This window comes from Trichogramma pretiosum, unplaced genomic scaffold (assembly GCF_000599845.2).
Source record: "Trichogramma pretiosum strain Unisexual culture from Peru unplaced genomic scaffold, Tpre_2.0 scaffold10, whole genome shotgun sequence".
Taxonomy (NCBI): Eukaryota; Metazoa; Arthropoda; class Insecta; order Hymenoptera; family Trichogrammatidae; genus Trichogramma; species Trichogramma pretiosum.
In genome coordinates this window covers 1,724,130-1,796,066 of record NW_019641652.1, presented here as the reverse complement: position 1 = coordinate 1,796,066, position 71,937 = coordinate 1,724,130, and the positions used below count along the sequence as shown (strand labels likewise).

The window sequence follows — 71,937 nt, the reverse complement described above, 5'->3', positions numbered from 1 at the left end:
TTTGCTCCAAATATTTATCGTTATAAAATTTATATTATTTACCCTTAAGGGAGATGTGACTAAGAATCTGGAATACTTATCATAAGTAAGTTTTGACAGTTTGTCTTCATGAATCATTGATTGATATTTTTTGTAAACCTCAAATGATTCTCTAGAAGTATTTTTATAATCATCACTTTTTGGTGATGTTCTAACAAGTTTCAACTTGAAATGAAAAAAAAAAATAAAACATTTATTTAGTAAAATTTATAGTATTAAATAAATACTCAACAAAAATTTATCAGGTCTTTTCCTTTCTCCTTCAACAATCTACCGATTTTTTAAGGAGTAAAGAGGATGTAAAATTGTAAATATTAATTATAATGTTTAACTAATTACCTCTAATTTATTTTTACAATTACTAATCTCATTAAAATAATCTTCAAGAGTTTTGCCAACATTTTGATTTTTTTTTTGAAGCATTATGACTTTGATCTCATCTTCTGTTTTACCTTGAGCTAAAAGTTTATTTCTTTTTCTTTCTATCCTAATCAACTTAGCTTTTCTTTGCAGAATCATGCCTGATTCTGACACAGATGTTTTTTTTAAATCATGTTTTATTTCAGAGCTTTCTTCCTTAATGGTTTTGGAATCCAAACATTCTTTATTTTCCACGCTTACTTTTAACTCTGGATTATTGCCTGCAGAATTTATTCTAGAACTATTTTCTTCTGATAAAGAAGCAATTTCCATATTTAAAGCACTTGGTTTTATCTCTTTTGTAATTTCAAGTTGATTTGGAACATCCATGCATCTTACTGAAAATATTGTAACTTTATATTTTAAATTACTCTAATGAAATGTTTTATATAAATTATAAATTACCTATGTCATGATCACATGTATTTTGACTAGTTTTTTGTTCATCCACAGACAATTCACCATTTAAAAACTTAATCATACGTTTGAGAATTTTTTTTTGAGATCTTGACATCTTAAACTCTAGTGCCGAACATCTACATTAAAAAATATACTAATAGTCAAGTTATCGTTGAATAGTTTTGGAAGCTGTTATGTATTATCTTACCGAATTGTGTAATGTGGGCAGCATGTTATATCCATTGTAGGTTTGTAACAATAATAACCACTTCGTCTCCATCCTCTATCAATAAGAGTCTGGTACTGCTGAACAGTGAGCCTTTCCGTTGTCATGCCTATAATATCAATTAATAATTATAATAATGACAATAGATGCAATAATCTCTCTCCTTTTTTAAACAATATGTCAATATAACAGTAACACAAACTTTTTTACAAATATATGTATTCATATCGTATAGGATTTTGTCTCTGTTCATAGAATAAAACGAAATTTGTCCCAACTTAAAAAACAAGATAATTAGAAATTTTTTTTTTGATAACTCACCATGACTGTAGCTAGTATTAGGACTCTGACAGTAACCACAACGGGAACGTCCTTGCTGCGAATAATATTCAACAATACTAAAATCGTGAGGCATCGTACGAACGGCAAAAAGTAGCAACTATCAAAAATTTGATGAAAGAAGATTCACGTTGGATGAAATAATGTAATCCTCAGAGAGCAAAATAAGCTGTTTTTGTATAACCTTCTCAATCTGCTCTTGATCACTTGTCAAATCTCTGCGAAAAATACGAACTCAAGTGGCAGATCGAGTTTTGATTGCCAACGGTAAACCCATAAGGTAGATAATTAAGCCTAGAAGTCAAGCGTTGAACGTCACTTTCGCTCACAGTGCCAATGTGTGTGCCAATCACAATAACTCTCACTTTCAAAGCCTGTTACCTAATCGTTAAAATGTTGGTTATCAATAACTACTGGCTCTCGATTTCAGAAAGCTGTGAAGACTTCGGAGTCCTGTAACCTTTTTCCAACCTGAATCCTGTCCTGATTAATGATAAGATATCTGAATTCTGCTCCTGGTAGTCTGGTCCGACGGCCGACCACCGCTGTACAGCGCATGCGTTCTCGACTTTTGCACATTTTGCGCGCAAATTGCAATGCCAAATTATTGCGAATTAAAAAAAAAACTATTTCAAACAGTTGGGACATCATTTTTTTTCATTGTTGGTAATCAATGTTAAAGGAATAATGATTTTATTCGGTGGTTGCGAAAATGAGATGAAAATTAGGAACCACATTGGTTATTGTTTCGATTTATTAAATATCAAAAAAATAATTTTCATTTCAGATTGATTAAAATATCCAACAATTCATTACTGTATTTATGATTTCAAAAGCAAATAGAGAAAAACCCAACTAATAGAGTGGCGACTGGCGAAGGCCGATCGCATCGTAAAAATAGAGTTAAAGAGATTTATTTAAAATTCTTTAAATGTAATGTAAAAAAAAACAAATAAATCTGATCTGTATCTTAAAAACGAGTTAAAATTTTTTTGTCTAGAAGCTTTTTAATAATTTATATTTCCAAAAATTTTAATTGAGCGTGCCTCGAAATATAGTATAATGAATTATTGCTGCTGTATAACAGAAAAAATTTTTTTCAAACGAATTAGTAAAAATTCATTTATTTCAAAAATTTGTAGCGGCTAAATTTTCAACGTGGTGCTGCATTGTCAAAAAAATAATACGTCTATGAAATGAATATCTCGAATGTTTCATTAAATTGTTCACATTTTCAACAGGTTATTCAAGCTTAGCTCTTGTCGAACATGAAAAGCTTCACTTTTATAGATAGATATATAATGTAATTCATGAGGAAAAAACGCTTTCGTATTTCTTAATCGTGGCACACGTGCGTAATTTAATGGCCAACATTTTTTTTCACACATTACATTTACAAATCGACGTCATTGTGACCGAAAAAAGAAACATTTTAATCAAGTTTATGAGTGAACCGTGTTTATTATAAATAGAAATAAAAGAGCCGCAACAAATATATCGGCAAAAAAGCTTCCTCCTAAAATAGTTATTGGTTCTACTTTAACGTGCAGTTGTTATAATAATGATAAATTATTCCACTTTAAAAAAGAACGAGCTGGATTAAATATTTTTCATTTGACTTTTATATTGAGTATTGATAGTGGAATATTTTTTCATCAAATACAAACAAGAAATTATAGGACTCAAACCTTAGAATTGAAGCTATATAAGGTCGGAAAATTGCCCAAGAATTGGGTTAGTTTTCAAATATGTAAACCAATTTATGCTACAAGTTCTGTTTGTACTTCCTTAATTGGCAAAAGAGTTGGCCCCTTTATTTGATAGAAAATACGATTAATGGGGATAAGCATGTGATTTTATTGTCAAAACTCAAATGCTTGTTTACAATTTTCATTTAATGAAAGATAAATATTTAATTTGGGAACATTTATTTATGGAAATGTCGATTTATCAGCATATTCATGAGTAGACGTTAGTATTGCAAATAAAAATACTCAGGGAAAGTTGTAGATTAACGAGATAATTCGATTCATTTAATCGATATGAGTTGACCTGCTTTGCTTGTCAATAGTACTTGTGAAATCGCGTTGGCGAATACCTAAAAGTCACATTAATCGATAGTTCTATGCATTCTATGGAAAGGTATAAACAAAATGGGTCTCGAACATGAAACAGTGAGACGCTTAAGATTATTCAGTTATTACAAGTGAGCCAAGAAAATAAAAGAATGTCGAAGAACATTCGCGAACGATGCGCTTTTTACTACTTGAAGATTTTCGGTCTGACCGGCAACATTGATTTCAAAAATTCAAAAAAGATTGGCTGCCTTCATTATTACTCTACGAAGCTGCCGCTATTCAGCGCAGTTTATAGCGTTGTTTTCGTGTCGATTCTGATATCATCACAATGCAATTCGGTTTACGAAATGTCGCTCATACACGGATACAAGTTCAAAATAGTGGTGGACGTTTTCATACACTTACTCATCAGTCTAGCTTATGTGGATTTTTTCACGACATTTTACAGGAAGCACGAAGCCATTCAAGAGGTCCTAAAGCAGATGAACGCCGTCAGAATTTTGACGGGCAGTATCGAAAAGAACAGGGACAAAAAGTCGTCGAATTCGATGGACGCGATCGTTGTTCTGTACTCGATAACATTCGTCCTGATCTTGAGCAAGGTGGTTATGCACGTGACATTTTGCCTGTACCAGAGCAGTTGGGACTTTGACGATTTCGGCGACCACATGCTGGACCTGTTGATGCACGGCATGACTATGCATTACATCACCACTATTGGCGTTTGTCACGCTGCATTCAAAGCCATCAATCGTAGCTTACTTTCTCTACTGAAGCGCTTCAATTTGCTTTTCAGTCGAAAAATCGTACTTTCGAAGGAAAAACCCAGCCTGATCTACAACATTATGGACCAGCAGCAGCCGCGAGATATCTCGATCTATCGCAATTACAATAATGCCCGCTTCAACGAGCAGGTGACGAAATTGAAGACGTATTACGCCGTCGTGGTCAAGCTGGCCCGAAATCTCTCGAGTTTGTACCAGACGGTCTTGTTTCTCTGCGTGTTCCGCTACTTCATAACCATAATCAGCAGCTCCTACACATTGGCCGAGATCGTCGTCTGCAATAGCTGCCCGTTGACGCCGATACTCGACATATGCAAGCACTTGTTCAACATCATTTTCCACCTAGTTTCGTTGGTCATGCTGACGGGCTTGGCTACTGTCACCTTGAACGAGGTAACGCCGACTTGCGATCACCAAACTGAATCAGAGTGACATTTTATTTGCTTTTCTAATTTTTTAGAGCAATCGTACCGGCAAAATCATAAGCGAAAGTATAATAGTTAATGATTACGATGAACCGACGGAACAACAAGTACGAAAGAACATCGATACTTCAACTTTGGCAACTTACATTATCTTTTTATTCATTTTAGCTGTGCCATATACTCGATTATCTGACCTGCAACGATATACACTTTTCTGTTCACGGATATTACGACATAAACGACGATTTAGTCGTTCCAGTAAGTTTTTACAGCTGATCTGCCCCTCATTCTAATAGCTTACTAATTTACATCTCATTCTGTAGTTTCTTGGTATCATTTGCACTTATGTGATATTAATGGTACAGTTCGTTTAAAAACCATCCATCGGCATCATAGCTGTATCAAGTTCAATAGTGTGGATAAAAAATAAACTAAAATTTTGAAAAATTGAAATGAAAAAGTTTTTATATTTTAACTAAATCTAATGAAATTGAAGTAGTAGTATAGATTTTAGATTAGATTAGATCTAATTGAAAGATCAAAAATCATAAATTTGTTTTCGTATAAACATAAATAGAAAAATCTATCAACAGTTTAAGAATAATTTAATATCGATCGGTTTTTCAACCACAATTTGCCCTTTACATGATTTTTCACAATAATTTTCATGTATTATTTTATAATTTTAAAGGTCACGAACTCATAAGTAACGTGAACGATCGATTCTAAAAGTAAATTTGTGCATCCACATTGTTTGATTGACAAAAGCTAGAAAGAAACGATACTTTTTGGTTGTTCTTAATTTGCAGCTTTGTGACACAGCGCGAGTAGAAAAAAAAGATTAAATAAAAAGAGCAACGTTATCACAGATCCTGCGATACACCGAGCGTCACGAGACTCGAGCGGTACATTGACAAGAAAATTAAAGATGTCATGCTGCATGTACGCGTGTGACCTTCGTGGTGGGAGTTGCTCACTTTCTCAGCTCTTATAATATTATTCCATCTTCTGACGTCAGAGCGCTCGCGTGTGTACGATACACAATGCGTACGCACGGGATTTTCGCCCGAAACGCCTATGTGCGCGCTAAACGCCGTACACACGTGATTGCGTATCGTAATTAATTTACCTATGCAAACTGTACCGGTGTCATGGCACGATTGGTGCGCTGCATCAGCTTCGATTTTCACAGCGGCGTCTTGATCGTCATTTCATGCTCTGAGGTTTTTTCTCCTGCGCACGCGATCGAAGCGAAGGATGATCTCCTCTCTTGCTGCAGTGCGTGTATGACTCAAACGCGTAATGACGTCCGATGTGCTATTCGCCTGCACTCGTCAGCTCGGATTCCCAAGTTCACCGTTGCCGTCAGTTTCTTGGGGTTTGATCAAACTGCAATTGAAAAGAATATAGAGTACAATTAGATTATGAGTAACTAACGCCAAAAATGATGCAATTTTTAAATTCATTTGTCTCACTCTATCGAAATTGATTCGAGTATTTGGAGCTGACTTGTTTTTAACGAGTTCAAGGAATCCCTGAAATAACTCGCGGAAACCGATCTAATAAAAGCTAATTGTTTACGCAACTAATCATTGTAAAGTAAAACCAATGATATGAGACTTACTCATTTTCATTTCTAAATTTATGATTCAAAATCTCTATCCTAGATGGATTAAGAGTAAATGTTGAGTGTTCGAAAAAACCATTGGCGAAGATAAGCTCATTTGTCATTGGCAGAAGATGCAGTCTTACTAAAAATTGCGTTTTGTTTCTTGAAAAAAGTTGTAATGTTCGAGGACTAGTCATTTTTACACACTGAATGATATGCAAGGCATAATTCATTTTTTTCAAACTCACTCATTTCGAGTGTCATAATATTACGTGAAACCCGCTTATCTGAAATTCAAAAATAAAAAGATATCACCAGTTGTAGAATAAACGAAGGATATGTTTAAAACGTTTAAAATATTTTTTTTAACAATATTGTTGTCGAAAAAAAAATTCTGTGGAGATCTTTGTTTAGAAGTTTCTCATTATAACATCAAACGTTATAATAACCAATTATCATACGAAGCTCTGGATAGAAACTCAAATCTTTTGTTTTTTTTTATTACTTTGACCATAAAATTTTCGAAATTTGATTGACTTCGAAAAGAGTTTTATGTCTTCACGTTAGTTTTCCATTTTTCATTTTCCATCCATTGTTTCTTGACCTCTGACCAAAATGATAGTTAAAAAAAAAAAAAAGAAACTACAAATTTACTTTTGGTTTCAATAATATTTATTATTTATTTTGTTTTTTATAAACTTCAAAGTATGGAAGACTTCTCGGAAAACTTTCTTGCCATCAGACTATTGTTTTAAGTATAGAGTCTGTGTTAATTATATGAGCCGAATATATTCACTAAATATTTGTAAGAGTGAATTAACAATTTGAAAAGGAAAACCTTTATACAGGCACTGGAGTTTTTGAATTTGAAACTGTGCAAATAAAAGTTGACATAAATCTCAATAAGATTTACAGGTTGTTACTAGAATACATTTGTAAAAATTCTCCGTTTCGTTTTATTTGTGTTTATCAATGATCCGTGTCATAATATCGCTACAAAGATTATTGATCATATAATGACGATTTAATTAATTAAAAAGAACTGATTAAAATCTGTTTGCATTGTCGGCGTAACTGATTTCGCAGATTTACGTTAGATTAGTTAACGGAAATTCAAGAACCTATAAACTATTTGATACGCCGATTGAAATGTATCATTCAACAATAAAGAGTGGCAAAATAATCCAGAAAACTCTGTTATTTTTTAAATATTGTTTTAAAGAATATACGTTACTTCAAATTTTCCGTATTTTACTGCGTTCAGCTTGTGTCGATATCTTTGATGAATTATACAATCGCAAATATCTTAAAAATTAATGAGAAAATTTTTTCCATGCAGCGTAATACTTTTGCATTGCAAAAAATTCCCATCGATGCTAAGAATGATAAGAAGAAATGAATTTGCAACTGATGTTTTTTATTTTTAAAAACATCAATAAGAAATGTTCATTGAACTTTATGTGTTCAATAAATCTTTACTCTTAGTTTCACTCGATTCATCTAATTACGAATTAACTCTACGCCTTCCCGTGGTATGTGTAAAATTTAGAATAGCTTTAACGTATGAGTTTGACCTTGGACTAAATTATCTATGGCTTCTCAAATTTGAAAAAATACCAACAATTTTAATAGGACTGGATTTTCGTTTTACATATAATTTTAAAGAAAATTATTAGATCAAGTATAAAATGTATCGTCAAAGAATATCCGATCACATGACGTATGTTTTTGAGATACAATTTATTTTGTTCAAAGAATAATAATGCACAAGTAAAAAAAGTCATAAGCTGTGCGATTTTTTAATACCATTTTTTATTACATTGCAATTATTATAACAACGATGTAATAATGTGAATCCAGAAATGTCAAGGTCAAGTATTAAAGTAATTCCAATGAAATGTATACTTTTCCTAAAAAAGTGCAATTGTGTACTTTTATCAATCGTACAAATATCAGCAACCAAAATGAATATTTACCTTTGTGATATAACAACCAAACTAAATAATTACTAAAAATATTCTTCATTCCTTGTAAATTTCTAAAATAATTGCACTAACGTAACAGCTGAATAAATTAGTTATTTATAAATAGACGCTAATATTTGAAATTTTAATTAATTGCTATATAAAAAAACGGTGTTAGGTTTTTCCCCAAAATGTTAGCGACCTTTAATCTTGAGCGCAGGCAAGCCCCATAATCAAATATTATTTTGACGCAAAACCCCTTCCATTTTTTCTCCTTCTAAATGCCGATCTTCGCTTAAATCAGTAAATAATGGAGCACACTGATGAATACTTTCAGTTCGATCTCGAAGCTCTCGCAGTGATCTTCGCTACACCTGTTGCATGAGTGTCATATTCCTCGTACGAGTGATATCATTTCGAAATTTCGTTCTAGTTTTCCATTCGATATGAATAAACAAATCATTTTGAACTTACTTTTGATTGTTGCTGGCGCCAATGCGTGTGTTAAATGCCGGATAGAGATGGTGCAAGTTGTAAGTTATTTTACTTTTTATTTATTTAGTGGTAACATAATGCTTAGCAAATAAGTAGTAATTGGCTATTTTTAAATTAATTTTGGAAATACTTTTTAAATAAATTTACATATTTTCAATATTTTTAATTAATACAATTTTTTATTCAAAGTTATTAGATTTTCAAAATTTTTGAATGAAATTAAATTGCGATTTCTCTTTTACTTGACATTATTGAAATTAATTTTGGAGTTATCTAATGACCCAATGTATCAATCAATTTTTACAATTATCTCGTTAAATATTGAAATTCAAAATATTTTCTTTTTTATTGTTCAGAAATTGATTGCAGAACCAACCTTTGGTTTCAAACTTAACAGAGTCGAATAATTACGAATTTTCCTTTGTTTTTCCACGGATTAAAAAGAAACAGATAAAAATTTTATGTATTGCTTGAATTTTTCCTAAAAGATATACTTATTTTTCACCTCTTGAAATATGTAAAATCATTCGCAGAAGGAATGATTAAGTTCAATTTATATTAATGGATACGTCTAGATAAAATATAGTTTACAATTTAATGGTGATCAAATTAACGCTACAATCGTAAAAAAGCATAAAAAGACTGCAGTTAACTTTTTTAACGACAGGACGTTATTTAATTTATATTGTAATTGTTAGCCCATAATTGAATATAATTATATTACGCATAAAACGAAAAGTCTAAATAATAATCGTAACTGTATTATGCAATGCGTGCGGACTTTGCTAATGCTTCGACGGAATCTTTGTATTGCGCCTTCCTCGATTTAAACTTCAGTAATTGAAGACCTTCATCATTTGAATGCCAAAGCTCCGGAAAATGTATTATTATCGATAATTGAAACGATTTACATAATAATGTTTTTAAAATCACCGGGTAATAAAGTCCACGCGCTGTATACAACAATGCGTTTGATCAATAACAATTGTAAAATGGGTTATGATTTCAGGTGTTCCGTCACGGGGAGCGTACCTTCCAGCGCGACGAGGCCAAATTCATCAGCGACCGAAGTAGCAATTTGCAAGAGCCATGGGGATTCGCTCAATTAACAAACGTGAGTGTCGTGTCAAAAATGTGCATCTGCGAGAAAGGCAGTAGATACCCTGCGCACTCTAGTTTCTTTTACGATTCATAAAATAATCAACGAACGCGATTAAACCCCCGCAGGAAGGGAAAAAAGACGAGTACAAGATCGGCACGCTGTTGCGCGAGCGTTACAACAGCTTCCTCGGTGATTATCACCCGTCGCTGGTCTACGGCATTTCCACGAATTTCGATCGCACGAAAAACTCGCTGCAGCTCGCTCTCTCCGGACTTTACCCGCCCTCGACGAAGCTCCGATGGAACAGAGAGCTCGCTTGGAATCCCATACCCATCAACTCGGTGCCGGATAAGTTCGACTCGCTCTTCCGACTGGATTCTTGTCCTGCGTAGGTTTTTTTTTAAGATTCATGCTTTGCTCGGTAAATTTTGATTTTAATAGCAGTTTGATTATTTTTTCCTTTGCCTTACAGGTACACGGAGGAGTATAATAGACTTATGAACTCGACCGAAATGCAGAGCCGTTTATCGAAGGATCGAGCGCTCTTCAGACTGCTAAACAGTTTCTATCCCGATGTAGATTTTTCATTGAAAGAGATATTTTTACTCAACAATTATCTCAACATACAAGTTAGTATCCCTAAATATTTCATTATCTTGACTTTATATAAGATACGTTTCCTCGAATATAAAATTTCTTTCGAATGTAGAAAAGCCTGAATGGACCAATGCCGTTCTGGTATTCGCAGAAAATACATGATAAGATCCATGAAATGGTGATACTTTACCTCGAATCACTGTCTGAGACGGACAAGTTGAAACGCATGAACGGCGGGCCCCTGACGAAGCGCATGTACGACAATATGCTTATTGATGCTAGCCAGAGGCCGACGCGCAAAATTTACCTCTACAGCGCGCACGAGTTCAACGTTTACGCAGTTGCCAAGGCGCTCGGGCTAGAGCTTGGAGACAAGCCCGAATACGGCTCCGCATTGATTATTGAAAAGATTCGAGATGACTTCGATGGCCAAGTTTATGTTCGAGTAAGTTTGCGACTATAATGTGGTTCATTTTCATTCGATAGTTCGTTTGATTACGTTAAATGTTTTTTCTTGAAATTCGTAGATGCTGTATTACGTGGGAAGACAGGAAGAAATAAAGATATTAATGCAAGAAAAAAAAGGCAAAGAGGTAAAGAGGAAACCGTTGGATTATGTGAAATTAAAAGACTGCGATTACTTTTGCCCGATTGAGAAGTTCTATAGAATAGTTGGATCCTCGTTCCCAACGAAAGAAGAGAGCCTTTGCATGTTCAAGAATCTGTCACCAACCGACATTGAGAATATCATCTTTAAAAGCGATAAAATAATACAAGATTGAAGAATGAATTCAAGATTCGGGCAATCGAAAATCTCCAAGATTTTTTCAGAAAGTTGCCGATTTGTTCTTGCTGAGCGAGATGCGTAATATAATGTACAGTAGATAGCCATAGGACAATTAGAAAAGTATTATTTTTCACTTGAATTTTTATACTTACACCGTGTACAGTAAATTTCGTCTCTCTTTTCATCAAAATGTCGTTTCGTGCCACGAGAGATGACGAGTAGTTTATGACTACAATTGATCCAACGGGGGCGATACGCAAAAGAGTATTATTAAATCAAAGAACAATGTATCTCGTGCAGTGGCCACGGGATTATTTCTAGTTGCAGACGCGCTGGTGCATGCCTTTATGAACAAATCGATAATGACGAATATATAGTATGTAAATAAGCAATCATATACCCTCTCCAATCAAAATAAATATGTTTATCAAAAAGTATAGCGAGAAATTCAAAACATTTCATGAAAATATGACACAAATCCAAGCATCAATTATCGACAATTTTTTATTAATAAAAATATTTTTATTGATAATATATGTGTGTTAATTTCATTTATTCTACTAAAAAATAGAAAATACATTAGCATTTTAAAATAGCGTTGAGGTCCGAAAATGTGTTAGAGATTTAAAGAGAGAAATATTCCACACGAATGATCATCGAAATCCTCGAGAAATCAACGGAGTAAAAAAGTAGATTACTGTAAATATATTTTGCGGCTCTACCTTCTCAATAAACTCGTAATTTCTCAGAAAAGCATCATATGCAGCATATACAAAAATATTGTAAAAAATTCTTATAACCGAAACAAGAAATCACAGCATAAATAAACTTATTCCAGTTGTGTAAATAAAATCTAACGTTGATAAACTTCTTTTATTAAACGCAATCAGCGTGACTGTAGCATGCGAACGACGCGAGTAACTAATTTCACAGTATTATGTGACATTTACGATAAAGTACGCAGACACGTGCCACGCGGAACAGTCAGACAAGCCCATTTCACTTCACGTGCAATACATTTTCAAGAATTCTGCATCTGCTTTGATAATAAAAATAATATATCGTCTTTTAGATTCGATCAAATGACCTAAATAATACTTTAATTAAAAAATAATTGAGATCTTCTGTTTAAATATATTGTTTGAAAGTAACGTCACAGAAAATATTATTATGAGAATTTTGCATAAAACTCTAGTTTAATATTGAAAATTTATTCTTATTTTTAAAATATATTTTCAGAAGTACACATAAAAGCGTCTTTCAGGATATAATATATCAATTTCGCTACGATGCAACGTATTGAGTAGTGAATACTGCATATATCATCACTCGTAATCTGATCAAGTTAAAACGAGTCAACGTAACAAGTGAAAATATTAGTACTTTCAATTTACAATTATGAAATTTGAAAATATTCATACAAGTGAGAAATAGATTTCAATGTGGTTTGTTTTTTTTGCAGTAGCAATTTTTAAACAACCTTCACGACGATTTCTGCAGTTATTGTAGTGTTATATGCGAGTGTTTTATAATGATTGTTGTATTTTGTACATGAGATTGACAAAAAAATACAAAAAAAGTAGGCTCAAGTAAGTCAACTTTGTCAATGTTCGTAAAAAATTTAGTCTTTAATTCTTTCAAGTTCAAATTACTTTTTACATTGAATAATTTTAAACAAAAATTATTTAATGAGTGCATTTTAAATTTGTATTTGTTGCTTCACAAAATGATCAAATAACCGAATTTACTTCTAAATTAATGAACGCTTAATTAAGAACATGGATAATTTCGATTGAATATAGTATCTAAGAGCAATATAGTCATTTATATCATCCGCTTTGCGTGAACCATTAATTATATTTTAATGGGAGATGAAATTAATATAATGCTCACTACAGGAGTTGTTATAGAGTTTATCGGATATCACGCCTCGCAGTAAGGAAGATAAACTCGTGGGATAAAAAATACGGCGAGTATTATTAATAATCTACTAATGAAGCTCCCATAAAAACTGAAAAACAAATGTTGAATAAATTGTGAGATAAAAAGTTTAATGCGTTGTTTTTTAACCATGTGGATTCCTTGCGGATATTTTCAAATAACGTATCAGAAGATTGAGCTTGGCGTTATCGATTTTTTAACGCCACAATGATAATCCACATGCTTAGTGTGAGCCAACTCCACATTGTTCGCCTAAGGAAATGTACTATGTGAAAAAATAAATTTTACAATGAAATTTTTTTTAAAATATATTATAGTATTCCAAGAAGTTATGAGATCATATGAAGATTTCGAAACGATTAACCTAATATTGCTTCCTCATAGAGGAAGCTTTGTGACGGACCGATTTTCAACTTTCATAACTAATAATCGTAGATTTTTTGTATATGTTATTTTCACCTTCCATTGTGTATTAAATAATTTCTAATGGCTATGAAGGTGGCACCCAAACTTCAACGTTCCTGCCAATGAAACGCGTCAATGAAACACAAACACGAATATTAACAAAAAACGTCAAAGTTTATTAAAATTTCGCTGAGTTTATCAGCCTCCTCAGAGCGATTGTTAGTAGCGAACGGCTACATGTCAACTGTTGCCGTTAGCGACAATTTTAATAAACTTTGACGTTTTTTGTTAATATTCGTGTTTGTGTTTCATTGATGCGTTTCATTAGCAGGAACGTTGAAGTTTGGGTGCCACCTTCATAGCCATTAGAAATTATTTAATAATAATCGTAGAGTACTTTTACATATGGGTAAGGCTCAGAATTTTTTAAATAAACCTGCGCTCGTATGTCACCGATCTTGACGCGCTTTTGGTATGTTATAGTACATGATAAAAAAGTGCCAAAACCAAAATTTTGGACCCCCTCCCCCCTCCTACCCCCCTCCTCCCCTATAGACGTCCATTTTCTATCTATATTTTTTCTGAAGGCCTAAAGCTATTAAAAAATCTGAAAAAATTCATGAAGGTACTTTTCAACAATCCAAACAATCTTGAATTTTTTCAGATTTTTCGAGTGCTTCAGGCCTTCAGAAAAAATCATTGAAAATTTAAATTATTTTATTTTCGGTGAAATGGTTCGATGTACCAGACCGGAGTATTTTTTTCTGAATTCTGACGTCAAAAAACGATTCCTTGAATTTTTTCAGAATTTTTCATTCATGTCCATTCAGCCTAGAGCTGAAAAACCGCTTTTTTTCACGAAAATAATTTTTTTAAGGCGCTACGGAGCCTCAAAAAATCTGGAAAAATTTTTTTCTCATTTTGTTCATCAAAATACATAATCTCAAATTTTTTCAGATTTTTTAATTGAAGGCGATAGCGTCTGGAGCCGAAAAACGTTATTTTTAACAAAAAAGGTTCCTGGAACCCGATGGTTCCGGTAAAAAAATTTGAAAAAATTTTTTTTGAATTCCTTGTCAAATTTTAATAAATTTTGACCGTTTCAAAAGTTCGATTGAAGCTTCCTAGCTCATTTTAGAGCATCAAACGAGTTTTATCATTCCTTAATGTCTTCAGAAACGTCTTCAGATATTTTGCACTAATCTTTGTCCTGCTCTAAAATGAGCTAGGAAGCTTCAATCGAACTTTTGAAACGGTCAAAATTTATTAAAATTTGACAAGGAATTCAAAAAAAATATTTTCAAATTTTTTCACCGGAACCATCGGGTTCTAGGAACCATTTTTTGTTAAAAATAGCATTTTTCGGCCCTAGAAGCTATCGCCTTCAATTAAAAAATCTGAAAAAATTTGAGATTACGTATTTTGATGAAAAAAACAAGAAAAAATTTTTTTCAGATTTTTCGAGGCTCCGTACTGTCCTAAAAAAATTATTTTCGTCAAAAAAATCGGTTTTTGGCTTCAAAAGGTGCGTTAGGTAATCTGAAAAAATCTGAAAAAAATTGAGGTTATGTTTTTTAATGCGAAAAATAACTGAAAAAATTTCCGAGTACTACATCGGCTCATACCGCCGTATCTCGATTTTTGAAATTTTCAATGATTTTATCTGAAGGCCTGAAGCACTCAAAAAATCTGAAAAAATTCAAGGTTGTTTGGATTGTGGAAAAGTATTTTTATGAATTTTTTCAGATTTTTTACTTGCTTCATGTCCTCAGAAAAAATATAGATCGAAAATGGACGTTTATACCGGAAGAGGGGGGTAGGAGGGGGGAGGGGGTCCAAAATTTTGGTTTTGGCACTTTTTTATCATGTACTATAACATACCAAAATTTCAGGAAAATCCGTAAACCTCGCCCGCAGGTTTATTTGAAAAATTCTGAATCTGACCCATATATATATTCTTAAACTAGACCGAATGGCTGACACATGTCTGTATGTATGTGTGTGTGTGCGTGTGTGCGTGTGTGTGTGTTTTTTTTTCTTTTTTTTGGATGTATAAATATTTTATTTAGTAGAAAGAGAAAATAGTGGTTTACATGAGTAGCAATGTAGCATATTGTTTTAGACAGTACATAAGATATGTAGATACATCCACATCAATTTCCCTTTGTTCAATCCCCGCGGAAACCGCCGTTAGGCATTACTTCACGGGGGTGGAGGGATTGGCATGATGCGCTTCATGAAGGCTTGGATGGGGTGGCGTCTTTTTCCAGCGGCTTTGTCCGGTCATTCCCTTCTGTCCATTTCTTCGTCTCTCAGTCTTATAACGACTGAGTGGGCGAAGGAAGCAACCGCGAACACGAGCCTGTTGGTGTTTTCCGGCGTCATGACCTCATGGAGCAGGGAGTGTAGTCTCTCTCTTTCTTCGCTGAACCTCGAGCAGTGATTGAATACGTGCTCCGCGTCTCGATGGATGAGGGGTAAACCGGGTATTGCGCGCTTTGATTATGATCGTAGCGTCGGCTATGGTGTTTGAAGAAGCCATGCCCGGTCGAGTTGCGTGAGGTGGTAGTTCAACTCTCCGTGCCTCTTCTCGATCCACTCTGATGTTTGGAATCAGTCGGTGCGTCCATCGGGCCTTTGTCGACCGGTCTCATGCTTCCTGCCACTTGCTTAGCGTTGCCAAGCGTTCCTCGTCCTTTGCGTCCGCTCGGCGGCGGCCGTAGAGCCGCGCTCGCTCGTCCGCGAGAAGGGCCAGCGGTGGTATGCCGGCAAGGACATATGTAGCCGCGTAAGAAACATGCGGCCGGCCTCCGATCACACGCAGACAGGCTCGTCGGTGGGCTGACTCCGCCTGGCGAATGTAGGCTCGCTTTTGTGCGGCTGTGCTCTAGATGGGGGCTCCATACAGGAGTATGGAGTCAACGACGTGGGCATACAGCTTACGTCGGCTACTTCTGGGCCCACCAGAGTTGGGCATGATCTTCGTAAGGACACCGATCACCCCGACTGCCTTCGCGCTGACTGTTCGGTGGTGGTGGTCGAACTTCAGCTTGGCGTCGATGGCCCAGGTAGCGGATGGAGGGGGACGAGCGTATGCTGTGGTCGCCTACCGTGATGGTGATGGTTTCCACTTTCTTCCTGCTGGTGATGAGCAGAGCCTGCGTCTTGTGGCCAGCTGTTTGTAAGCTGAGAGCTTGGAGCGCGCCTCGCACCTGTAGAATGGCAGCGTTCAGATCCTGTTCGATCTGCCGTAGATGCTTGGCGACAGCCACCACTGCGATGTCGTCCGCGAAGCCGACGATACGAACATTGCCCTCGAAGTTGAGGCGCAGGATCGCGTCATACATGACGTTCCACAGGATAGGGCCCAATACTGACCCCTGTGGGACATCTGCTGTGACCTCGTAGGACCATCGCCCGTGGTGAAGTCGAGCTTTCTTGCTGAGAAGTAACTGGAAATTATTTTCAGTAAGTAATCGGGTACGAGCAAACGGCGTAGAGCGGCGAGGATGTTGTCCCACCGGGCCGAATTGAACGCATTCCTCACGTCGAGTGTCACTACGGCGCAGTACTTCTTGGTGCTCTCTTGCCGGTGATGGCCTCACGTGCGGTGGAAATGACGTCTTCGATGGCATCTATCGTTGATCGCCCTTTCTGGAAGCCATACTGTCGCTCCGAGAGGCCTCCGGGTCTCTCTGTGAAAGCCTCAAGCCGATCGCATATGATTCTCTCGAGAATCTTGCCCGCCGTGTCTAACACACACAGCGGAGGACGGCTCGTCAGGAGGTTTGCCTGGCTTTGGGAGCAGGATGAGTCTCTGGCGCTTCCAGCTAGACATGAAAACGCCGGTCTCCAGACACGGAAAATCGAATAGTACTATCAGAAAGCTGAGAAAATTTCCTATCGAATACAGTGGTCAGTTAACATTTTTAGATGAGTTTTGATACTTTTTCAACGACTTGGAAATCGAGCAATAAGTCGTATTTGCGTGGAAAGATGACTTTTCGGCGTCTAAAACATAAGTGACCAAAAAAAAAATTAACTATTTTCAAATTTTATGTTCAAGTGTTTTTTTTCACTCTTAGAGGTCCTAGGAATAATTTGCGGGGGTCCGGGCCGCTGGTCACGCAAAAATCGCTGCTAGGCAAGCGAATAATCGTCAATTTTAGGATAATTTTTAGAGAAAAAAATCGAAAAATTGCGATTTCATCAATTAAAATAATTTTTTAGACTAAAACTAATAATGCCACTTGATTTTACTAGAAAAACCCTAAATTTTAACGTAACCCGCATATCTCTAACATTTTTTAAACCCGTTTTATTATCGGTTTTATAGAGATTTTACGAAAATTTGACGAAAAAACGAGAGGAAAAGTCAATTTTATGTGCTTCGATGTACTGAAATCGCTCAATTGACGTGACCAGTCAATTCAACAGGCAAAAATACATAAGAAATTGTATTGTCTAAATTAATTATAGTGATACAACTATAACTGGCCAGCTATCGTCGAGTTTACGATCTCCACTTAATTTTGCCTCACGTTTTTAAACTTTAAAAATATATCGAGACCGGTTCCCGTCACTTTTTGGACTTCCTGGGCACGGCTTTTTTCATGTCAAACCTTAAACTTTTAAGCTCAGCCTTGAGCCCAGGCTATACCAAAACTTTTTGCAAAAACGGCCCGGTCTAGTGGGGACCCTATTGAGCTTCTTTTCCACATTTTGTCTTTTCCGTACATCCCCGAAGAACGTCAGCGAAGCCGATAATCTTTACTTTGCCTCCGATACGAAGTTGAGGCGCAGAACGGCGTCGTACATGACGTTCCACAGGATGGGCCCCAGGACAGATCCTTGTGGTACGCCTGCAGTGACTTATAGCCTTGTGCATGAAAATGTAGATTTTAAGTGCTTCATGAGAAATCTGACCAACGCTCTAATTTTATGATATGTGAAAACAACACAATTAAAGATGCCATACGGCCAGCTGAGTAAACAGAGGCGGCCTGAGGCCAGATATCTGAAGTAACAGGAAAATAAAACACTTTCTATCTCAATTAATTTATAATCATGTCACACCAATGCATAGCACATGTTTTATGATCTAATGAGCCAGAACACTCGATCACACGTGTTCTGGGGAATCAAATGATTGAGATGTCTGCGATAAATTTGGAATTGGAAGGGATCGAGGAATAAGTAAAAAAAAAGTGAAAGGTGATGAGCCTTGTCGCATAGATGGGCCCCGGTCCCAAGAAATCGGTCTTGTTAGTCAGAGACCGCCGACCCGTAAAGAACTCGTGCAAGTGTCCAAAGTCAAAAGTTCAAAAAGTTATATTAGAATCATCCTTAAAAAGTTAAAGTACAAATAGTAGTTTTTGGAAATTAAACTTTTTGCTACGCGCGGTGCTTAAGTGATTCCAACTTCTCCTCTGAAGATCATTGATTTTCTCCATCGTCCGGGGCAGCGTACGAGAGAGGCATCCTCGAGCCAAGAGGAAGCGCCAGTTTTAGTTTGTGTGTTTTAAGGTCGAGATAAATAAATTAATGTAAGTCATTTTTAAAATTATATAAAAATTGTCAACGTGTTATTATTTCAACCCAACTCCTAACCACTTCTGTGAGAAAGAATTTAAATATAAAAACTACGTAATATTTGTTAATTCAGATGTTACAATCAGACTCTGGTCCGTCGTCCGTATCGTAGTCAAGCTCCCGCGCTGAGAGATAGCTGCCGACTATTCTCAGCAGGTACTCAGGCGTGCGCATTCGGCGTAGTGCGGCGTTGATGTTGTTCCACCGAGCCGAATTAAACGCGTTTTTCACGTCGAGGGTCACCACGGCGCAGTACTTCTTGGTGCCGCGGTTTCATCTCTTGCACGCGATGGCCTGTTGGGCGGTGGCGATGACGTTCTCGATGGCGTTGATCGTCGATCGCCCCTTCCGAAAGCCGTAGTGGTGATCTGAGAGGCCTCCAGGGCTCGCAGTAGTGGCTTCGAGGCGGTCACAGATGATTCTTTCGAGAATCTTGCCCGCTGTGTCCAGCATACAGAGCGGCCTGTACGACGATAGTTCTTCGGGGGGTTTGCCTTGGCAGCAGGACAAGCCTCTGCCTTTTCCAGCACGCTGGAAAGACACCGGTCCGCAGGCACGCCGTGTACACCTGCAAGAAGATGTCAGGGTGCGTGGCAATGGCGATCTTGATAGTGGAGTTTGGTACTCCGTCCGGCCCAGGCGCAGTGTGATCCTTGATCCTCCCGCAAGCTCTTCGAAGTTCTTCCAGGGTGACGGTTGGTACAATTGCTCCTGCCTCTAGTGGTGGTGACAGAGTTGGCTCGTCAGGCACGCGAGGGAAGAGAGCAGCTACTATGCGCGGCGCACTAGGGTCGGAGAGCTTAGAGTATTTGCTCTCGGACCTCTTAAACGGGACATGACTGTCTAGTATGGTTTGCCCCATACGTCCTCATTGACCTCATCGCATAGTTTGCTTCAGCATAGGCGCTTACTGGTCTTGATGGCCGCGCGCAGGAGACGTCTTGCGGAGGCATAGCTCGAGGCGCCTTCATTTGGCCGACCACGTGCTCTCTAGGCGAGCCTTCGCGCTCGCAGGCATGAGCGCCGGAGGTCGGCGATCTCGCTTGTCCATCAGTACACCGCGCAGCAACGGCATCGTCCATTTGACTTGGCCATATACGCGTCGCATGTACTGGTAATGGCGGCTATGAGTCTCGTCGCCATTTCTTCTGTGGGCCCGGGTGGAGCCGCAGCATTGGCCATCATAACTGTGCGGCACTCTGTGTCAAGGGTGCGTGCGTTCCATTTGCAGCTTTGGCGCGTCGTAGGTCCAGGCGGTCTGGCGGTCGCTATCTCAAACACGATGGCTTGATAGTCGCTATGCGTGCAGTAGAGTTCGCTTACGGCCTATGATGTAATTCGAGGAGCGAGTGTGTCGCTGGCGAAGGTGAGATCGATGACCGAATAGCCCAATGCACCGGTGAATGTTGGTGTGTCACCGGTGTTTAACAGTGCAGCTTCGAGGGTGGCCAGCGCGTCTAGGAGGATGGTGCCACGCTGTCTCGTTACTCGACATCCCCACTACGTTGCCCATGCGTTGAAATCGCCCGCGACGATGAGCGGCCTCTTATTCCAGGCTTCCTCGATGATGTTGGCGAGAAGAGCGGAAAATTCTACATCAGCGAGTCTTGGTGGTGCGTAGACACTGAAAAGGTAGATTCCGTTGATTCGGGCCCAGGTGAAAAAGGGACGCGCTCTTGCTGGGCGCTCCTGGACCATGCCCCCTAAGTGCACCCAGATCGCGGCTTGTCTGTTGGCATCAGCTAGCCATGTGTAAGGCGGTCAAGGTGTGTCAAGGTTCTTGTACTGATCGCTCACTACGGCCACGTTGATGCGCTGCTCGAGAATAGTTTGGCTCAGGAGATCCTGGGCAGCCTTGCAGTGATTGTGGTTTAGCTGTAAGATCCTCATTNTTTTTTTTTTTTTTTTTTTTTTTTTTTTAATGGGAGCGATGGGCTCAGTTTATTTAAAAAGAAAAATGTATTACAATACATTTGCGTATTTTTGCTACATATGTTATGTAGGGTAAGAGGTGGAGAAATAAATATATGATGTATAAAACAAAAAGTGTGAAAGGCCCATCGACATCTCCTTCTGCCCCTGTTTGACCCCCGCGAGACCGCCGTTGGGCATTACTTCGCGGGGAGAGGCTGGGCTGGTGCACCGAGCTCGTTTATCGGCGGGCTTGGTTTGTCTTCTGTGCGAATGGGCAGTACTGGCTTGTGGACGCATGGTCGTGGACAGCGCCTTGCTCGTGGCAAAAGACGCACGTTGGATTGTTCGATCTTGCAGTCCTTTCTCCGATGGCCTGTTGGTCCGCAGCGGAAACAGTGCGCCGACCGTTCAGGTCCCTTACAGCGAGCCGAGATGTGGCCGGGGCTCCAGCAGCGATAGCAGCGTAGGGTATCCTCGCGACCACGGATGCGGCAGTTGACCCAGCTAATCCTTATGTGACCGAGTTTCAGCGCCTTGGCGGCTAAGTCATCCGGGAGCGCGGCGACAGCCACCTGCGTTCCCGGTTTCCGCAGCGTTTTGACTGCATCCTTGTTGATATGCGGGGTACTCAGAGGCATATTTAGGTATAGGCTATATAGGCTATAGCCTAGGGCGGCAAATTTTGAGGGGTGGCAAGCTGAAGAGAAAGAAAGTAAGCATAAAAATGTCTTGTCAAAAATCCCAGAGTTAGGCAAATTTTTTAACCCGTTAACGCCCAAATGGACAGAATTTTCTTTTCTTATATAGTTTGCAATTAAATCATCTATCAACGCGAGAAAAATTCTCGAGTACCCATTTTCTATGTAAAATTGAATGTACTTTTTAAATATGAGTTTATAACCTCGAATAAAAGTTAAAAAAAGTTATGTACAATTTACTGCGAAAAAACACGATTTTGAAAAAACTTTTACTGAAATTTTTTTTTACGAAAGAGACTTAAACTGTGGCATGTAACACCCAAAACTGTGAAATAAGAACCTAAAGTTTGAAGTTTTGTAGGTGGGATTTAAATAATGAAGATGGTAAGCACCAAAAAATACACTTTTCCAAAAGTACTTTAAACTTTAGGTTCTTAATCCGCAATTTCAGGCATTACTGGTCACAGTTTAAGTCTCTTTCATAAAAAAAATTTAAATCAAAGTATTTTTTCACGATTCAAAATAGTGTTTTTTTGGTAAATCTTTTTGTGTGAACTCGGATTTTTTAGGGGCGGCTTCTTTCTCCTAGCCTACAGCGCCAAAAATGTAAATCCGCCCTTGGGGGTACTCAGCGATGTGCTCAGAGCTTCGGCGTTCTCATTCTCGGTGGTACACTCGTCGAGATCCCTGATCTCGATCATGGTAGTATGCTGTAGGGCGCTGGCAGTGGCCTTGTCACCGAGGACTTTGTTCAATTCCGTGCCGAGGGGTGTGTGAGTGTTTTTTTTTCTTCTGCTCCACCCCATTCGGACACTCACCGGTATCCGCCGCTAGGCATAATTGCTTCGGTGAGGCCATATCAAAGATCCCCACCTATAAAATTCTAATTTGAACCTTGCGCACAGTGCCGAAAGACTAAAATAGCAAAAATAAGCTATTGTCAAAGTTATCAATTTTATGTTGAAAATGTAGATTGTCATTAAACTGTGATTTACATCACAAAAATGCCAAAGAGGAGTGAATTGGTGAATCACTCTCCTTAATAACTATGTTGATGATCGTCTACCTGTATGGTTCATAATAATATCAACACTTTAGGAAAAGTACATTTTCATTACGAAAAATTCCAAGAGTCGAATTTTCTAGGAAAAAAGGATTATGAAAAGTGGATCAATATAATAATTTAAATTATTTTTCAAAATTTATTTATTCATATAAATAATATGGAAAATTAACACCGTCTGATTATAAAAAATACTGTAAATGTGCTTATGCATCTGCCAAGCAAATATTATATAAATCTTGGTTCGTCATCTTGCTAAGGATCTGTTCACAGCAGTTAATCGGCAGTCGGCAGCGTATGAGATTCATGTAAGGATCCAGTGCCCAACGCCGGAAAAATCCTCTAGACATTATCTCGCACAGACGCAACTGACAAGCCTCTTGTTTAAGTCCTTCGGTAAGTATCGCAAATCTAAAGTAGTCCTCATACGTGAGTAGTTTATCTTCCTCTTCGGGGGTTAACTTACTCCACTCGTAGAGCGACAGACTCGGGTCGTTATCCCTTATCATAATCTCCTTCATTGTGCTCATGAACTCCTCGTCGTCGAACCAACATTTATCAAGATTCGACGGCTTCTCGAACAAATCGCGTTCAGCGAAGAATTTCATGATCGTCAGAGCGTCGCTTCGGTTGAACTCATATCCTCTTTGCTCAAGATTTTCAGCGATGACCAGTAAACTAGACGCCACTATCAATTTAAAATTATCGTACATAAGAAGGAAGTGTCGCGCATCCAACTTCTCGGCGAAGTCACTCGCGGTTGGGAAAACGAAGCTTGATAGATCGGCCCCGTAATCCAAGAGTATATCGACCACGCGAGGCACGAGATTTTCCACGGCCCATCGAAGAGGTGTCCGGCCCCTCCAGTCCTGAATGTCGACTAGAGCTGTCTGCTGTCGTTCGTCCCAGATCTCGACGAACAACTCCATCACTTCATCGTCGTCGTCGTCGTCGTCGTCGGCGTCATACTGGCTAATGAGGTGCAGAGGAGTCACTCCGACGTTGTTTGCTAAACTTTGATCGGCGCCTCTTCTCAATAGCAATTTGAGCAGTTGTCTGTTGCGGTGTATAAATGCCTTGTGGAACGGTGTATTGCCTAATCTGTCCGCGACGTCGACTTGAACCTTCAGCTGTCGTTCGTCGCAAATCTTGAAGAATAGCTCGGCTAGCCCTTGACTGCGAAATGACTTGTTTATGATGTGCAGAGGGGTCTATCCTTTCGCAGTGGCTATATTCGGGCTGGCACCTCTTCTCAATAGCAATTCGACCACCTTCTTGTTACCCCATTGGAGAGCATCGTGCAACGGTGTATAGCCCTCCTTGTCCTGAACATCGACTTGAGCCGTCTGCTGTCGTTCGTCCCATATCTCGAAGAACAACTCCACCAATTCATCGTCGTCGTCGTCGTCGTCATACCGGCTAATAAGGTGCAGAGGAGTCTCTCCGTCGTTGTTTGCTAAACTTTGATCGGCGCCTCTTCTCAATAGCAATTCGACCAGTTGTCTGTTGTGGTATATCAATGCCGTGCGGAACGGTGTATTACCTAATCTGTCCGTGGCGTCGACTTGAACCTTCAGCTGTCGTTCGTCGCAAATCTTGAAGAATAACTCGGGTAGTCCTTGACTGTCATCTTTCTTGCCTATGATGTGCAGAGGGGTCCATCCTTTCGCATTGGCTATATTCGGGCTGGCGCCTCTTCTCAATAGCAATTCGACTACCTTCTTGTCACCGCATTCGAGAGCCTCGTGCAATGGTGTATTGCCTAACTTGTTCTGGACATCGAGCCGCAACATTTGATTGTTTTCGTCGCAGAATTTGAATAACATCTTCGCCAAATCGTCGTCATCGTTTTTCTCGCAAATATAGTGTAGAGGAGTCGAACCGTCCTGATCGATGAAATTCGGATTGGCGCTTCGTTCGAGCAGCAATTCGACGAGCTTCTTATTTCTGTATTTCACCGCCCGGTGCAGCGGCGTCCTACCCGACTTGTCCTTGACATTGACCGGTACCATCCACCGTAGGTCGTCGCAGATCTTGAAAAAAAACTTGGCCAAGTCAACGTGATCATCATCGGTATGTATGCAAAAATGGTGTAGAGGAGTCTGTCCTGCGTTGTTGGCTAATATTGGATTGGCGCCTCTTCTCAATAGCAACTCGACCACCTTCGTTGTGTTGTCGTAATTCAATGCCACTGCAAAGTGTATCGGCGAATCACCTGTATTTTGCACGAGGAGATCGGGATCCTGACCGTGGTCGAGGAATTTCTTCACCACGTCGTCCAAGCCAAACTCGCAAGCCAGATGAAAATGAGTAATACCGTGTTTACTGGTGAAATTCACGTCAAATCTGTCATATATTTCGAAAAGGTCACGAATCACGTTCAACCCGGATAAACCTGCGATGTGCACTGCCGTGAAGCGACGAGATATTGGCTTGCCTGCCTCGTCTAGTTTCGGCTCGTCCTTGAAGCCTGTTCGAGCTACAAACTTGATAAATCGTTGCAGTTGAAGAGGATCTTTCTTATTTTTGGTAGCCTCCATGAGAAGCCAGTCAATTTCTTCGGCACGGAAAACGTCTAGAAGATTTGGAAGCTGTACCTTCCAGTCGCTCGTCAAGTGAAAAAGTCGAAGGAGAAGACCACGTCGCTCCTTTACTATATTCCAATCGATCGCGGCTCGCATCTCTTTTAATTCTTTTAATTGGGACATTGTTCGGCACACTCACACACGCAACACTTGTATTGTAAAATAGTTTTCAATTTTTTTCACGAAAAAACCACAGGCCACAATAGACGAGATATACCTTTGGTGTTCATGCCGCGAAGTTGTAACACGTACTGTCTGCGATCGACACTTTGTACTAGACACTAGAGAGAAAAAAAAACACATGGGCGCAGGTTGAATAGGCTATGTGCGGCGACGATTAAAAACTGAAAGTCCAGTGTGGGAGGAGACTCTCGTGTGCGTGTAACATATGCATCGTTAAGTGAAAGTAACACATTGCCGGGCATAGGAGTCGTCCAAACTTCTACAACACAGTCACAGCAGTGCGATTGGAGTGGACATTCAATTGTTATAGCTTCGAAAATATTACAAATAAATTAAAACAATTTCGTAACGTTTTATTTTAAATAAAAACCACTACCAATTGATTGGCAAAAATCTTCCACGTGAATTTTCAATGCAGTTTTTTCCATCTATGTAAACCGAATTTTCTACGACATCTGGTTCCAAATCTCATTTTCAAGCCTGTTACATACCCACGTGAAAGTAATATATGACGTATTCCACGCTCGACCAGACAGTGGGCTCGCGCGGGGCATTTTTTATTGTATCGCAACTTTTCTAACTCGCTGTAGCCGACGCAATTTAGTCTGAAAAAATATTGCGCACATGCATTCCGATAGATTTTTGTCTGTTCTTTCCAATTGGGGTATCAGTTTTTCGAAAAAAGTTAATTTTCATGGAGAAAACTGACTTCAAAGTTAACTCAATTTTTCGGCAAGTATGCCCCCTTCGATTTTATTCGTAGATATCTCAATCGATAGGTAATCTAATAACAAAGGTCTGTGTAAAATTTCAAGTTGGAGACTCGAACGGTTCAAAAGTTATGAACAATCAAGTAGCAAAAAACGTAGTTTTCGGACGAAATTTTGCCGCGCGCGGCTGCTCTCCGCTCAGCCGGTAGGAGAGGGGGTAACAGGAGTCAACGAGAATAGATGCGCGCGGCCGGAATTTTTTGTATGACCCAAGTTTGTGTGTAAGCTAAATTAAAATTAAATTAGTATTTAAGTTATTTATAGATAAAAATATACGGTAGTATATAAAATTATACTATACTGATTATTGTAGATACTGCTGCTTGATTTAAGCGAGGTCTGAAATGGTCTGATTCGCCGTCACTTTTTTTTACCCGTAGATTTTCCATTTAATGTGAAGCCAGATATTGCATCTGGTATAAATATGTTTTGCATGAGAAGACTTGCAAATGTTGTCTGCTTAGATTGAGACTTTTGAATATTAAGCAAGGCAACTTCTGCAATGTATACTTTTGAATTTGGTATCAATTCTATAATCTGGAAAGATGACAATCATATTTTTACTTGTATGCTCACGATTTTAAATATAATAAATGAATGAGTACCCCTTGGTCAGGATCAGCTTTTGTATATTCAAGTGTCTACAAACCCTCTTCATCGCTACCATTATCTCCTTCTGGATGATTGATTAATATCAGATTCATCTGACATTCTGTTACTTCTTTCAGGACTTTTACTCTCCCATAAAAAAATAAAATCAAATAAAAAAACGATTTTGTTGTTTTGTACATAATATATTGTGCACGTACCACACATATTCGTATCCAATGTTTTTACTATGATTTTTCATCTACATCAGATTCATCATCACTCGATTCTAATCCGTATAACACCTTTTTCTAGAATTTTGAAAATTTCGAATTTTAATATTTTTTTCCTAAAAAAGAGCTGTTAGATGGAGAATTGTAATTCATGACATGATCGTCAAAACATTGGAGTAAATTGATAAAAGAATTCTGCAAGTAAAATAATAATACGGAGACGTACTTATAAGATCCCGCGCGCTCGAGTAGCCGTTGATAGTGATACGCAAAGCTCGCGAAAAAAAACGACCCTAGAAGAGCGGGAAAGAGACGGAGATAAGTCTTAGGAAAGAGAAGTGACAAATTTACAAGATACCAGGGATAGTCCATTTAAAATGTCATAGCTGCGACACACCGAAAGAGAGACGAGATTCTTTATTGTCGCATAACAACGAAAAGAGCTTTATGTGACTTGTTGGATTCAATAAATGACTTTCTGCCAAAACCGAATTATCTCCCTCGTAATGAGCAATTTTGAATGAAATTCCTTCTTCATGAAGCTACTTGCCAATAAATTGGCAGCAGTTTTTTTTGTTCATAGCTAATATTATTATTATGAGCATATTGAACTGGAGTTATATTTTCTACGCAAAAGTTATATAAGAATTATATAAGTCATATTAAAAAACAATAGCCATAAAATTTAATAAAAAAGGGTATTCGATACGAGAAAATTTATCATCAACAAAACTTTAAATTTAAATAAGCTTTAAGGATACAAAGTGAGGAAAATTAAATTTGAAGAGCACTACAGTGCAATAATCAAGAGCATGTGCGGTGAGTTACGTAGAGAAGTGCTTGCTCTTGTCGACATGCTCGTCACACTGTGTGCCACAAAATCGTGCTTTTAACATATATTAATGATCTTCTCGTTTATGTGACGCACAATGAATCCATTTAAAGTTTTAAAATTTACATTCAAATTTAAGTGAATAAGTCTCAAATTCATTTGTATTCTCAATGTTCAATATATTACTGAAACAATAATAGGCAAAATTTAGGCTTATTCCCCTTTTTCTCATTGCATTGTGATTCTAATAAAACCTTTGCAATACATAATATTCTTTACTATTTCACGAAAGTTAACCATGAAAGTGGAACTCTGAATTTTCTAATTACCAAATTTCTTTACAAATTGCGGTAAATCAAATCAAAAGATCTAATATGACCTTGATTATTATAACTATAATTAAGTAACATCTTTAAAAAATGTAATCTAAGATATAAATTTTTACAACTCGTTTCGTAAAATTTGGTATTTTAGATTAATATTATTTGCTTATCATTATTAATCAAATTTTATGCATTTATTTATTTAATGTTCAAAATTTTTGCGTAATATATGACTGCATATAATATCAATTTTATAGTGTAATTTCATTTTTGCATAAGAAGAAATGTAATTAAAAATTGAATTTTTGACTTTTCGCTTGACAAAAGGTTTTGATTACGGTGATTCACGAAATAGTTATTTATTCAGCAAAATGCTACACGATTTCACTGCCAGTTCATGTTAGTTCATTCAGATTACTTAGATTGAAAAGTTTCATTTGTAGCACGACTTCTCTGCATTGCTTTGGCGATGAGTCTAATGCGTAAGTAAGTCAATAAATTTGAAATTTTACAAATAACGTTTTGTACGATACAATTTTTAAATAATCTTTTCACAAAAATTTTGATTATTTTTTTGGCTATCAGGATAAAGTAGTTTTTTTGCTTCGCATGATTACACAATAAGTAGCCAAAATAATTCACTATATGTTGAGAAGAAAACTATCAATTTTTTAAGAATACGTATTAGTTTTAATTTTGCACACATCTTTTGATTATATCAATTAAATTCAATTAAATGACTGATAGCATATTTACATCAGTTCAATCAATCACGCTGGAGTAACTGCTATGTAAAGGTTTCATGACGAATTGATTTAAATTAAACTTATAATACGCTCATATTTATATAGAGACTTAAGATTCCTTGATAAAAATCTTTTTTTTTTGTTTATTGTTATATTACTTATTCATTTCTTAGACACTTTATGCACATAATGTATTGTTTCTAAAACACATTTGAATAATATAATTAAATTCATATAATACGTATAATTAGATATTAATTCATGCAGCAATATTACATTTAAAATTTAGATAATTAATAATATTAACTTATGATAATTAAATGTATGCTTTGCATATTAATAACTTAACAATCTTTTTATTGTTTTTAATATTTACTTCATAAAATTTAATATGATTAAATGATTAATTTTGTTATTTATAAATTCACATATTAAACGGAGTAATGCAGGAAAATCTTATCGTACAAAATTTTAATCAAATATACTGATTAAATATTAATTAAATTTTTTTTTAGTCGCATTAATTCGAAATTTGTTTTGTTCTTTATCTGATATTAATAAAGGAAAGTGTTTGGCTCTTAAGTCTTTCTCACGCATGTCGCCTACGTAAACGTAAACCTTTGTTTTGAAAGTAAATTAATCTAGTTTATATTATATGACCCTTTTACCGGAATAAAATTAGACAAATAATTAAATCATAAATTCTAGTAAATAGATGATTTTTTTAAATTTAAAATTACCTATCAACGTTTACCCTCTTGCATCATCTACATTATTTGACATGATACTAATTTGAAGTAGTGTGGGGCACAGTTGGTTAACGTGGCCGAGGGAATGGCTTAACTTAACTAAAGTATATTTATTAAATATTAGGACCCTTTCATTATGAATATTCTTAAGGTGTACTTAGTAAAAATAATCTAAGTTGAAAGTAATAGAAAACAATTTATATCGAATCAAAAATACGTAAGCTAATTTAAAAACAGGTGGTACATGACACCAAAAAAATTAATTTACATGAAATCGCAATTTGAACTGTATTTTTCTAAAATGTAAAGATATTCCACACATAAAATTGATTAAACAAAGAAGAATCTCAAGTTTGAATGGAATAAAAATAGCACATTTTCAAGGTCACTAAGTCATAACTAATTCAATAAAAACGTATTGCGTAAAAGTAAACGTTTTCAAAAGGAACAAGTAGTTCGATTCAAGCTCGCGTCAGACGAGTAAATGCATGAATATTTCAATATTCTCACTGATGTTTCTCTGTACTTTTGTTCCATAAATAAAGAATTTTCTCTGCAATTTGGTAAATATGCAGTAATGTCGGAATTTATGTGAAATGAAATATCACTGTTGTTTTATGCAAAATGAATTCTGAAAATACCTTATTGCGAAACAAAACGCCCAAGTCGTACAAAATATTCACCATTAAAATCGTTTTATTATTAATTCGAGGACAAAATACAATTTCGAAAACAATTAATATAAAAGTTATCATTTGATTATATCATGAAAATATTTTTGATAAAACGTTCTACGGCTGTGTGTTTGATTTTATTGTTGTGGATTTTATTTTCGATGCCCACAATAGTTTCGATGATTATTTACTTACGCCCCTATTTTCGATCAAATTTAAATCAATTTTTTATATAGGATGGAAACTTGATATCTGATTTTGAATAATGTATTTCTGTCGAAAATGTTCGATTCATTCAGCCAATTATTAAAAAAAATTTCTTACGTGCAATTAAGTTGTTAATATTAATTATTGATCAAATATAGGGACATGATCGAAAATAGGGGCGAAAATATAACCTTACGTTAGTATACATTGCTTGAAAAAAATGCTTGCTCTCTGTCAATTTTTTAGTATTTATAAAAAAAGAACGTGTTTTCACCCTTATTAGATAAAAAATTGTTTCATTTGTTTTCAAAACCGAGTATATAGAATATCATTTAAGAGCATCAAATTTCTACTTTCGTTTAAATTTTGAACTCGAAGAAATTGTCGAAGTTCAAAAAATATAATACCCATACCCTAATTAAGTCAGAAAAATGACTCCATTTTTCTTCGTACGAAATACGAGAAACATGGAAAAAAATTGCCGAGACAAGAAAACACATCGCTAATAAAAAATCAGCTCGAGTCGAAATGAAGTATTTTCCCTGTGCGTGTGTGCGAAAGTCTATGAATATGTGTATGCGCGCGCGCGTGTGTCTTCTAATCGGAGCATATCATGTACAGCACAGCTGCCTATGTGTGAGAGGGTATACACATTTTTTATACAGTACGCAGGCAGGATCAGTGGGAGGGGGGCGGGTGGCAGCGTCAGACTTGCGTGGGCGGCAGCGGCGAACTCGAGCCGCAGCGAGATCTCGATCCTGCGCGCCTGTCCGACGTGTGCTACTATAATAGCGGCTCCGAGCCATTGACGACCGGAACGTTCGCTGCTAAGGACGCAGAGTCTCCTCTTTCTCTTCCGCACGAGCGCGCACTAATAAACTACTTACTTACTTACTTACCTTTATCGTCCAAGTCGCGAAAATACCTCGATTAGACTTTATTTGAATACGCCGTCGCTATATTGCAGTTATAGGAGATAAAGAAGCACGATTATTATACAGTCGTCGATAAATACAGAAAGGTAAGCTTTTTTATATTTTTCTATAAAGATATAATATATAAATTTTCAAATTTTAACTCGTATCGAATAATCAATAGCCGAGGAATAAATTTCATTGATTGGCGTTCAACTAATGTTTTATTATGTTTAATTTCATTAAACTTTCAATTTTCAAATTTTTCTCTTTGAAAAATTTGCTTCACTACCCACAAAGCGGTAAAGTTTATTTTTATACCTAGTGCCAATTATTTCTTCACTCGAATTCATACGCACGCCGAAGCCATACACAGAGGCGTGAGATCGCGGAGTCGCCGTACATCATTATTCGCGGCTTATGGTGCAGAATAAGTAACACCGCAGCAGCGTCGAGTATATTCAATCTTTCTGCATTGGTCGGTAAAACTAGACGCAATTAAACGTATGCTGTGCATACCGCAGACGGAAAATCCATATGCAACAAGTAGCAGCGGCCGACGCTTCGATATACACTTTGGCAGCGTCACTCATATCATACATGCAGCTGCAGCATTTAGAGCCGGACGCGCACTCTATGTAGCTATATGTAGCCCCGAGCCGTACGATACTCGGAGCTTGCGACGACGATACCCGCGGCGAGCTTTCGCCTACCCTACTACTAATGCGTACCGCGTCCCGCCGTTATTCTCTCGCCTCTCGCGGTATTCATTATTGACGTCAGACCTTGACGTCAGACCAGTCCGGACTGCTGGTGCCGCCGCTCGATTGACTTTCGACCGACACCCGCTTCTTCTTCTCTTTCTTTTTTGTTGTTGTTGTCGTCGTCGTCGTCGTCGTCGTTTTCTTTTCCTTTCGTTCGTCTCTGCGTACGTGTCTCGGTGATCACTGCGCCCTATACACGCGACAGTATACATGTAGGCAATCAGCCGTGTATTATTATTTGTCGGGGTTCGTCAGCGTCTCGTCTTTTATTGATTCTCCGCGTACATTTGTTTACTTTGCGATTTTTTATTCAATGTAGCATTGGCCTCTGCGATGAATAGCAAATTTCCAGTCCTGCAGCTTCGAGCTCTCGCGGCAAAACTCTATTGATTGAACACGAATACGAGTTATCCCATTGGATCGATCATAGCGATGCACAATGTAAAAAGTACCTTGAACAACGAGCTTTTTTTTCATGTACACATTGCACACGAAACTTTGCAATGTTTATTGCAGCTGTAACTTGTTTCGAGCTTTATGAATATTTATTCGACTCTGCATCACATAAAAGTTGAAAGGATATTTGGATTTTTCCCAACAATATGACAATGTTTTCTGAAATTCATCGAGTGGGGCTGTACTTTTCCTAAAAATAGTCGTCACTCTTGGCGCACTGAAATTCGTTGATTTATATTATTGTACAAAAAAAGAAAGAAAGAAAGAAAGAAAAGTGCGATCATTTTTCTCCTATTATACGTACAGATAATTACTGTACAAATCCCTTGGATTTATCAGTACGCGTTCTGGCTGATGATCGAGTCCATATGGCTCGAGCTGGTACGGTTGTTATAACGCGTACTCCCCCCCTCGACGACGACGATCCGTGTCAATGTCGTGCCTGCCCCGTACCTGTAATACTTATGCTTTTATACATGCCTTAACGGTATTAGCAGTCGGTCGATTAAACGCCACTCGGCGCTTCATCGATGCGTGCTCGGAAAGCTCGGTAAAAATAAGCTCCGCCATAGATTCGATTTTTATTCGACGAGCGCCGATCGAGATCGAGTCGAGCGCGCATACCTGCAATAGCTGCACGAGCAATCGCCGGAGAAAGCGAATGCCACCACGATTTCATTGCCTGTCCCTTGAACTAGAGGGTTCAAAACCAAGAGCAGCGGGTATAAATGCATACGCATTCAGCATAGAGCTGCTGTAGCTAGCGAGATCCATGACCTCGAGGATGCCCTACGTGTGCGTGCAAAGTTTGTACATTTAATATGCACGAAGCCAGCTGGATATACTCGGACTCGTCGCGGCTGCCGTTCGTGCATTGCTCGACCTTGCCTTGAATCTCGTAGCCGCGATCGAGTCCGAGTTCACTTAGTACATGATAACTAGCATACCCAGCACAGCCTTTATTTTTCCCTTTCTCGCGCGTAACGGGCGCCGTCGGGATCGCTCGACTGCGCCATCAACTTACCCTTTCGAAGCATTTATCATTTTTGTTGACGTGGTGAGATCAAACAGCGAGTAAAGCAGCTAACGCTATCGTAAATACGTGATGAGCTGCGTATCTAGAACGCGTGTCTCGGACCTGGAGCATCTTGAAACTATACTCATGGAGTTGCTATGATTGACCAGCAAATTAAACTTTATGCTTCACGCACGAGACTCGCTTATCATTGAAATACGCGTCTAGCAAGCAGAGAGCCACTAGAGACCTCAGAATAGTCGATTGCGTGTTACGCGCAGCTTCTCGACACGTGTGCACGTGAAGCTGTCCAGGGGTGCCCGACTGAGAGAGAGAGAGAGAAAGCTTGCCATAATGAAATATCTATATGTTCCACGTAGTGCAGGCTGCGGCGCGTGCAATATTCTCTTTTTAATTAGGTTTTCCCGACGCTGCTGCCTTTCACTGCATAACGCGCGGTCATGCCTCTACGCTTGTTCGCCTTTACGCTTTGATGAATTTCACCGCTACACTCGACAAGCATAATACGACCTTTACTCCCTTTTAGCGGAGTGAAAAATTATTTACCAAAGGAAATTATTAAAGGGCGGCCAATTTTGCGCGATTAGACTTTTGACGCGGACACCCCGACAAAGTCGACCGACGGGTACATAGTTCTTTTCACTCGTGAAATCCTATTTAGGTAATTGATCAATCTCGACTAGTTTGTGCGTCGCGCAAAAAAACACAAGCGCAACAGAAACTTACTTTGCTCCTTAATGTAACCTTCAAAACATGAAAACACTTTTAACAATTTCTAATTCATTTGAAAACTTTCTAATGTCCGTTTTATAATTTGAAAACTCAAGATTTTCATCTCAAACCTATAGTACGTTTATTCAAAAAAAAACATCGAATTTAAACACACGCTTGTGCGAGAAGATATTTTATCCGTTGAAATTTAAAAAATAAATTAATATTTCAAGACGCGTTTGCTTCGTTGCGAGGATTGAATTTCTATATGTACAGACGAGATCGTTCTATGTAGGTTATTTAAGTTTCCAACACTTTTAGTGCTTTTCCGTGCTGCAGGTAAATAAATAATAATACAATTGTTGGTTTGAGAGATATTCTTGTGCATAAGACTCCATCGCTCATCCTTTTCACTCTTTTTTTCCATCCATTTTCTTCGCTTCCTTTTATTTCGCGGCCGAGTTACGTAAACAGGAAACACTTCTCAAATATTTTACGGGTATCCGAACATTACCTAACCTTGGGTATTGTTAAAGCTTACGTATATCATCTGATATTTTATTAATATATCTTTTAATGTTTTATATATATATTGTTCGTTTGTGTGTAGAGATGATGACCGATTGGATACGTCTCTTGGCCATTTGCGCAGTTTTTGTTTTCGCAGTCCAAGCTCAGCCGACGGGATTGAACGACCCATCAAAAAAAGATGAAGAAACAACCAAACCTGCAGGTAATTATTGGCAGTTCCGTTCAAGAAAACGCCTTTATTTTCTCAATTATGATTTTTCATTACCCACGCAAATGAGCCCAAGTCATTTAAAAAGTCTTCTTCTCGACGATAACATTAAATAAACACAAAATATCACTCCTTCAGTCTTTCTCATTCTCTCTCTCTCTCTCTCTCTTTTGGTCGCCATATTGTCTTTAGTTGTCAAGCGATCGCAAGAAATTCTCATGTTCGGCAATCAGCAAACTCGACATAACACGGAACACAACAATGTTGCCATTGACGATAAAATAATGTCGGCGGATAAAAGTAAGAGCACAGATCAAAATTGATCATTATTTTTTTTAATATTATTATTTTTATTATGTATTGCACATAGAATATGCAGTTGTAAAATTGTTAGGATGGAGTGATTAAATAATTTTTTTTATTCATTTATCAACCAAAACTACTAAACAGCATTTCATTGCGTTTGATAACAGCACGATACATTATCAGTTATGTTGATTTTTCAATGAAAAATTCGTTTTTTTACGAAATCATTAGGCTGAAAATTGTACACTGATTCAATAGTTTCATTGTGCGTTTGAACGTTCGAGCAACATTTTTTGCGTATTATGAAGACTGACAGATTCTTATAACTTGATGCAGGAACACTCAGTAATTCTGGACTCGATGATGTCGCGTCGACGAGAGTTGAGAATGAGCATGACACGCAACAAAAGAAAGAAAATCAACAGCAAGAGCAACAGCAGCAGCAGATGCTGCAACAGCAACTGCAGCAGCAAGAGCAATTAGAAGCTGCGCAGCCGAAAGCTTTGCCAAGCTCGTTGTTGCTCGATCAGCTGGTTAGAAGCAACGCACCGCAACATGGGAAAAATTACGAGTGAGTTTTAATTACGTTCAATTTATTGGATAATAATCATACTGCCATATAATAAAAGAAATACACCATCTTGAGGACACGCTATCTTCAATACATAAATCAACACACTACTTGATAATTCTTCGAAGAGAAAAAAAATACCGGACGTAAATCGTCAAGCAATTTAATTGACTTTCAGTTCAAAATTATACATTTTTAAAAATATTCGTAATTTTTTACTTCCATGCATTTTTGGTGCTTTATTTTTCCGGTTTGGTTCATTACAACGATACATAACAGCTAGTTACTACAGATTATGCTTTTTGATTATTTTATCTTACTCACCAACAAATGAATGAAATTCATTTAAAATCGAATCGAAGTTCACTTAAAATTACCCTAAAACGTATATAAAATGAATGTACCAAACAATGCATCATTACTATTTGACTATTTTTCATCAATGACAGTATTATTTTGCTTGGTCAGTAGGTCTTGGGACCTTTTTCAATAGTTTTTTTTTAACTTTACAAATTTATTTATTGTATAAAAAAACGAAAAAACGTATTAAGAACAATTATTTGCGTTTTGAAAAGTGGCTTTGTTGCATCGACGTAAAATGTACATTTAAGTAGTACATATCAAAATGCGATCAGGCGTACATGGAAAATTTTATATTTTTATATTTTCGTATGAATAGTTTAATAGTGTTGAAATGTGATCTCTTTGTGTTAATTTAATTCATAAAAATATTTCATTTTAATTTTGATAATTTTCACCGAATGAAAGAAGCTAGTAGCAAAAAATCGGAATTTTCGGAGCATCAATTTTATTTTATTTTTCATTATATACTTGGTTGAGTAAAAGCGACGTACTCAAAAATTCAGTGAAAATGATTACAAAGTGTAGTGATTTATATAAATTCCAAATACTATAAAAATCAAGGATTAAAGCTGAGATTGTGTAAATTGCAAGTATACCTAAAAAACGCTGCAATCGTCGGTAAAATAACATTCCAACGGAGTAGCGAGTTAGGCTCGTCCATCTTGATTGCTCACCTGTAGCTTCACACGAAATTTAACCAAAGTGCTCATTCATTTTTAGTTTCATTTTTTAAGATTCTTTGAAATTAAAAAAAAAATATTAACAAATTGAATTTATTATACATTTTAAATTATAATCAAATTTGATCTTAAATAGTTGATAAATTTGATTTTATCGACTTAATCTTTTATCAGTTTTTCCTCATCTTATATTTTCAAAGATGAAATATACTGCACCTATATTTTACGATGTTTTTTTTAAAATTTACAACTCCAAGCTGATTGCGTCACTACAGCAAAATATACTCATACGCGCATGAAAGCATCGTCAGCTGCATCCACCGGGATTATCCTTTATCCCTATTGCATCGCCCGAAGGAAATCTCCATTGTAATTTAACCGAGTACGGTTGCCCTTTTACAAAAGTCTGAGTGCCTTTTAATGAAGCAATAAATACTTATATGGTAGGCTAAACAACCGAACGTCAATCATATTTTTGTAAAATGAACTCTTTGTAAAATTGAAGAAATATGCTTTACACAAATAATTAGTGTTAGTGCATGATTGAATGTAAAATTAAATGTATCAAATTAGTATAACACGAGCACCAGTCAATAAATCAAGCCTACCAATCTCGTTTATCATCAAAGGGATCGTAGAATTAAATTATGGAAATCAGTTTCCATTGATTTTGCTGGAAAAAAGTTAGAAAAAATCAGCTTCACTATCGAAGTGGTCGCCATTGACGATTAATTTATCAATACTAGTTGCAATACAAATGATTCGTAGAAAATTACACGAATCATTAATTGCACGGCACATTCATTACTGATTCCGTGTAAGCACGAGGAAAGGGCTTAGTCATCCGATACTGTTTCAACTATCAACGCAGGTATGACGTCGGTACACACACACGCACACAGATGGTCGGCCATATGTATGATCAAAAGCAGGCACAGAAAATTATCCCGTATTTGGGGCTCAGCATTATGGATTTATGAATAAATGTAATGAATAAGTATAAAAGTCGCCGAAACTTTGTTTGATACGAGCAAATACGTCAATATAAATAGAAGTGCTATTGAATTTTGTACGTATTCCATTCTGATGACATGTGTTCGGGACAGTTTGTTGTAGCATCTAAAAATATTTGTTATCTGTAGAAATGTGTTAAAAACAATCTACTCCCCTGAACCCACTTTACATGGACAATTGTCACAAATTAATGAATGGAAAGAAAATAAAAGGTAAACTAAGACGAACACAAAAAATGTAGGTAATCCTTTTGTCGAATATACATATAGGTTGCGAGCAAGTGTATTTACGATCGCTGAGAGAGAAGCGAAGTTACGAGTGGGGCGAAAAGCTGAATGGAATCGCGGATACGCTCACGCGGGCGAAGCGAAAGATCAGCGTGAAAGTAGGTCAACGAAGGAGAGCGTGTGTAGTGAAGCTGCGACGGCGACCGGGCCGCATAAGACCAGCTGATATCTCTACGCACATATATAGATACCTCATTCTCGTATTTTGTACGTATCTGTATATACGTATATAATACAGTCCTGCCGTCCGCCCGCGCGCTTAGCTCAGCATAGATTTCCTGCGGCTAGCTTATATCCAGCAACACGGCCGTATCGATCCCGAGCTTTGCCAGTGTGCGACTCTGCTGCGAGTGTCCCACCCCCGCGAACTCGCGCGCGCACACACACACACACACACACACGCACTTACATACATATATCTTATCTTATATGTATAAATACAAACACGCGCGCGCAATCAAGCGCAAGGAAGGAATTTGTTCTCAGAAAATGTGTATATCGGTCTGGCTGGAGAACGCCTACGCCAATCTCCACTATCGCGTTCTGCATATCTTTTTCAGCGTGGATTTATGTTTTATATTTTATGACCTACAGGGCACGTGCCTCACTTTATGTGTTATTTTTCGGATATTTTCTTTCTTTTTTAAGTGTACTTTGCGTGCACGTATCTAAATATATTTCTATAGGGAGCGATGACGAACTTTTTTTTTCATAAGAATTTTATTTACGCCGCAAACCACCGCTTTTTTGCTTCATATAAAGTTTAATTAAAAAAATTTACTGGCTGATTATTTCCGTTTACTTTACCTGAAACAATCTCTTATGTATTTTGAACAGTGGCTGCTTCGTAGTTAGTAGTTATAAATTTCCATTGGTGATTAAAAATCCATTTGTGATGATAATGTAAAAGCATTCAATGAGTCATAACGGCGGGAGTAAATCTTTCATGGATATTTAGCGCCAAAAATAAACATCTTTAGCATTTGATATATTTCAATGACAATAAATTTTCGAAATGTAAAAAACAATACAAACGCAAATTCAGCTTTTCATTAGCCAATCGACTTTCGAGGAACACAAAATCCAGAACGGCGCAATAAAAACTAACTGAGAAATTAAAGCGCTATAACCAAAGCTTTCAAGCGCTAGTATTAATTTTTATTCCTCCATCAACCTATCTTGTACGTTACCACTGCGTTGTTCTCTTTTGAGCGCGTAGGCGTCGATCTTTGGTATCGAGGAGCGCCTTTCGTGCGCCGTCTTGCAAGTATATAGTCGCAGCGCGAATACTGAGTTTTTTCTTCCTTACATAACTTGGAATGAATTTTCGAGGCCGACAGATAACTATTTTTTTATCTCATTTGATTTATATTAGAAATGCAAAGATTTTAAAAATCACTTTAGAGTCCTTGGTAATGAATTAAAAGTCGCGACTTCTTTGAAATAACATAAATTGTAGATGAACATAAAGATTGAAAGCAAGAAAAAGTCGATGTTATCGTTATTATTTTTCTTGAATAATTTTTGTGCTCGCGTGCACTCGACCTTACAGCGTACTCATTTTAAGATATAAAATATCTTTACCAATAATCATAAAGTTTAATGTTAATTTAACGGTATCTTTTTACTAAAGTAATATGAATCTGATGTAGGGGAACAATACTGACTAGTTCTTATTCAAACCTTATGAGTTGAGTGTACAGCCTAAGATTTATTCCTCAGCTAAGTTTATTCGCTATAATTATGGAGACTTATACATTAATAACAAGCTAAAAAAAAGTTTAATTTCATTATTTTGAGTCACAATTAAATTATGTTCGAGAAGCATTTGAAGAGAAGTGTCGAGTGCAGTACTGTATGTACTTAAATGAGTATTTTTTAAAAGAAATTAGATAAGCGTGGTACTGCCCTTTCGCTCGATATTTTTATATTTTCAAAGTGAGGCTTATTAATTTTATTTCAAGCTTTTATACACTTTTCTTGCTTTGCTGTGTTATTTTTTATTTCGAGTGCGACCATCAGCATTCCAAGCAGTGTATTTTTACAATGGGAAGTGAATTACAAAAGAAATAAAAACTTTTTAGCTTTAAGGGAAGGCTTTCATCTAGCGCCTCAAAAATGAAGTGTTTTTAGTGATTTTTTTTTCGTGGAAGGAAGTAAATAATGCAATCAAGTTTTTTGGTACTTATAAAGTATGTATTTAACTATATTTACACATTTTTTCAGACCAAAATATCGAATTATTTATCGCCTAGCAGCGTTTGATGGAGGTCGTGTTAAAAAAAGTTACCTCAACGGGCAGCAAGCTAGCGCCTTCAGTTTTTGCCCGAAACTAAAAATGCGAAGTTCCTTTTAAACTAGATGACATTTGCTGGAGGTTGAACCTAAATAATTGCAAAAAAATTGATAAAATGGCGGACTTCAGAAAAAAAATTTTTCTTTTTTGCTCTTTTTTGGCTCTTTTAAGGGCTGTAAAAAGTAATAATAATGAAAAAATTAAAAATTTTATAGGTTCAAACTCCAGATAATTTAATTAGCTTTAAAATAAAAAAAAAGTGTATCTTTAAGTGCAGTACTTTTCGAGATATCTTGCCGCCCGATTCAGAAAACATGGTTTCGAGAAAAACGCGTTTAAAGTTTTAGAAAGTGAATGTACGTACATGCATACATCGTTCCCTCGTAATAAGACAGCTTCGGTTTTTTGCCTATAGCTTCTTAACTAAATTGATTTTGGTAAAAAGGGTTTCGGGGGTGTATTCTACGGGAAATTTGCTAACTAAGTAAGCAACAACAAAAAAATCGATTTTTTGATCGAGTCTCATGAGAGCCTCTCAAATTTATATTTTATTTATTGATTGATATGAATCAAATGCGAATCTCTTTTCATTGAAGTAGTGAACTCGTAAAGTTTGTTGAAGTTTAGAATATTTTATTGGTCTTGAAGCCCATTTAAAATTATTTTTTTATTTTCAATAAGATTTTAGGGGAAAAATTCAAAGAATAAAAAACTCTCAGCTTAAGCTTTTTATTGCTTGATGATAAACTTTATATAGCCCATACGTTTCATGAATTTACGATTTATTCCAATTTTTTGGTTTATTTTCAGCCAACTGTCATATTATCAAGACCCACGCTACAAGCGAGAACTCGATATTGATCCGGAGGAGCTTATCGCTTTTCTCTCACTCTACGATAACGATCCACGCAATCGAGGGTAAGATCTTCTTGTACACATTGAAAAAGCTTTGATATTCATATCTATATTATTCGAACGAATGCCATTTTATTTTAAATATAAAAAAATAATTATAGAAACTGGAGATACAGCAACGAGGAATACGATGTCGATGATGATTCCGCTTTAATGGGAATGAGCGGTGACGATCCGAGAGGTAATAAAGTCATAAAACAAAAAACACCCAAAATGAATTTACTCATAGCTGCTGCTATTCGCAGGAAACAATTGGCCAGATGCTGAACTTGGTTATCCCCTGCAACAAGTGATTCGCAATCGTTACGAGCCTTTGAGCGCGTCAGAATTGGCGCGAAGCCGCTACTACACCGACAAGTATATGCCAAGCGGTTTGGACGCTCAGCAGCAACAGCAGCAGCCTTACAATAACGACGCTGCTGCCCTCCCTGAATACGGTACCCCCCAATATGGAGTCGCTTACGGTTCCGTGTCGCCTCATCGAAACGCCTATTACCAGCCAGAAAAAAGATTCATGGTCGCGAGAAAACGATCTCAAGTAAGAATCGTATGGCTTAGTTAAGAGAATTTTTATTCTGATTCGTTGATTGACGTACTCACGAAAACGTTCTTATCTCTTTTAGAATTACGATGGCTACGGCAACGCACACAATGGATTAATGTACAACAGTCACAATTATCCGGGCTACCAACATCGTCTTTTCTATTAAATAGCCAAGTGCAAAATTACCATGGTCGAATTGTATACAAACTGACCTGATGAAATTTTGAAAAACGCTGGGTAATCATTTTTATCTCGCATATTACACTTATACAGATACATTATCACTTAGTACATAAAGTTCCGAGGCGATGATTACTGTAAAATCTCTAAGAAGGTAGCGACGAAACAATTTTAAATAGGAGGAAAATGAGACTGTTAAAATCATGACTAATACCAATGTATTCGTAATTACTTAACTTAATCGAATCCATAATATATTGCGTTTAAACAAACTTTATCATAAAACTATGTGTACACATAATAACAAATAAACGCATACTATATAGGTGACATATCTTCGATCTGAGCTTGCACCCGACAATCTGCTATTGTAAAAAGCTCATTGCCAATTGTTTTTCTCCTGCACGCGCTACTGGTCCAAGAGCTCTATCAGCTGTATTATGCGATTTTTTTGGATCACGAAAGTATCTTTGAATTTCGAAATAAAATTTTCCTTTCTTTTATTGCATACCGTAGGCATTCGAAATGTGATAAATATAACAGCTGAACTGTACGAGTCGAGTGTAAGCACAATCGTCGCGATAGATCATTACGTAAAGTAAATAAATATTTTTCAATCTGACAGAATATGTTTTACAAGAATACGTAAAATAATAATTCATGTTTCAATATTTTACATAACGTTGCGTAGATGAATGAAATATCAAATTTTAATTTTAAAAAATTCAGATTCCTGCTCTTTAAATGTAAATGATGCATGTACTGCTTGAAATTCAATATTATAGATTTTCATTAATGAAAAAATAGAGTTCGTTTCATCGCGATTTGAATAACTATTTACGTGCTGGATAACGTAAGCCATTTATTAAATTAACGCATTTGTCTTTAAGTATAAAAATTATACAAATATGTAAATGTATATTTATATACAAGTATATGATATATAAATATATGAGAACGCAAAGACTCTAAGTTCGATTACGAACAATTTTCTAAATGTCCAATCATATTTTTTTATTCACTCATAAAGTAGAAAACAGTTCCAAATAATTTAAATCAAAGGGTTCAAATCAATTGTTTCATATTGATAATTTTAAATATCTTAAACTTTTCTTCAATGAAAAAACTAGGATATATGTAGAGGCAACATTTTCATTTTTAATATTTAAAATTAATACTTAAAAGTTTTGAAAGGATTTTCGATGTAATAATTTATTTTATATGTTGTCAGTACCAGAGCATTGACAAATGAAAGTTTTTAAAATACAATGCATTTTCATGTGACATAAGGTATACGCTCGAATTCTTATTAATGCATTTTTAAGAATGAAATTGGCCATTAAGAATAAAAATGTATTAAATTGGTTCAAGTCTTTCACCCATAGTATAATAATTGTGATAGAATATTATCAACCTTTATGATATTTTGGCTCAGAGGTGTAATAGTACCAAGTCGGCAAAGTATAACAAGAATTTAAAAAAAATTATTTTTGAAAATAAAATAATAATAGTAATTAAAATAGTTTGAACTATAAAAAATATAATACTGATCCGTTGAACAATAAATATTATGAACTAGATATATTTTTTTTACTAGAATAATAATCGTGATAATTTCAAACTAATGAATTTTCAAAGAAGTATAAAGAAAATTAAATTGACAAGCTTTATTCACTTCAAAACTTCAATAGAGTAAGTTAGAGAGAGGTATATTTTATTAAAGCGAATTAATATATCTCAAATAAAAAAAAGTATTTTCAGAATAAAGAAGAAAAACGGACTTACATGTTGATAGATCCATTATTATACAATATATACCCGGAGAAAATTTCTTGAAATGTGCGTAATTGTCGCGTAACATATTATTTGACCGAATCACTCTATTTCTGTGCAACCCGACGCTAGCATTAGCCTCAGTAATATCCTCAGTTTTTATCAGAAATATACCTTGAAAACTATCAAACTTGATGTAAAAATATTCTCATATTTTGATTGGAACGATGAAAATAAAACATTTTTCGAAATATCAAGCTCTGAATGTTTGGCATCAATTTTCCGGGTAACAATAAGAAAATTCAGGAAATCTAACGTCACTATCGGAAAACTGAAGAAATTTCCTATCAAAACCGTCAATTTTTCTTTCTTCTTTTCAATATTTTTAAAGCGAGTTAGAAATTGAGTAATTCAGCCAAATAATGCCGCGTGGCAGAGCGTTAGGACACTTCAGGGAATTTACCCCACGTATTAGGTATTTTTATGTATATTTATTGACTGATGACTAAAGACTTAGGTCTGTCATAGCCCATTAAAAATTGAATGGAAAAATTCGAATCTAAAAGAACCGCATTTTTTATCTTTGAGTTTTTAATTAAAAAAAAGGAATGAAATTAGCAAAAAAAAAAGAAAAGAACGAAAACGCTTAAAATTAATAAAAAAAATGTGTGCATTTTTTTTAGAATTTCTTGAGAACTATTGATTTAATTTATTTTCTCTATGCACAATCTGAAATTATAATCGCATCATTTCTTATGCTGTAGTCGGTTTAGAGATTCAACTTTTTCTATGAAAAATAAACCGTTATTATTTTCAATTCTGTAAAATTGATCCGTTGTTCTAATATGCGTTATTCAAAATTGATGGTATACTATTATAATAAACGTATTTAAAATGTATTATAGAAATAATATTCTTTATCATGCATACTCGACACTAAATATTCTTCCGATTTTTTCACTTCCAATTTACCAAACAATTTATTGTACGAATAATATGCTAATTTTAATCATAACAATTGATATGTTTATTCATGAACCTTATTTTCATTCAAGCTTATTATTCAAAATGCATAAATGTTATATTTTGCCAATTATATGGAAAAATACTGAGTCAATCAAGGTAACTACTTTACTTATTATAAAAATAGTAACCCCTCGTTTTGATAAGAAAAACCTTGGCTGCATGCGTTGTGAAATATGCTACTTGACTCGGCGTAGTTTAAAACCCGAGCGCATCGAGAGTCCTTATAGCTGCCTTGAAAAGTGTCCTCCATGGCATCGTACGCAATTTTATTACTAGTTTTGTTTTAGTTGGGGAGACGGAGAATCCACATTCGGGAATATGATTACTGATTTTAGCAATAATTAAGTTCTAATGAGCAGAGTTGATGTCGAATGACTTGGTATAAAGAGCAATATCATCGGCTAAATTAAGGATTTGACAGTCGTTATCTAAGGAGATATTGAGGTATCGAATACCAATATATGTAGAGGATGGGACTCGAGTCGCAGCTTTGTGTAACATCTTTATACGATTGAACGGGTCCTCGAGATGACCATTGACATTTAAAATAAATTTTTCGTTTTGAATTAAAGTTATAATAGAAGAGTCAAACAGATTTTTGGAGACCCGATAATATACTGCATTTTTAAATTATATGCACCGTTAGCAACTTTCTTGATGGGGTATTTAAAAAAAATAGATACTAAAAGAGGTGTGATAGAATGGCCCTCAAGATCTCCAGACTTACAAGGAGAGCTTTTCAGGTGCGGGTCATGGATTTGCTCCAAAATTTTTTTGCGGGCTCCTGGTACCCAATACTGAAGCTCCCTGCGCTTACTTTAATCCAATGGGCCTTAGGGACCATTTTGTAGAGGATTTTCCACATTATAAAAAAATCTTTGTTATTTTCTATATCGAAATAGAAGTACTTAAACGAAAAAATGGGACGATCATAAGTCTTAAAATTTTTCAAAGAATCTGCTTGAATTTTTTCAGAATTTTTGGGACCATCTACCACTCTCTTTACGAAGTCCTAAAATCTACTAAAAAAAGCGTCAAATTTGGGCCTCTTGAATTAAGTGATAGATGGCCCCAAAAATCCTGAAAAAATTCAAGCATATTCTTTGAAAAATTTTAAGACTTTTGATCGTCCCATTTTTTCGTTTAAGTACTTCTATTTTGATATAGAAAATAACAAAGATTTTTTTATAATGTGGAAAATCCTCTACAAAATGGGCCTTAAGGCCCATTGGATCAAACTAAGCATAGAGAGCTTCAGTTTTGGGTACCAGGAGACTGCAAAAAAATTTTGGAGCAAATCCATGACCCGCACCTGAAAAGCTCTCCTTGTTAGTGCTCTTAGATTATTTTTGTAGGGTTACTTAACCCATTAAGTCCCAAGAGGACGTTTTTTCAACACTTCATTCGGCCACTGTATTTTTGGTGTAAATGGGGCCAAAAAAATATGCGAGTAACTAATTCTAATGTAAAATTTAATGCCCTTTCAGAATCTGATCTCAGATTTTTGAAAAAAAGATCAGGTAAAAAGTTAAACTTGATTTTACCCAAAAAAACATGATTTTTAAAAAAAATTTTTTTTCTTTTTCGAATTTCCAAATGAAAACCATTAGAAATCTTAGGGGTATCGTGCAAATATTGCGTCCTCGATACCTAAAATAAAAGTTAGTGGGGTTTATATTGAAGAAAATAAAGTTAAAAAATACACTTGTTTCTCAAGTCCTTCGTTTTTGAGTAAAAATTCTATAAGTTTTCATTTAATTTTGCTAGTTTCGACCGGCATTTTTTGTGTTTAAACATTAATTTTTTCAATCGGTACTCCGCTAACTTTCAGTTTAGATATCGAGGACGCGATATTTGCACGAAACTCTTTAGATTTCAAATGATTTTCATTTGGAAATTCGAAAAATAAAAAAAATTTTTTTTTTAAAATCATGTTTTTTTGGGTAAAATCAAGTGTAACTTTTTACCTGATCACTTTTTCAAAAATCTGAGATCAGATTCTGAAAGGGCATTAAATTTTACATTAGAATTAGTTACTCGCATATTTTTTTGACCCCATTTACACCAAAAATACAGTGGCCGAATGAAGTGTTGAAAAAACGTCCTCTTGGGACTTAATGGGTTAAAGTATTAATTTCATAAAAGTTAAGGTAAAGCGGGGGAATACGCCATAGCTAAGGAAAAAATTGGAATAAAAAAGTAATGAATGTATGAAATCAAATCTTAAGCATTAAAGACTGTAAAAAACACGTTTATGCAATAGTATGACGAAAAATGTCTTTTTTCGCACATTTTTTAGTGCGCAAAAAGCGTTTTTGGACACTTGTGTGCGGTAAAATGCCCCATTTTGGGCACGGGTGTGCGGTAAAACGCCGCATTTAAATGAACGTATTTTTCGCCTACTATTGCATAAAATTTTGTATGCAACACGTGCCCAGCTTTTTGCGCACAGTGTGCGGAAAAAACACCCACTCTTGCCGGCATAGCCGGCACTCGTGTCTTTTTCCGCACACTCGTGCCCAAAAACGCCTTTTGGGCACTTGTTACATAAATAACTATTATGAATTATAAGAAAAACAAAATTATAACTTCATATTGTTATTGTAGTAGTTATAACGGTTTAGAAACTTGGTTCAAAAGTGGCGTTTTCCCCAAGAATGCGGGGAAGACGCCACCCCGATTGGAACAATATGCCCTTAATCTGAATACAATGAAAAAAAATAAAATACTAATTCATTTTTGCGATCTCCTAGCGTAATACCACGGTCAAGCTTGCATGATGTATTGTCATTATCTAGATGACGTTAACAATTTCCACTCAAACATTTCATTGAAAATTAAACAAATGTTTGCACATTGAACTTTACGGAAAATTCTGACACTTGAAAATCGACTGATAATAGCAGTAAAAAGTCAACTATTTCGTGTCGAATTAAGTAATCGGACTATCATAACGAAAATCCCAATAGGTCACTAATCTAAATTTTCTTTCTAATAACGATAATATAGCAAAGTGGCGTCTTCCCCGAGCTGGCGTTTTCCCCCCACTTTAAAAAACGATTTAAAAAACTGTTACATCATTTTATAATATAATAATAATTGGTAACTACAGACTTAAATACAACTTTTTTGTAAATGCATGACAAGAAGAATTCACTGTGAAAAAACTCCAAAGGGAATGAAATCTTATATACATCCACGTCCTTGTACGGTTTACGCTAAAAAAAGGACTGGCGATCGTATGAATTCTGAACACATGAATAAAAAAATCTAAGAAACTGTTAAAAACGGTGGCTTTTAGTTTAGCTTTTGTTGTAAGTAAAAAAAACCTGAAACGCATAAAAAGAAGAAAATCACAAGTGTAGGAAAATGGTTCATGAAATCTATTGTATCTCGGTAAAAAAATTTAATTTTTGAATTCTAAAAAGTTCTTTTGAAATCGTTCACAAGGTAGTTTAGATAAAATTTTGAATTTTTTCAGGAAATATGAGTTGAAATTCGGGCTTTTCTTTCAAGTGTAGCGCATCAAAACACCTCCAAAATAGATCATATTCGAGTGTTAAATTTTCCGCTCTAGAATAAAAATAATAATCTTTATTTTAAAAGAAGTTTATTGAATATAAAAAATCATTTTAGTTCCGACGAATCAACTATTTTACAGACTTGAAACGGTTATTTGATTTAATTTGATTTAATTTAATCGGAAATCAAGAAGTTGTGAAAATTTTGAAGTATAAATGAATTACAATTTTTACTGTAGCAGTACTTTTATTTTTTTAATTCTTCTCTTTCAATTCAATGGAATTAAATGATTTAATTACCATATAAAAACTGTAAATATCTTTGTGGCATCGGTTACTTTCACTCTTTCAATTATTCCATAAGACAGTTTTTTGTAATAGATTCATTTTAATATTTTTTTTCTGTTTGATTTGAATGAATATGTACAAAAAATTATTCATAAAATTTTTCATAATACTTCAGTACAATTGTATTTAGGTAGTATACCTAGACAACGAGATCAGCAAGTACCAGTGTACCCATTCATCAGATTTGGGTTCAACTCTGGCGCTAATCATGTATCCTGAAGCTTTTTTCTTACTTATTTGTACATACATACGTAAAATTTAAAGTTACGTACGTTAAATTTAAAGTTGCTAACTCATAATTTGAATAATTTTTTCAATTGTACAATGTGTGATTTGATGAAGAGCATTTCAAGCTTAAATTGGTCACAAATTTGGGTCACTCGGAGTATTTTAAGATCATAATTTATTATCCCGCACTATTTGGTAGGAGGCCTGATTTATTAAAATGGTGAACTTACTTAAAAAAATGTATTCAATTTTAAAGAATGAATTTTCTATTGTAGTATTACAGTTAAGAAATCGATTAAAAGAATTGAGAAAAAACCGTTTGAAACCGACCACATACATGATGCTTATGTTACAAACAGAAACTGACATGGGAGCATCATCTAAAAGCTCTCAACTTGATATTTACAACAATTAAAAAATTAAAATTAATCAATGTTAATTAAATTTCAAAAATATTATCTATGCTTATATTTGTGCTTATTATCAACTTCTCTCATCTTTCTGCTAGAACGTTTACGATCTGGACTTCTACTACGTTCTTTTTTTTCAGTATATCTTTTTTCATTTTTATCATAATCATTTCGGGTGGTATGATATCTACTTTCCATTCGATCCCTACTTGAGTAACTTTTATTTCTTCTGTCACCACTTCTACTCCTATCTCTTCGACTTTTTTTGTGATAATTGTTTGCATAGTACTGATCCTTAGAAGTCTCATTTTTTCGTGGACTCCTTGAACGATTACGTATATGATCTTTTTTATGACTGCTACGCTGAGGGTTTCGGTTAGCTTTATTTTTTTCTTGTTCATTATCATTGAAATATCTTATTCCTTTTCCCTTTCCATGCCAACGCATTTTAGAAACAGATTGAGAAAAGTCAACATGAATACGCCGATCATCTATTAAAACATTGTCCATTTTGAAATATGCAGCTTCACAACTTTTACGGTCAGCAAACTCAATAAAAGCATACTGTAATGAATCTCCAGTTTGTCTGTCTCTAATAACTTCACATCTGAAAAATACAAATTTTGTATTACTTTTATGAATATTAATAATTTTTTCTAGAAGCTATACTATGAAAATGGTATTCTTATAAAAATTATAATCCTATTATGGTAAAAATACTGTTTCTTTCGAAACTATAATATGAAGCACAAGAATCTTTATGAAAATTTAATGTTAAAATTTTATGTGTATAAGAGATGTAAATGTGTTACATAAATTTTAATTACTAAATAATTAAATAAATCTTTGTAACAAAATTAACTTTTGTGATACACTAAGAACACTTACCCAACAATTTTTCCAAATCTGCTAAAAATAATTTCAAGATCATCGTCATTAGTAACTGGATTCAGTTTGCATACAAAAAGGACATTTTCTGGAGGAGCTATATCAGCATCAGGAATATCTCCAACAATTTCTAATATAGTTGCTCTGGCCTTAGCTTCTTTTTCCTTGCGCATTTCCTCTATTTCTTCAAGACTCATTCCTTCAGTGTCGTCAATTTCTTCATCTGCTGCTATGCGATCACTCTACAAAATAGCAGATTATATTATTTCTCTTTATAATGGTATTATTGGAAAAAAATTAGAACGAAAAACTTACTTCTAAAAACTCCTTGGTGGGTGGAGGACTTTGATCTGGTATTTCAAGCCCTTTGGGATCATCAAAAGGGTCTTCTAAAATACAAGTGTGGGATATTCTTATATCCTGGTAAGGCCTGTGTTGGTCATCACTAATAGTTTCATTAAATTTCAAAATTATGTCTAGGCCTTCAACAATTTCACCAAACACACAATGTTCTCCATCAAGAGATTGGAGGTCAGGTGCAAGCGTAATAAAAAACTGCGAGCCAAGCATGTTATCACCACAATTAACCATAGAAACTAAGCCAACTCTATCATGTTTGATTTTAGGAATTTTTTCTGCTTCGTAATATCTGGCTTTGTCTCCCAAAATCACACCATAAATACTTTCTCCACCTTTTCCAGAAGCAGTAGGATCACCAGTTTGAGCGATGAAATTACTTTGCACCGTTAAAAATAAATTCCAGTTGTAATATTTTATTTTGCACAGCTTGAGGAAATTCAGACATGCTAAAATGTAAATATGCATAATATATAATCATGTAAATAACATTTATCTATGAATGAAAACTAGAAAATGTCAGGTTAATAACATAAACAACTTTTTTTTACTTACTTTGTGGTCTTTCTTCTGTATAAAGGTCAATGGTAAAATCACCAATTGTTGTTTCAATTACCACAGCCATTACTTTTTTTATAATGACTTATAAGAAATGAGAGATAAATTATTTCGGTAAAGTAAACACACACGATTTCTTATTATGAGCAACACAACCTCAAAATCTCGTACTATACCGAATGATTGCTATTTACTGATCACTGGAGTAAATAGCTGTCAAACGCGTGTTCCGTATGTACCTACTTGAAAGCTTCCCTTTCCTGGACCCTGCCTTTTTCGTGCTGCAAACTGCAAAGCGGCGCGGGTAAAGACTAGAGGGAGAACTGGAGATTCATAATGTTCTTCACGGGCAGAAAGATGAAACATCAGTTGAGTTGAGTAAACTCGAAAAAACCACATTTTTGAACTTTGCGATTTCCTGTATCGGGATAGAAGCACTCAAATGAAAAAATTCAAAGAACAAAAATGTCTTAAAATTAGTCAAAGAACACACAAAAAATATTTTGAGAATATATTAAAGACATTTTTGAATTTGAAATATGACGTTCCTGACTAGCATTCGGTTATTTTGGCTGTTGAAAGGGTCGTATCTGGGTGGGTTTTCATTTTTTTAAAACTTTTTCAAACTGAAATAGTTAGTCGGATTTCGGAAAATCATTTCCGTAGAGGAAGGAAACTAAAAAAAGTTTGAAAGCGAGGTTCCATGCAACTTAATAAATAAGTGTCATTCTGTTAAATATACCTAATTTATACCTACAACATAAACTTTGTACATACTTAATTTCGTTACTATGAAAAAAGCTCGTTTTTTTTTTATCTTTCGTTGCATCTCGTGAAAACTTTTGCGAGGGAAACTGGAAAATTTAAAAAAAAATCTTGACCTGAAAGTTAAAAAAATTTCCCACCGATATAATAATAGTTATTCATACAACAAGTGCCCAAAATACGTTTTTGGGTGCGCAACACTGTGCGCAAAAAGCTGGGACCGTGTTGCATATAACATTTTATGCAATAGTAAGCGAAAAATACTTTCATTTTAAACGAGGCATTTTACGTGATTCTCGCACGAGTGAGTTATACTATTTTTTATCGCGAGTTTTGGGAAGTTTTTATTTCCCGCACGCTGTGATAAAATAGTAAATTACGCAACAAGTGCGGCGTTTGCCGCCCGAGCGCAGCGAGGGGGGCAGGAGCACGAGTTGGAACAGCTACTCCGCACGAATTAAGTATACTATTTTTTGATAAAGCTGCGGAAAGTTCGTTTTTCGCAGTCAGTAGGATGCTTCGAAAGTAAAAGATCCCTTGGTGCTGTAGCTACAGCGTGCGGAAAGTTCGTAAGCATGTGAAAAAACGAACTTTCCGCAGCTGTATCAAAAAATATAGTATACTCAACTCGTACGAAGTAGGTGTTCCAACTCAAAGAAGAAGGAAAAACTGTGCACTTACTTATCAATATTTTCTATTGAAAACCTTATTTTTTATTTCATTGAAGACATTGAAATAGGTTTGATAATCAATATAACAATACATTGATTTTTATTTAAAAAAAGTTTATTTTGTCTAAAAAATTCTTTAATCGCCGACTTATCAATTATTTTACAGACATTAAATCATTATTTGATTTAATGTTAAATAAAATATTTTTTACAGTGTTTATCTGAATCTGCAGATTAATTCATTGGTAATGCATTTTGATCCACGCATTGTTGAAAAATCTGTTAAAATTAACTTTAAATGTTCAAAAATTATCATTCAATTATAATTGTTATGGTAGCAGTCTTGTCACTTTTTTATTCTTCTACGATTTAAGAGTACCGCTTGAATCCCAAAAAATGAAAATATTGATCCAAGTGTAGTGTCAAAAAAATTTGAGACAATAAGTTAAAATAAGTTAGAAGTTTTGGACTGATTGTTTTCGAAGTATAATGAAATATTATACACGGATAATATTGTATCACGGAAATTACTATACTTAATAAGTATTCGAAAAATAATTTTGATCGTAAAATTGGCCACTTTAAATTAATTAATTTTCAGTGTACATATTTAATTTGCACACATTCATTTCTACATAATCGGCATCATTTTTACAATGAAAAATATCATTACGTCAACGAATTATTAGATGGATTTGCATTTTAACACATAACTAAATTAAGTAAGCCGAAAATATATTATCAATGATGTATCTAAAGTCATTAGTAGGAGATAAAGAGGTTTGAAATTCTCATCTGAGGCTAAGAATTAAAATTTTATATAAAAATATTTCGAATGAAAAATCTATCTAATTTGGTGAGCATTTGAAATAATCCTCATCTCAACATGATATTACTATTAACATCACCATGGTGATTCTCATTAACATTCACATACCGGAAATAAATACTTTTACATTTTAATTATGTAATAATAAAATGAATTATATTAGCTACTTATATAAAAACAGTCAATATTTTTCTTTCATCTCTGTAGAATTAGTTATTTTTTCTAATTTAGGTTTCAACTCATTCGATTATTCCATTGTAAGATAGTTTTTTATAATAGATTCAATCAAATAATTTTTCTCTTTAATTAACAAACTTAAATGAAGAATATTGTATTATATCCGATATAATATATTTACAAACAATGAATGTTAATTTAAAATACTTGTTAGGTCTTCAAGTTGAATATTTTACATTTTAATAATCAGAAAAGTTATATAGTGACTTTCTTATAGTTTAACTATACATATCATAATTATCTAAAATGTTCAACGACAAGCTTTACTTGGCATGCCAATATTTAGACATCATGCTTTTAAACATTAACAAAAAAAAAAACTTGTGTGAAGTATTGAAGAAATGAAAAGATGAACAAAATCAGTGAAGATTTACATTTATACATACTAAAATTTATCATATCTATGTGACTCACGCAGTAGTTTCAATCGGCCACCGAACCAGAACTACGCTGTAAAATTCATTCAATTGTCCAATTTACTATTCGATAAAGAGCATTTCGAGCTCAATTTTGTTACAATTTCGAGTTACTTAAAGTATCTTAAGATTATTAATGTATTATCACGTATCACTTTTTAGGAGGCCTGATATTCTATTTTTACAAACGTACATAAAAACGTATGTACTTTGATTCTAGAGAAGTAATTTTTGCTTTGCATCTCTAGAAAAAGTTAAAATTGCTATTTGAATTAAAGAAATTGAATAGAATAGTTGACAATCAACCATGTACATAATACATTGATAACATGTGATTTCACAACCAACCTATTCGATTTCTATTTTTTGGCAGTTTTGTCCATGAACGAAGAGTAAGTAACAAATCATGAGAAATTATTTTTCAACGCGGATGAACCAACAAGAAAATGACATCCCCATTGCTGCTGCAATCTTTCATTTGGATGGTCAAAATTGTAAGGCTGAACATAATATGAAACATCGTTTTCCATTGATTGCTGATTTTTTTGTTTCAAATCTGTATCTTCATCGTCGGAATCACAAAGATCTATTATAACATCTTGGCTAACTGATCTTGGCTTTTTAGCAGAAGGTGGCAATATTTCTTTGGGTAAGGATCTTATGAAAGGCGCAACCGTTGCGAGCCTGCGTTTTTGACAGGTCTTTGCTTGCATCATATTTGTCGTGCGTGGCGATGTTTTGGCCGATGAAAATATCGGTACTGGTCGAGTTGGAGAAGTCGATTGATTTTTTTGCGATGCTGACAATAAACTAACCAGATTCTGATTGTTGTGGTTTTGTTGCATAGGATTAACGGTTAAAATATTTTTTAAATGGGGTGGTCTAATGAATTGTGGTGATGTTACAGCCACTGGTAAAGTTGATGATGAACGTTTGGTTAAGGATACTTTGGGTTTGGGGGAAATTGATTTCAGTTCGTTTGATGAGTGAATTACGACCAATTCGTCGTCAGAATCGTCATCTAAATCAATGCAGATGGGCTCGTCATCAGTAGTATTCTTTGAAACTGTATTGTTTGCTGGTGATTGACTTGTGCAGCTGATTTTGAGTATGGGTGATCGAGGACGGACGATTGTTATTTGAGGTATTGGCGCTTTGTATAGTGATGGGTCCTTGCGAAGTCTTTCTATCTCTGACTCTGATAATTTTTTCAATGCTACGTTAATTGGTTTACATTTGAGTTTTAATGCTTGTGATCGGATGTTGAGAGCTGCAACAAATGAAAAAAGATAGGTGAGTAATGAATAAAGTATTCAAATGAGCACATATTTGTTGTGAGTAGCAGTATATAAGTTACAAATAAATCAATAAAATATTTCAATTATACAAATTTAAGTTGATAAACTAATTTTGATGTGGGTATTAAAGAGTAATAATTTTGACAGAATGAGTTAATTAACTTTAAAAATGATATGAACTTTGTCTTGGATTAATTTAAAATATATTTTACGTTTGCAAATGCATCTATAATAGATTAATTCTAGTACAGGCGAACCACGCTATTCGCGATTTTCGCGTAGTCGCGGTTTTCGATTTGCGATCATCTCTCGGTATAAAGTATACGCCCCTATTTTCGATCAGTTAGACCCTAATTTCGATCAATTGCTCAAAAAATGTCTGAAGTTTCAAGAATATTCAAAAAGTAATGAGTAATATACCTCTAATTTGAATTGAAAATGCAACTGATGATGCAATTCAAGAAATTATTTCCACAATAAAAATTGTACGAATTTTATAAACAGTATACAAGCAATATCAAGCTCTAAAAGATGATCCTACGGTGACATGTTGTTGGAATTTTAAACGTGAATGTGAAAAAGTACTCGCACCCTCTAGGGAGATGTACAAAGACACTTGTAGATGTCAAAAACAATTACGACTTAGGAATATTTTCGTGAATAAATTGAAAATGTTATTAATGTCATTCGCAGAATTCCTACACGAGTTCTGCAGGAATTTGGCAGGATTTTACAAGAAATTTTTTTAAGAGCAATCTTTTAGTATTCGCGATTTTCGTATATTTGTGTCATTTTTATTTACGCGAATGCGCGAATAGCCAGGTTCACCTGTATTTTAAAATTACGCTTTGTTAAAGTTTAAACAGAATTTGAATGAAAATTAGAAAAGTATTTTCAAAAATGTTGAATTCTTAACTAAACAATACTCACCAGGTTTATTAGAGTAGTTACCAAAATTGTAAATTCGTGATTGTTTGGGCTTTCGATCTGATTTCTTTTTTTTGTATTCAATTGGCCACGAATCATTTTCGGCATTTGATGATGCGATGACTTTCCACCGGTTCTTTGCTTCTTTACTTTTTAAAGGTAGTGCTGGACAATTACGCCCCATCTTTTCTACACGTTCTTCCATCATCGAATCTGTCATACATTTTGAATTTTTGATAAGCATTCTGCCACTAGGAGACGAAAATGGTATATGAAACGAGCGTGAAAGACTGTTCGAATTCCGTGTCCGAGAATTATTATTCAACTGTTCGATTGGTCCACGTCTAGGTTGTTTTCTCCTTTCCTTTTCTTGACTAGCTAGATCTTTAATTACAGATTTTGGACACATATTGAATAAACCCATAAAACTTTCGAGGCTCATATCCGATGCAGCGGCAGGTAGCTCTGGCTCAGGAGTCATCGGTTTTGGCTCAGAATCACTTTCTTTTGCTTCAGAAGGATAACATAATTTTTCGTGTTCCTAAATAATTAAAATGAAGTACACTATTATTAACTATTACATTAAAGATCATTTTTAACTCAATTTACAATGTTTCAAACTACGATTTTCTTCGCTATACAGTAAAACTTGCACATTGATTTATCATAAAAAAAGTAATTTCAGTAATTTCAGTTATTTCATTTACCTTCATATTTTTTTCGCCTACAAATTCTTCATCACAGTTATCACAAAGATAAATTTCATTCGTCATAGATTCATCTGTAGAGGTGAAAGGCACCAGTCGCATAGGTCGTTTCCTATTATTGAAATTGTTTGAAGAATTGTCAGGATTGGGTGTTTTCTTCGACCCTGGTGCTTTCCGATCGTAATTCTAAACATTAGAAATTAATTTTTTTAATTGATGATTTTTTCATGACACTAAGAGTTGAAAACAAACATTTTACCATATTTTCATTTCGAAAAGTGACCAATAATTTTCCAGTAGGTTTGAGAAATAAACTTGTCGTTGAATCCCAATTGTTGACATATTCAAAAATTTCTTTAGGATATTGTGATAAATATTTACAAAAGCGCAGCAAATATTCGCTTCGGTGATAGGTATAACACCTTAATACAACTTTCTTTAAGTTAGCTTGGTACATCTATAATGTAAACATAATTATTTTAAAATAGTTGCGAAAAATCGTCAAGTTATAAAGTTTTTAAAATTATTTTTAAAATTTATAAATAGTCAAAATATTCAAACGATTTATGAAAAACTGTTATTTATGCTACTTCAATTAATTAAACGAATTTTTAACGCAACCGAAGATATGGATACTAAAATAGTAGATAGCTTAACGACGATACTTTTAGGTCATAGTTATTATGAATTAAGATTTCTTATTAAATATTACGAAATAAGCTAACTAGTAAGGATAAATGAAAATTATTGAAAGCAATTATATGAAATATTAAATTTTATTGTATTAAAAAACCCGCTGCTAAATCATTGGCATAGAGCTTTTTTGTAAAAAAATGATTTTTTTTTTTGTATGACCATAAATATAAACTAACTCAACTTTTATTAATGATGAACTAATTTTAAATCTCATTATCAAGCGAACCTCATAGCTTCCTCTATAAGGAAGAAAAGGTACAACTTTTCATTTTGAGTCTGTAACTTTTATTAATTCGGCGAATCTCTACGTTTTTGGTCTCGAATTAAAACTTGTCTGTTCCTATTTCATGATAATTACGGAAAAAATCTGAAAATTATTTGTGCACGAAAAAACATTTTAAAAACTATTTAAAAAGTTATAAATTTTTAACTACTCAATGGATCCTTGAATAAATTTTTGATGCTTGTGTCACACAAATCTTTTAAAACAAAAAATCGAACCACGTCTCGCTACGTTCCTCCGTTCAAAATTTACACTGGTTCCATCTTCCTTACCAGCGGACGTACATTGGCATTTTACGTCAACTCTCCCAGTGCCGCACGGCGCGGCAGAATTAAGTCAAATCACTAAATTTGTAAATCGCTGTAAAAGTACTAAAATGCACCTTGAGGTTTTTTCGCGCGCGCGTGGACGGTCGGACGCCACCAACCGAACAAAAAACCACGTTTTTTCTTCTTTCTCTCGCTATATCTCGCTAAAATCAAAATACGCTTATCTGGAATATGTTTATATCGATGGAAAAATTCCTGATCTTTCGATCTAGACTATTTAAAAAAATCTTAAAAATGAAGTTTTCGAGATAATCGGCTTTAAAGTTTTCTCAGAGATTTTCCAGGGTAAAGCGGAAAATTTCGGAAAATCTGACCTCGCCATCGGAAAGCTGAGGCAATTTCCCATCGAAATCATGAGTTCGTTTTTTTCTCAAGGTGCATTTTAGTACTTTTACAGCGATTTACAAATTTAGTGATTTGACTTAATTCTGCCGCGCCGCGTGGCACTGGGAGAGTTGACGTGAAATGCCACACGTATACATACATACAATCATGCATACATACATACGTACGTACATACAAACACATCTAAATGCAAATAGAACTTTCTTGTTTATTCATTGCAGTTCCCAAATATGTAAACAGAATTTTCCTACAACGTCTGGTTCAAAATCATTTTTTTGAGCCTATCACATAGCTTCCTTTATGATGAATTAATAATTACTTTTTTATGAATGAATTGTACCACTTATTAAACGATATTGAAATTATTCGCTACGTAGGGTCTAATTGGGGCTTCTTACAACTTTTTATCCATGTAGAGGTACGCACATTTTTAAAATATTGTAATTATAAATTAAAATTTCAGAGAAATACATAAGGTAACGAGAAAGAAATAATTTGATTTTTGTTCTTTCTATAGTGTATTTTTGAAACCAAATTAAAAATGACCAAATTTAAAATAAAATTCTGATCAGAACAAGTTCTTTTGAAACTATTACTCCGAAAATAATATCATGGCAAAAATACAATCATCAATGTTGTCAAAATTAAATAAAAAATAATCAATTTTCAGAATGCTCAACGTCAATATTATTATAATCTTAATTTCAATGCCTTATGGCCTATATAATACAGCAAAGAAAACATGCTGCAGTAAGAAAGGAAGCGTTGTGCGCTGTTGCCACTCTAAATGTTCATGTACATACGAAGTTCTTTCCTTCGCAGCTGCGACGGTCACGATTGTGTTCGTACGATGGAAGTACACAAGCGTGCATGAACATCGCACATGATAGGGGTCTACATGTATAGTGAGTATCATGTGGCTGCGTATTCATATACGTATATAGAAGTTTTCAACCAAGCAACGCGTGCGCACATTCGAGACGACGTGTCACGGACTACCATTTTGTTCACATGAAGCTGAGATGCTTTCTCTTTTTAGGTGTGGTCTAGCTCGTTGTAAACTTCTGTTTCATTTTAATGGCTTTGGAAATTTCGTTTTTATAAATAAACTAAAACATAGAAATTACTGTTACTTTACATTTAACTTCAGACTAATTTTTCACTTTTTGAACCTGTCACCACATTCTATCGGTCGAGAAGAAAATGAACAGTTTTATCAACATAATTTAGCTTCTCTAAGGACGTTAAAGAATTTATATAAAATGATTGATAATAAGTGAACTATTTTATATTTTCGGTTTTTATTGTTTAGTTTTTCTTATTCATTTCTTATCGGAATTGACACACATACGAAATTACGTTTGAAAAAAAAACTGTTAAAAAAAGTGTTAGAAAAATAAACTTCGAAATTATTTATAAATTTCCTTATACCATCAAAGCAAGTGCTTATATCGATTGTATTTTTTCATACAAAATGTTTGGCAAACATTTAGAAGGAAGGATTTTTCTCCGCACATTATTAGTAGTGTGATACTTTTCGTAAGAACGGTTGATTTGTAATTGGAAGTATATTTTTAGATAAGAATTATTCCATATTCTATACATAGAATTATAACACGAACTGATGACTAGAGTTGTTATGAATTTTGTTAAAAAACTATGACTGCAACTGTTCAAAATATCATTTTTTGTCCGAAAGTCTAAAATTAGCGACAAAGTTGCATTTTTTAGGGTAGAATGGGAAAAATACATTTTTTTCATTAAGCAATTTGTCTCAAATTAAATGTGAATTTAAATTAGCTCATTAAAAAAAAATTTCCGGTTTAAAATGGCTTCAATATTATTATGTAATTCAAAAATATGACGTTTTCCACAAAAATAAATGAGATTGTCATTATTTTAAATACAGATATACTGAAAAGTTTCTGAAATGTTCTCAAATGATCGAATTTGAGGTGGCTTTTGAAAATAGATAAGGCAGCTGTTCCAGTTAGAGAAATAGATGCACGACAATTAGTACATCATATTTTCACCATATAGAAGAAAGATATCGTTTCAAGTCCGAAACAAAAAAGGGCTTGAGCCCTATTTTAATATGAAATTTAGTCATTTTGCCTGTTTGGTTTCGATCCACCACCAACCACCCGATCAAATGAAACTATTATCATACCAAAAACATTAATTAATTATTTATCTTAACCCGTTTAGGGCCAAACGGACGAAATTTCCCACATTTTTTCCAGTGCTATAAACTCTGCGAAAAAAATATCTGAAAAATGTTTAAATAGTCATTTCTGACGTGAAATTTCATGAACTTTTCGAATCCGGTGTCAGAATTGTCAAAAAAGTTGAGGAACAAAAGTTATGAATAAGTACACAGCAAAAAACACGATTTATTTGAAAAAAATTTGATTTGACCTAAATTTTCGAATCAAAAGAGACTTGATCCGTGGGTCTAACACATATTTTTTGCGTCCATGGGGTGTAGACATAAAAGTCCAATAGTTACAATATCAAAATTCAACATGGTGGACAACAAAATGGTGCCTCGTAAAAAAAAACCATGTATAAACTTGGTCAATTTTTTTATATGCTAACCAAGCGTCTACGAAAAAAACTTTACTTAGAAAAAGTTCTTATAATTGTTCAAAAAAGACCCCTGAATTTTCTCAGAATTTTCTGATAAAATTTTTGGATTTTTGAAAATGGTCAGAAATCAAAAATACCGAAAATTATCAAAAAAAATCTCAAAAAATTCAGAAATGTTCTTTGAAATATTCTAAGACTTTTATAACGAATAACACTTTTTCGTCAAGTTCTTCATTTTGGTAACGCGAAGTGAGGTTAGCGCACGAGCGTATGCGAGTGTGATGCGAACGCAGCGGTGCCAGAATGTGCGACTTATGCCACCGAAAAGCGTGCCATAAATGTGAACTTATGCCACACAGTGCTATAATAGTACTTTATGCAACGGGTACGGATATACTTTTTCAGCGAAACGAGGGGTTGCAGCACGAGCCGAAGGCGAGGGCTGTAACGAGTTTCGTTGGAAAAGCATATCCGTATCAGTTGCATACAATATTTTATGGTACAAAAGCCTAAAAGTAGCGGCGAAGTTGCGATTTTTAGGTTAGCGTGCCATAAAAATTATTACAGCACTCTCGTTCGACTCATGGCAATCTTAAAATTTACTAGACGTTTAAGACGCGCTCCGCGCGTGTCAATTTTTTTATTTGTATTTTGAGGTTAGTTTAAGATTTACAAATAGTAAGTTTCAAACGCGCTTCACGCGCGTCAATTTTTTCATTCGTGTTTTGAGGTTAGTTTGAGATCCAGAAATAGTTCAGAATTTGTATTTTGAGGTTACTTAAAGTACTAACTGTCTGTTGACAGTTAGCAGCACAGGCACTCGTATACAGTCGGCTCGCGTTGGGCGTCGTCGTCAGTGTCAGCCAATCAGAGGTCGTTTTACGCAGTTTCTCTTTTCGGCCGTTCTCTTTTTTATAAGTAGATTACTTTTTATAATAAAATAAATGAAAAAAATTTTTTTTGATTTTTCGCTTTAAATTTCTAGTTTCCTTAGGTTTAATTATATGTAAATTCACTGAGGGCGCCACTAATCGAATCTCGATTCAGATTCTAATGTGTCCGAAGGACAGTTTCTATCTTTATAAGTGATTTTTCGCGTTGTGAGATGGAACTTGAACCTACAATGATTTAGATTCCACTATAAACTATTTGGCAATGTCACCTAATTTTGTCCACCAGAGAACAGCAGCGGCGTCAGTACCAACATGTGTTATTTATATATCTGGCCGATTCTCTGTGAAGTCGAATGGCTGAAAAATTTTTTTTCTACAAATATGAAAAACTTGTTTTCTAAAATAGGACCAAAATGCGTAAAATCACCAAAAACAGCCATTTTTCGACGTTTTTTGCACGTTTTTCGACGCATACTGTTGTCTACATTACGTTACTCTTTAAGACCAATAATAAAACTTCATCAGGCAGTAGTTGACATCTTCAGGAAGCTTTTTAAATAGTTTTAGAAACGAAGGTCCGGTTCGAACTCGATTAGATTTGAAATACATTTTTTCAGAAAATTTGGATAATTTCCAACAAAAAATCTCATGGTCCCTTTAATTTTGAATCATTTTACATTGATCTAGGAATTATTTGATTATTTGCGATTTTTCATGAATTTCGGAAAAACGCTAAAATGGACAACTTTGGGCCTCTAAAAAAGTGTCATAAAAGGCTTCAATTTTTCTAAAATTTTTTTGGGGCAAATCTGACATCGAAATAGTATAATACTGCCCTAGGCTAGGAAAAACAGAAAAGTCCCAGGACACGGGAAGTAAGCGACCGAGACGAAGTCGAGGTCGATTAGCACGTGCAGTGGGGCTTTCTTTTATCCCAGTATAGGCCTAAATGCGATTTTACATATCCCGTGGCAATATCCCGTTCAGCGGAGCGTTTGGGAAATGTTACTCGGTTCGTCTGGGTCGCTTATTTCACGTGCCCTGGGACTTTTCTGTTTTTCCCGGCCTGGGGCCGTGATATACTATTTCTTATTTGCAGGAAAAAATTTTTTTTTTACAGTTTGACTTCACAGAGAATCGTCCATCTATATATTTGGGCGTTTTGGGCGTTTGGTCGGAGCTTAGAGTGGCGCTACAGTCACCATATACACGTAATCTTATGGAAAAACAGGACGCGTCCTGAAAAACTGTCAGCGTCGGCCGCAAATTTTTTCTTACGAGAATTAACATGAGAAAGCGCCACGCTGTATGAACGCTCGAGGCCAATAGCTATATCTATATAGATATATAGTAAATATAATTAACACGCGTTTGTACTGACGCCGCTGCTGTCCTCTGGTGGCTAAAATTAGATGAAACTTTTTAATTGGGCTAATTCGGTGTGCCACGTATGCACCACTACTATATATACTGACAATGACACGAGATAAAAAGACAATGACTCCCTGACTAAATAACCAACATAACCTAAAATAACCTATTATTGCCAATAAAAATGTACTCAAAGATTCCTTATTCTTTTTTGCTGCCTCAATTTTTACTAAAAGACTATTGGTTTCAAGGATTTTAAAAATATATGAGATTTATTTTTAATTCATAAATAATTTGGAATATGGATAGAGAAAACGGTGAATGATGATTCATGTGAATGTCAAAGAATGAAATAAACTTACTTTAAGTTCTTTTGGTGGTCTAACTACTGGAAGAGCAAAACTAATTTCTTTTGGCCACCATGGAGGTTTACGTATTGAATCTAAAGGTATATTTCCAAAAGAGCATTGTACCATAAAAATTATAAACTTCTCTAATTCCTCCTTAAATACAAAAATGTATATATATTTAGTTTTATTCTAAATAGTTTTACTAATGCATCTATTAGCTTTGACTATACTTCAAACTCTAATTATAACATACCGTATCCATTGTTTCTAATGAAGCTGGAAATCCTTTTGCAAATAGTAATGGAAGGTTGGATTCCATGGAACTTTCAACAATTGCGTTATCATTGCAAAGATCACTTTCCTCGCTTGCAGCCATTATATATTCATCAAAATCATCTAGGGGTATTTGAAACCACAAACTTACCCCACCATCATCTTCTTGAACAGGAGAAAACCTCATACTGAGATTTGTTGTTATATATTTAATTTCATTCTAAACTACAAGTTCTTTCCATTTTTTATGTGTTGAGTTGGTTTTAGATGTACAATTATTGACATACTGTAAAAAAAGCTAAGTTTAAAAAGGATGAAGAGAAATATTAGTGTTGATAAGAACTATAATTAATGAGAATTTCATCTTGTTTTTCATGTTACTATTGCTCTATAGAATGAAAGTGAGACAGTAACTCTATGAATAGTACAATAATTATAATTTAATTTAGAATGAAATGGTCATCAAGGAATAAATATTTTAGACCAATAATTGCCAGTACTTATTTATAATACTAATGTATATATGGCATAATAACAGTCATAGAAATTTGAAATAAATAACACTTAAATTTTATTTCAAGAAAAATTGGTCTGAAAAATCAGAACTTATCAAAAAAGTAATTCAAAACAATATAATAAACGCGCTAAAGAATACTACAAATAAATAACAAAAATTGCATTGAGCAGAAAGCAATTAAATTTATGCTTCCAAGAAAAATTTGAGTCTAAGATATAAGTTGAGAAATGACTGCGTTAAAAATTACTCACGATTTGAAATTCTGGCAGAAAACTCTTAAAAACCCAGAGAAGAAGTGATACAATACTGCAGCTCCTCTCACTTTTTTGTTGACATGACACGAAAATATTGCATCCAGAACATTACAGTATTTCTAACTAAAAACAGGCGCCAATGAAGTACACTTCGTCTGCTTTCTTCCATAAATTATAACAATAAACTTAAGAAATTGATGAGAAATCTGTCGATCGTTGTCTGTATATGTCATTCAGGCGATGCAATCTAATATGGTTAGACTACCAATTTATAGCAGAAACAAACAATATTCGGAATAATATCATCTGTTTGATTGAAAACGTTTTATCTTTCTCAGCTGGTGTTATTACTAGCATGTACTGCGCGCAAAATCTAACAAGAAATCTGCTTTATGGTACGACAACTGTGCAAACACAAACTCACGGACACTTAGGTGGGCGTTCAGCTACAACACAGACAGTACACGGCTAGCTCTCGAGAACGACTGGGGCAACGTCGCTTGAGAAATGAGTCTAGAGTGTTCGCGCTTGGCGCTCGCAACGACGCTAACTTTCTACCAGTTCCCCCTCTTTTCAGCAGCTTCCACGCACACATTCGAGAACTTGGGTATTCACACACTCACGTATGAGTCACTGAAGTGTAATAGTTGTTAAACACAAGTACAACTGGCACATGCGCAATGGGTTCCTTCCACTCACGGTCCGGATGACCCTCCATATACTTATATCTTATTCCGTATGTTCATAAGGTTAGTTTTTTTTCATTTATTGGAGCCTCCTGAACACGAGCCTAGAAAATGACTCATAGTAGAAGTACCACTAAAAGTTCATCCTATTCCACACATAACCTCAACTATTTTTTAAACTATCAATCATACGTTTAGTTGGCAACAGAGTCAAATATGTACGATTTGTTGGAACTTTGTATTTTTTCTAACTCTAAAACTTTATTCAGAATTCTGAACTAAATTTTTTTAAAACATTTCACCTCGAATACTTGAATAATTTAAGAACTGACATCGTGTCGCAAGATGGCCATCCTAATATACATAATATTTTAACCGATAGAGGGTGCATGTGTCTCATCTTACTCGATTATACCACTAAATACCTCCATAAGGAGCCAAATCATTTCAAAAATGGCGTTCTGGCTGACGAGCAAATAAATCATACAAAAATGTAATGAATCGATAATTAAAAATGAATGTACTATGATATAATAATCGTAAACATTGCAACGAACATCGCGTGTTTTGGAAATATTACTAACTATGAACAGGCAATAAAAATAAACCAAATATTTAATCATCCCATTGAAAATGACCGTTCTATGTAATATGAACACTTTCAATTCAATATTCTGACAATTTCAGGACGTTTATCTAGCCAACGTGGCGATATCCATTTGTACATTCTGTTTTACTGATCTGCCCCAACGGAAACTTTTCTCATGTTATAGTTTTATAAAGTCTTAAAAAGTTTTTATAAGTCTTATAAATGTACGAAATTCGTACACCTGATAATGTTTCCTGTTAATGTTAATGTTTTCCTTCTTTTCATTATTTTTTTTTTGATTATGTAAAATAAGTAACAAACTCGATGTGGTTCATTGGCGAAAATCTTCAGAGTTGGTATTTCTAGAAAAATTTTACAGGGAAATAAGTAGTTAAAATTTTTTCGAAGGTTATTTCGTCACGAAAGTTGAGTCTGCATCTTTTTTTATTGTTTATTTTGATTGCATCAATATTAATAAATGTTTATGAAAGCTTAGGTTATATAATTTTTACAGAAAAATTAAATTTCTAAATTAACTGGGCAAATTATTATAAAAAAAAATTCACTCTTAATCCTAGACTCAAGCAAATTAGTTTAAAATGACTTTGATTTTTTCGAAAACATAAATCATCAATCGAAGGGTACATGATTTACAACTGATGTAATAAATGATACGTACAAAATATTTTAAAAGGAAAATCACTTAATCTAAAAGTAAGATATGAGTGCTGAATAAATGAATTTTTCTAGAATAATTATTTTTAAATGTTCCATCAGGTTGGATAACGTAAACAGCAATTAGCAAGTCTAAATATAGATTCAAAATGTAAGGAAATCAATGAATTAATCAAATAACCTAACTATGAATCGTCTGCTAACATCAAGCTGTTTGCATCATGTCTCAACAAAATGGCGGAGAACTAAATGCAGAATTCTTAATGCCATATTTAACAGTGTTTTAGCAGTGTATTCAAAGAGATTAAAAAAAATATTGTATTACTTTGTATAACTGTTTAACACGTATATCATCTATATAAATTAGAAATTTGAGTAAGAAAAGTATGACCGCGACAAGAAAAAAACTTCGATATGAATGAATTATCGTATTTACAGAGATTTAGAGTAGCTGATTTTTAAGTATGCAAATATGTTGAATAAGCTTCAATGTATGCGATTATCTATTTTCTTACTAAAACAATATGTAATACTTTTTGTTCAATATTAAAATATTTTTCTTCAAAAGTCACGAAGATGAAATCGAAATTATTCTTTTGGAATCAGTAGCTTTAATAGGATATTTGCATGAAAAAAAAATCATTGAAATAATTACGTTATAGTACAATATACGTATCAAGGAATGTGGTCATAAAAAAATAAACAATCATTTACGGTGACAATATTATTGAAGAATATGATTTCAGATCGTGGAGCGAGAGATATTTTCAACGTCAATAAAGACGCTTTATTTTACCAATATGTTATTAATAAATCATTTACATTCAAAATAAGTCACACATAATTCAAAAGCGAATGGTGGTCCCCGGGACTTCGAATTATGTGATTTTCACTGTATATGAGAAATTCCACGAAATATCTGCCATTTTCGGGGTCTAAAAAACCAGAATTTCTTTTGGTTATTTAAACATAACCTCAAAACTACAGCGAACTAAAAAGTGATTGTGAAAAGTGAACATTTTCAAGTTCAAATTTGAGGTCACAATTGGATTCCTCGTCAAAAAATACGTTAGAAATAGTATTTTCATTATTTTTACTCCCTTATTCGGCGAGATTTCCAAGGGCTTTACCTTATTTAAGCTTCAAATTACCTTAAAAAAAAAAAAAACAAAACAAAACAAGTCATATTAAAATGTAAATCAAATCTGCAGTAAAAAATGGGCGTTTCTATTTGAAAAATCGATTTTTGGTTCGCTACAGCTTTGAGGTTATGTTCAAGGTCACATTCAAAGTCACCGTCGGATTTCTCGTAAAAAAATACGTCGGGTGAGGGGTTGATAATTTTCCGAGTAAGATTTCAGAGGGTTTCTGTATTTTTTTCAAACTACCCTGTTTAAAAAAAATCGCTGGATTTCCAGTTGAAAAATCGAGCAGGATTTGACTGGAAATCGAGCTTGATTTGACTGGAAATCTAGCTCGAGTTTTGAAAATCCAGCTCGAATTTTAGCCTGAAACCTAGCTCGACTTTTGACCTGAAATCTAGCTAGATTTCAGGTCAAAAATCAAATTAGATTTCAGGTTAAAAATTGAGCTAGATTTCAGGCCCAAATTCGAGCTGGATTCTCAAAACTCGAGCTAGATTTCCAGTCAAATCCAGCTCGATTTCCAGTCAAATTCTGCTCGATTTTTCAACTGGAAATCCAGCCATTTTTTTTAAACAGGGCACTTCGTTTCCCAAACTAACGCGTAATAGCTGAAAAAAATCCTGGTTTTTTGGACCCCGAAAATGTCAGATATTTTGTAGAATTGAAGGCTGTTTTCAGAGACCGTCACTAACCGCTTCGTTCGAACAGCTGATTTGCCTGTAGGCATAACAAACCGAGCTTCCATTCACTTTATATGTTAAGTCGATTAGTTTGACTGCAAATTACAAATAAATGAGATGCTCTAAAAATATATAAAAAATATGTCTATATAGAGGAAGACTTCATCGTTTCATCTATCGAAGCGGATTTTACGATTTCTCTTCAGTTATTACAAAAAAAAATTGTTGAAATTTCGGTTATTTCGGACCCTTATAAAAATTTCCTATAGGATCTCGCGAAATTCCTACAGGAGTCCTATAGGATTCCAATAGGAATTTCGCGGGATCCTATTGGAAATTTTTATAAGGGGAGTTTTACTCGCTGCTCGGCTGCTGTCAACACCGAGTTGCGCGTGTCCGTGGTCGTTTCAGCGATATTTGAGATTTGATTTCGTTTTTTTTTTTTATCAATCTGCAATCATAAAATAAAAAATGGCGTTGAGGTGTTATGTAACAGGATGCAAAGCAAATTCCCAAAATGGAAAGTTTTCCTTATTTTGTATACCAACAGGAAAGCCGAAAAATAATAGAAATTCTGAAGAATTAAGGGAACTGAGTCGAAAAAGGCAATATACTCATGCTTTAATATTTAAATGTATTTTCAAATATCGCTAAAACAATCACGGACACGCGCAAGTCAGTGTTGACAGCAGCTCAGTAGCGAGTTCGACTCTGAAATGACCGAAATTTCAACAATTTTTTTTGCAATAACTAAAGAGAAATCGTAAAATCCGCTTCGATAGATGAAAAGATGAAGTCTTCCTCTACATCGACATATTTTTTATATATTTTTAGAGCATCTCATTTATTTGTAATTTGCAGTCAAACTAATCGACTTAACATATAGAGTATATGGAAACTCGGTTTGTTGTGCCTACAGGCAAATCAGCTGTTCAATCCTGACCGTCACTAACGCTTTGTGAAAACGCCCTATATCTTGTAGGCCTTATGATACAAAAATGAAGGAAAAAAAAAGAAAAAAATGGAAAAATAAATCAGTTTTAGTGGAATCAATACGCGTTTTGAGGATTTATATTCTTTTAAATCTTATATATTACGCAGTGAAGCTGGTAAAAGTGCTTGGACTCCCAAAATTTCTGTTTTAGATTTCCAAAAAAAGAAAACACATCAAAATAATAGTACAATTAAAGTAGTTTTTGATGTGAAACATCTTTATTAGCTTTTGGTATGAGGGGTTTATAAACCCGTGAAAAACGAGCGTCCGTCCGTCCGTCCGTCCAAGCGAGCGCAACTTTGGTAGTATACCATAAGTGTCTATCAGCGTCGGTTTGCACTGCAGGCTAGCTACATCGAACTCGATGACTGCTCTCTGCTGCTGCCTAGGTCTGAGACTTGCCACGCGTATCTCTTTTTTTCTCGCTCTCGCACGGGCGCATCTGACTGTACTTACGTATATGGGCTATATCGCGTCAACTGTCTCCCCGCCCCCCTCTTTTCGATTTGATTTTTCATTTTTTATTCTGCTTCCCACTGGTGAATATGAAAAAATTATTGAAACATGATTTTTTATGTAAAATTTGATGAGGAATTCAAATTTGATGTCAAAAATCGTACTCATAACCTCCAAATCCCTTAATTTCTAAAATTCAGCCTCAGTGCCAAAAATAAACATATTCGTATCCAGCGATATGGCTAATACTGTAATATGTTCATCAATACATCAAAATACTACTTCTGATAAATTTTGGTCATCGGCAGACAAACAGACTTCATTATTGAACATGATATGAGTCAAGAATAGAGGAAAATTAGAGAAAAACCATGTTTTATTGCCAGATATGATGCTCAATAATAAAGTCTGTTTATTTGCCGGTGACCAAAATTTATCAGAAGTAGTATTTTGATGTATTGATGAACATATTACAGTATTAGCCATATCGCTGGATACGAATATGTTTATTTTTGGCACTGAGGCTGAATTTTAGAAATTAAGGGATTTGGAGGTTATGAGTACGATTTTTGACATCAAATTTGAATTCCTCATCAAATTTTACATAAAAAATCATGTTTCGATAATTTTTTCATATTCACCAGTGGAAAGCAGAATAAAAAATGAAAAATCAAATCAAAAAGAGGGGGGCGGGGAGACAGTTGACGCGATACAGCCCATATACCCGAAGCAACAACAGACAGCGTAGCTCACGGACTTAACTACGTTGATTTGTCTTTCTCTCTCGTGCTTATGCATATAAGATAATATATAGAATACTTATGTGCTGCCAAAGCGTATATGTATATCGCGAAACTCTATGCACTATCATGCATGTTTTCAAATTTTTATTTATAATTTTTACTTCCAATGCATTTTCCTATAAGAACTGAAACCGAAGAGTAAAACATCGATTAAAGAAATAAAAATTATATTAATGAAATTAAATTAAAAGTAAAATTAATTAAAAAATAAATAGTTCTCAAGTTTACAAGTAATACGGCTTGGTCCGTGTCCAAACAATAAAAAAAATTTAATTATTTTTTTGTCAGGTTTGCTGACTCAATACTAGAGCTGTCATTATACTTTTATTCTACTTATTATAATAAATGCATAAAAAAGCTATTGGAAAATGTGTGGTAGAAATTTTTGAGCCAAGTGGTGGATGGAAATCGGGCAATAACGCAGGGCTCTTATGGGGCCGAGCCTTAAAAAAATGTTTTAAAATGTATGAAAATTATTTTCGGGTATCGGATGCGATCAAAATAAT

The 71,937-nt window shown here is 35.0% G+C and overlaps 6 protein-coding genes across 8 annotated transcripts in view; 2 read left to right on the top strand and 4 right to left on the bottom strand.

Moving 5' to 3' along the window:
- The window catches only part of LOC106659149 (arginyl-tRNA--protein transferase 1), a 3,284-nt gene extending 1,354 nt beyond the window's left edge, over positions 1 to 1,930 (bottom strand). Inside the window, exons 1-6 of one of the 3 annotated variants that reach the window (XM_014381536.2) lie at positions 1,805 to 1,930; positions 1,406 to 1,717; positions 1,067 to 1,193; positions 865 to 995; positions 379 to 797; positions 43 to 204 (exon numbers count right to left, since the gene is read on the bottom strand). In XM_014381536.2, coding sequence (XP_014237022.1) covers positions 43 to 204; positions 379 to 797; positions 865 to 995; positions 1,067 to 1,193; positions 1,406 to 1,499 — 933 coding nt within the window. In that variant the 5' untranslated portion in view covers positions 1,500 to 1,717; positions 1,805 to 1,930. Of the gene's footprint in view, positions 1 to 42; positions 205 to 378; positions 798 to 864; positions 996 to 1,066; positions 1,194 to 1,405 lie in introns of all 3 variants that reach the window. The other 2 variants (XM_014381535.2, XM_023459960.1) reach the window with 2 other exon arrangements.
- Positions 1,931 to 3,276: 1,346 nt separating this feature from the next.
- LOC106658770 lies at positions 3,277 to 11,782 on the top strand. The gene is made up of 8 exons (XM_014380881.2): positions 3,277 to 4,679; positions 4,747 to 4,818; positions 4,880 to 4,969; positions 9,789 to 9,893; positions 10,007 to 10,269; positions 10,354 to 10,510; positions 10,591 to 10,923; positions 11,006 to 11,782. The coding sequence occupies exons 1-8, from the start codon at positions 3,651 to 3,653 to the stop codon at positions 11,258 to 11,260; spliced, it is 2,304 nt and encodes a 767-aa protein (XP_014236367.2). The 5' UTR covers positions 3,277 to 3,650; the 3' UTR covers positions 11,261 to 11,782.
- Positions 11,783 to 21,314: 9,532 nt separating this feature from the next.
- Positions 21,315 to 21,755, bottom strand: LOC106658491. The gene has a single exon (XM_014380491.1). It carries the CDS (start codon positions 21,753 to 21,755, stop codon positions 21,315 to 21,317), a length of 441 nt encoding a protein of 146 aa, XP_014235977.1.
- Positions 21,756 to 31,576: 9,821 nt separating this feature from the next.
- LOC106658786 (prohormone-2-like) lies at positions 31,577 to 43,837 on the top strand. The gene is made up of 7 exons (XM_014380904.2): positions 31,577 to 31,789; positions 35,260 to 35,382; positions 36,031 to 36,265; positions 41,716 to 41,823; positions 41,922 to 42,001; positions 42,066 to 42,358; positions 42,444 to 43,837. Exons 2-7 carry the CDS (start codon positions 35,262 to 35,264, stop codon positions 42,528 to 42,530), a joined length of 924 nt encoding a protein of 307 aa, XP_014236390.1. The 5' UTR covers positions 31,577 to 31,789; positions 35,260 to 35,261; the 3' UTR covers positions 42,531 to 43,837.
- Positions 43,838 to 49,098: 5,261 nt separating this feature from the next.
- LOC106658666 (peptidyl-prolyl cis-trans isomerase sig-7) lies at positions 49,099 to 51,978 on the bottom strand. The gene is made up of 4 exons (XM_014380721.2): positions 51,651 to 51,978; positions 51,054 to 51,544; positions 50,739 to 50,980; positions 49,099 to 50,457 (listed from the first exon to the last, which is right to left on the bottom strand). Exons 1-4 carry the CDS (start codon positions 51,718 to 51,720, stop codon positions 49,896 to 49,898), a joined length of 1,365 nt encoding a protein of 454 aa, XP_014236207.1. The 5' UTR covers positions 51,721 to 51,978; the 3' UTR covers positions 49,099 to 49,895.
- Positions 51,979 to 54,312: 2,334 nt separating this feature from the next.
- LOC106658669 lies at positions 54,313 to 65,914 on the bottom strand. The gene is made up of 7 exons (XM_014380726.2): positions 65,401 to 65,914; positions 64,613 to 64,918; positions 64,372 to 64,512; positions 57,763 to 57,960; positions 57,504 to 57,689; positions 56,800 to 57,337; positions 54,313 to 55,841 (listed from the first exon to the last, which is right to left on the bottom strand). Exons 2-7 carry the CDS (start codon positions 64,817 to 64,819, stop codon positions 54,976 to 54,978), a joined length of 2,136 nt encoding a protein of 711 aa, XP_014236212.1. The 5' UTR covers positions 64,820 to 64,918; positions 65,401 to 65,914; the 3' UTR covers positions 54,313 to 54,975.
- Between the last annotated feature and the right edge of the window lie 6,023 nt (positions 65,915 to 71,937).

Excerpts from the sequence above, each read along its gene's own strand:
- LOC106658770 (XM_014380881.2), top strand. The coding sequence starts at position 3,651 with ATGTCGAAGAACATTCGCGAACGATGCGCTTTTTACTACTTGAAGATT. Across the intron at positions 4,970-9,788 it reads ACGACGATTTAGTCGTTCCA|GTGTTCCGTCACGGGGAGCG; the intron begins GTAAGTTTTTAC and ends TTATGATTTCAG. Across the intron at positions 10,270-10,353 it reads CGACTGGATTCTTGTCCTGC|GTACACGGAGGAGTATAATA; the intron begins GTAGGTTTTTTT and ends TTTGCCTTACAG.
- LOC106658491 (XM_014380491.1), bottom strand. The coding sequence starts at position 21,755 with ATGCCTCTGAGTACCCCGCATATCAACAAGGATGCAGTCAAAACGCTG.
- LOC106658786 (XM_014380904.2), top strand. The coding sequence starts at position 35,262 with ATGATGACCGATTGGATACGTCTCTTGGCCATTTGCGCAGTTTTTGTT. Across the intron at positions 35,383-36,030 it reads AGAAACAACCAAACCTGCAG|GAACACTCAGTAATTCTGGA; the intron begins GTAATTATTGGC and ends AACTTGATGCAG. Across the intron at positions 41,824-41,921 it reads AACGATCCACGCAATCGAGG|AAACTGGAGATACAGCAACG; the intron begins GTAAGATCTTCT and ends AAATAATTATAG.
- LOC106658666 (XM_014380721.2), bottom strand. The coding sequence starts at position 51,720 with ATGGCTGTGGTAATTGAAACAACAATTGGTGATTTTACCATTGACCTT. Across the intron at positions 50,981-51,053 it reads CCACCAAGGAGTTTTTAGAA|AGTGATCGCATAGCAGCAGA; the intron begins GTAAGTTTTTCG and ends GCTATTTTGTAG. Across the intron at positions 50,458-50,738 it reads AGATTTGGAAAAATTGTTGG|ATGTGAAGTTATTAGAGACA; the intron begins GTAAGTGTTCTT and ends TGTATTTTTCAG.
- LOC106658669 (XM_014380726.2), bottom strand. The coding sequence starts at position 64,819 with ATGAGGTTTTCTCCTGTTCAAGAAGATGATGGTGGGGTAAGTTTGTGG. Across the intron at positions 57,690-57,762 it reads CTTTTCGAAATGAAAATATG|AATTACGATCGGAAAGCACC; the intron begins GTAAAATGTTTG and ends TCTAATGTTTAG. Across the intron at positions 57,338-57,503 it reads TAGGCGAAAAAAATATGAAG|GAACACGAAAAATTATGTTA; the intron begins GTAAATGAAATA and ends TTAATTATTTAG.